The 60,948-nt window shown below is 40.0% G+C and overlaps 1 protein-coding gene across 5 annotated transcripts; it reads left to right on the forward strand.

Annotated features, from left to right (window-relative positions):
- Window positions 1–4,109: 4,109 nt before the first annotated feature.
- Window positions 4,110–55,796, forward strand: rab3ip (RAB3A interacting protein (rabin3)). 5 transcript variants are annotated; one of them, XM_056260330.1, is made up of 12 exons: window positions 4,110–4,365; window positions 15,604–15,691; window positions 26,120–26,390; window positions 29,193–29,370; window positions 31,891–31,986; window positions 34,789–34,866; window positions 36,123–36,326; window positions 39,487–39,615; window positions 40,683–40,795; window positions 41,195–41,294; window positions 43,084–43,153; window positions 55,303–55,796. In XM_056260330.1, exons 3-12 carry the CDS (start codon window positions 26,128–26,130, stop codon window positions 55,383–55,385), a joined length of 1,314 nt encoding a protein of 437 aa, XP_056116305.1. In that variant the 5' UTR covers window positions 4,110–4,365; window positions 15,604–15,691; window positions 26,120–26,127; the 3' UTR covers window positions 55,386–55,796. The 5 variants fall into 5 exon arrangements, with proteins under 5 accessions (XP_056116305.1, XP_056116309.1, XP_056116310.1 ...); XM_056260334.1 differs by having other exon boundaries at window positions 36,123–36,308; XM_056260333.1 differs by having other exon boundaries at window positions 4,111–4,365; window positions 55,306–55,796.
- Window positions 55,797–60,948: the final 5,152 nt, after the last annotated feature.

Below are 60,948 nucleotides of genomic sequence, written 5' to 3' on the forward strand. Positions count from 1 at the left end.
CCTCATGAAGAGGAAGTTGATGGTATGCACTTTGCAAATCGATTTGGGAGAACACCGTAGCGCCTCTAAGCTCTGTTAAAAGATCCTCCATATGAGGCAGTGGGTAGCAGTCAGTAATTACAGCTCGATTAGGCTCTCTCAAATCCACACACACACGAATTTCTCCAGACTTTTTTCTGGTTACGACGATTGGTGACACCCATGGCGAAGCATCAATCTTTTCAATTATTCCGTCTCTCAGTAAGCGATTAATTTCCTTGGAAACCTCCTCCCGTACACTCAACGGTAATCTGCGTAGTTTGTGCTGCACTGGTTTCACAGACTCATCAATCTGCACTTTGTGCACGAATCCTTTGACACATCCTGGTGAGCTGGTTGCTGTATTACATATTTCTAGCACTGGTGAACCAGCAGGGTCCGATAATGTGACAATCCTATCTCCCACAATGTGACAGTTTAGGGCTTTAATTAAATCCATGCCCAAAAGTGGTGAGCCCGTTTTGACCACATAGAAATTTGCAGTGGTTGCAACACCATCATGCGACACAGGAACAGTGAAACAGCCTAAGGTTGGCAAGGGTTCACGTGAGTATGTGACTAACCTCACTTGAGGTTCCTTCAGCTCACAATTTGCTAAATGTTTCATGAACAGGGTCTCTGGGAGGATGGACACACTTGATCCTGTATCAACAATCAATTCAAGTGGTATTTTATTTCCTTGCGGTGCTTCCAACTGTACTTGGCAACGAATTTTGTCATGAGACTGATTTACACACAGTACAGTCAGTTCAGGCACCACCACTTCTCTGACAACAGCAAATTTACATACCTTTGCAAAATGTCCTTTCTTTCCACACTGATGACATGTGGCCGATGCACCAGGACAAGTGTGTGCGTTGGCCAAGTGAGTATTTGATCCACAGCGAAAACAGCGTCTTTTATTTGAAGTCTGTGGCTTCCCAGTTTGTACCCAGTTTGTACATTTTTTCATACTTTTGTTTACCTCTTTTGAAACTGGCCTTTGTCCTCGAGATGGCTTGAACCTGGGCAGGATATGAACCAGTAGTTGAAAGAAGTGTAGCATTTTGTACTGCCGATTCGACTTGCAACGCTAACGCAGAAGCGCGTTCCAATGTAAGTTCGGGCTCAAGTAACAATCTGTCTCTCACCGCGGCCAGAAAAACCCGTTCAATCAGTTGGTCCCTTAGCATTTCGTCCTCCATTCCTCCGAACTGACAATCCACCGCCAGATGACGTAACTCCGCTATATATTGACTTACGGTTTCATCTGTGTGCTGTGCGCGTTGTCGGAATTTATGTCGAGCAGCGACAACATTCACTCTTGGCGTGAAATGAGCATCAAGTGCCACCATGGCCTCATCATAAGTTGTACCCCCGTTTGGCAGCGTATAGAAAAGTCTCTGGCCCTCCGTACCGAGACAATGTAAAAGAACTGCACGAAGTCTAGCATCAGGCCATGCGTCACCTCGCGCTCCGATGACAAGTAAGTAGTTTTGGAAAATTTTCTTCCATGTAGAAAACGGTATAGCAGGCTCTCCTACCGTCGGAAGAAAACATGCAGGCATGGGTACGGATGCAGACATCCTCGTCGCCAAAATTTGTAACGTTTAGACTTGTAATGAAAAGAAAATAAACAAGGAGACAGGACGAGTTGTTTACAACATTTCCAAACTTTACTTCACTCTCCTTCTTTCTTACTTTTAACACCACATACAATTCTGTCTCTCCGCCCCTAGCGGACTGGTTCAGTATTGCAGTCCATGAACATAAATCACAGAACATAACATACATAATTTTCTAAGACGTAACGTTAGGTGAATACTGTACATACAGTTCACTAACAGATGTTGTTGTTGACTCCGGTGTTGCCGTCCGCCATCTTTTTTTTTCTTTCGCGCTCTATCGCCTTATCGCGTTGGATCTTGGGAAACGGCGGATGTACATCGGATGTACACTCAAAATCAGAGAGGATTGTGGGTAAAAGTAGTGAACGAATGTAGGGAATGATGTTGTTCACTCAGAATTCGGACACCACTCCAAAATGGCCGACACCCTATATAGTGCACTATATAGTGGATAGGGAGCGATTTCAGACACAGCTCTTGTCTTTTCATGTTCTTGTTAAAGGTGCTATATGTATTTTTTAGCGGCCTCTATCGGTGATGTTTCAGATTGCAACCAATTTTTACGAGAGCGCTCGTGCTCTTGCGCGTGCTCGAACACAAGAGCGAGCACTCATGGTACCGGCCACACTGAGACTTTCAACACACCGGAAAAAGCATCACACAACATGCTGGAAACTCATGTACACTCCCACTGCAACGTTACAATAATAGGCTACTTTTATCAGCTTGACGTTGAACTAATGCTCCATGCTCGTACCATGATAACGTTGCATTTGTGGTGTTATCTAGCATAAGGCATTTCACTATTCGTGTATCTTTCACAATCAGCAATGTCAACATAGATGAATGTATAATATGATAACGAAAACGGTTAGTGAACTAGACTGAACAATGTCAGTGTAACAGTAAGATCGTTGGAAGTAACATTACTGTACTGAACGTGTCTGGAAATGTGTATTATAAACAATATGATAGTAGTGGGGATGAGTGACGTTAGACAGTAGATCTAGTAGGCTACATAAAATAAAAGTTACATCCTAAAGCACCTATTTTTTTGTTATCCTGGAACAGTCTTTTGAATTCATTTCATATCTCATGTATGTTGTAGTTTACCTTGTATTTCATTACAGTTTACCATTATTTCAGCATATCTGAAAACTTGTAATTTATCAAAGTAAAAATAGCAGAGGTCTGCCGATGTTGATCCGTGTTTTCGTCCTAGGTCGATCCGATTGACGTTTGGGCTGACGAGCTTTAGCAGATACATTTTAGTTTTTTATATTTATGTGGAGTTTGTGTTGGAGTGTGTGTTGTGCTGGAGACAGGTCGTTTTTTGGTGTTATCAGACTCCATGTCGTTAGCTGCAGTGCCGTCGCATAGACTGTATATAAAAAGGAGAGAGGCTCGGGAGCGCGCATGCACGTCACATCTGATGGATTTCGCAGAAAATCCGACCCGGAGCCTTCACATAGAAATAGGAATACTGGCCTTCAGAGATAATAGCAAAACCCGACAAGTGGATCATTGTAATGTGTGATTACAACCCCTTCACACACAGGCAATAAAAAAGGATTCATTTTAGAAGAAAAGTTACATATAGCACCTTTAAATTTGCAGATAACGGTGTTGGGCTTGAAGTGGAGTGGAGAAGATTACAAAAAAAAAAAAAAAAAAAAAAATTATATATTAAAGTATTAGGCCTAAATGTAAATTACTGTTCCTGAATAAAAATTCTGATAGGCTAACAGTGTTTTTGTTAATGCCTTATTTTAAGTTATTAAACAATGAATCAACAAAAAACATGGATTGTGTGCTGATTTATTTATACAAGCTGGTTGATTTACATGATGCATGAAAGTGTGAATGTGTAAAAAATAAATGATGAAAAGAGGTAGAAGGTTAAGGGGACGTTAGGGGATCGTTCTATTTCCATATCGAAAACTTTCATGGTTAATCAAAAACTAACGTTCCAAATACATCGTCTGGGACTGGAATTATGACTCAAAACTGTCCGATGCGCGGCGCTGCGGTGCTAATGATAACCCCAAAAAAACAGCTGAATTGGATTTATTATTATTAGGCCTACTTGAGGTTAATACGTCACTTTTGTTTTATTGTTTATGGGTATTAAAAACTTAAAAGTGATGACAGCGCTTGCGTGAGGCGGTCAGAGCCTCCGCCTAATCTGACAGGATAGTTGGATGAACACAGTAGTACTATGGCAACCGCTTGGCTCGTGAATTATTAATTAGGTAACTTCATCCTCGATCAATAGGCCTTTCTGATTGGCTGAAAGGCGGGCATTGGTAGGCGGGCGCTGGACAGCTGACGAATAAACGAAGCTTAAAACTACCTTATGAATTTTAATTAGATAACGTGCCTGAAGCCCAAATGAACGTACCGGAGAAACGTCAGCGCGACCTAATTAATATTCACGAAGAAACCGTCGCAATAGTAGGAATCGTATATTCCACACAGAACAGCAGCACAATCATGAAGCGGGATGGTGGCAGCCGGTGGCTCTGTTGTGTCTTTGTCTGGCCCTGGTTACTGTATTTAACCGAGGACTAGTTTATCACGAGAAAGACAATGCGTTATGAGAGGAAAAGCGCGAACTGTGTGATCGTGCAAGCGTTCATGTATTAATATCAATTATATCCGTGTATTTTCTTGAAGGAGGAGCGGGATACATGACAGACACACAATCCCTTCAGGACATGTGAGTGTACTTACATTAGACAGCCATCTTGCGCTTTTAACATCTATTCTTGCTTTTATTTATTACATCAATGCCAAATCCAACGTATTATGTCATTGTGTTAATGAGGCTTTGATGCATTATTCATAAGGAGTTTATATCTATGACACGGTGTTGAGGATCACACTTGCAGTGCTTGAATTACAATGTCTTACTCCTCAGGGTTTGTTGAAAGCCTAAATATAATAACATGACCTCTCCATGCACGCGCACATAAAGATAGCAGGTGTGCGTACATAATAATATTGAGTTGTTTCTGCATCCAGCACTTCTGGTCCATCTCGCTCTGAAAGCTTAATATAACCTTAATGACAGTGTGTATGCAGCATACTAGCAGTGTCTGTTGAGGAGCTCCTGAGTGAATTAGTTCAGCCCCTCACCTCGTCCTGTCTAAAAACAATGAGCCCTATGTAGTAAACAGTATGTGGGGGTTGAGTGGCTTCAGGTCAGGCGGAGCTGGATACCTGATCCATGTGCTGGTGACAGTGGAGTCATTGTGCACCTACTATAACCAGTGTTATTAGTGTCATCTACTCTATCTCACATAGAAGACTAAACTAATGTACAGTTGAAGACAAAATTATTAGCCCCCTATGAAATATTATATTTTTATTCAAATGATTCCCAAATGCTGATAAACAGAGCAAAGTTTTTGTTTTTCAACACAGCATTTCTAAACATAATACTTCTTTTAGGAAACGTGGAGTGTTTATAATACAAATCGAATCAAAATTATAACCAGGAATAAAAAAGTCTACAGGTCAAAATTATTAGCCCTCGTATGTGATCCCTGACAGCATCATAGAGTTGGCCCAGAGTTGGTCCACATCTGGTACAAGTGGATTCCATACGGCCCAGATGTGGGCCGAAACTATGTTGCCGTCTAGTCAATATTGTATACCTTTTGGTTAGGGGTGCTCCGATCAGGATTTTTGGGGCTGATCACCGATCGCCGATTACTGGAAGCTGTATCACCCGATACCGATACCGATCACCGATTACAGGGTCTATTTGAAGACTTCTTTTTATCATGTAGCATTACTTATTAAACTATATTTAACAACAATATTCATTAAGTATTACATTTAAGAGAAGACAATGCATAATGAATTGACACCTGTGTATTTATTTGCAAGCAACATGTATTAACATAGCAGCTTGTTTATTGGGAGCAGCTTAGGGCTTGACATACAACTTTCCTGTAGAATATAAAATAAAATGAATAAAAGACAGAACATCTGAGTCTTTAAATTTAGCTTTAGACTACTTTAAACTAAAAACAGCAACAAAAAAGGCTATAGCCAAAATAATGTTTTGAGTCAGTCAGCCATCAGTTTTTCTAATACACTTAAAGGAACCCAAGGGAGTAAAGTGGACAGCAACAAAAAACAAAACAAAACAAAAACTAACAACTTCCATATCTGTATCTATAACTTTGCTTTTTTCTGGGATGCTTAGGATTTTGTGGGCATTTAGAGAGGAAGAGAGGTAGAGAAACCTTTTTGTGTGTGTGTGTGAAATAATTCCCTTGCAAAATTATTTTAAACAGATTAAGAAAGCCACCACTACTGGTCACATCTATGGTTAGATTGATTTTTTTTTAGATCCAGTGAAGTCTGTCCCACCATGTACCTAATTAAAATAAATAAAACATCTTCAGTTAACTAGCAGATCATTCATTTAGTTCGCTATTAAATAAGAAATCTAGCGCTAAAATGTGTTTTTGAACTCAAGCTGCGCGCTCGTTGCCGCGGCGATCAGTTGCATGGATACAGTGCTCTGTGCCTCGCGCAGGCTTCACTCGGACGCGCGCTTCAATCTATCGCCGTTGCGGACTCTACTCATTCCGGTGTAATCACAAAATAAAACACAAACGTATCCTTGCTTGATATAACTGTAACCGCTGATGAACATATTCAGTTTTGATGAGAGAAAAAAATATGTACGAGCGATTTGACGGACGCACGGGGGGGTTTGGATACATTTTTGTCATTGGTTGTTGCGTTAAATCTTACCCAGATACAATAGTGCTATTTTCTGATTGGCTATTGTGTAGCTCGACGAACAACACCAGAGGAAACGCGCTTGATTCATGCCGGTTCTACAGTGAGAGCGGCGCGGCCAGAGTTTTGGCCGCTGCGGCATATTAAATATATTACAAATAGTTTTTCAGCGTGAGAAATACAATGTGTGGCGGGAGAGCGTGACAAAAGACCGAAATGAGTGACTGTCACGCTCAATGCTTGACACTTGAGAGCCCTGTTGTAGAATTGCCAGACCGGTAAAGCCATTTTTACCAGGGCGTAAAAAAATTGTCTCGCGAGTTTTGCGTCATCTGATCGGCTTTTCTGGATCGGCCTTTATAGAGACCGCCGATCACACATCCCAAAGCAATTATCGGCCGATTATGATCGGCGACCGATCAATCGGAGCACCCTTACTTTTGGTTGATAACTGCCTTTAGTCGTTTGTGTCAGTCCTGAGGAGTTGCAGCCCGTTCCTCCTCGGCAAATCTCTCAAGCTCCTCCAGATTTGTTGGTCTCCTAGCATAGACTCTGGTCTTCAGGGTGTCCCACAGATTTTCTACTGGATTCAAGTCTGGGCTTTGTGCAGGCCAGTCAAGGACGTTCACATTGCTTGTTTGGAGGTAGTTCTTCACCAGAAGTGAGGTATGCTTTTGTTGTCAAAAGTACTGACTTCGGTACCAAGTACTGATCAGTACTGATTTGAGCGCTTGCACAGATAGGCCTACACACGGGAGCGTTTGAAAGCAGGCGTCTATTAGCGGATCTGTCTATCAGTGGATATATTAGGGATTCGCTGATAAGACGCTTGGTTTCAAACATTCCGTGTGTATCTGTGCTAGCGCTCGGTGAAGACATGTTTTTGAAGCTTTGATCATTGTAGCCAATCACAGATATGTTGAGTGCGTGCTTAAGAATCCGTTCAACAGTCAAAATGCTAGAAGGAAATGCTGGTATCGTCACATTTTTAAAATGTGTCCAAAGTCAAGACTAGCTTTGGGTCGTTCTCATGCTGGAAGACAAAACGTCAACCCAAACCAAGTTTTGTTGCAGATTGCAACAAACTTTCAAAATCTTCTCGTAGTCTTCCTTTTCCATGATTTCTTCGACCCTGACGATATTCCCACTCCAAACGCATTGAAACATCCCCACAGCATTATACTCCCACCTAGGGTTGGGCCGATGGACGATATCATCGTCCATCGTGATGGCTGACAGACATCACGATGTCCCCCCCCCCCCCCATGGTTTCCATGGTGATGACGTGTCATGCTTGGCACGTGATTCGCCACAGCCAAAATAGCGACGTATGACAGACTTAGCGCTTTTATTTCTAAATATTAACAAACTTGCTTACCATGTCATAAACTATCTTCTATTCCGATTCTCAAATATGTGTAAGTGAGTTTGTTTTGTAGTTTAAAAAACCTTTATAAGTTATCTTGATCTGTAACGTGAGATGGGCGCCGTGTTTGGGCCGCAGTTCAGAGATTCCTGTCTGTCGGATTTAAGTTATTACAGCGCGTGAGGTCATCAGTTTCTCCCGAAATACATGAAACTAAGTAAGTGGCCGGTGAACTGAAAATAGAGTTGACTTTATAGTTATTTACACTGTCTCTGATATGAATAAAAACCGTCGTCAAATATATTTGAATTTATTGTTATTGCTGCTTCCATATACACCATTGTGTATTTTACAAACTATAAATGTATTGTTTTGCTATAAATTATATGTATTTAAATCTCTGAAACCTAAAATAAACATTATGTGGTTAAAAACACTGAACAGTTGTGATATAGCCTATGACAAGCGCTGAGCGCGTCCGTCTTTGGTTCAGCGCCAGCCATAGCGCGAAAGCACGCAGTTTGAATCTTGCAGTGATGTCACGTCACTGTACATTCGCTCCTTAGTGTTCAGCTGCTGCAGAGCTGCCGACATCGAAATTGCTGATAAGATATAGAGGAAAATGACAATATTACGAAAATGAAAATGTTACCCCTCCCCCCGATGTCATTGTCCATCGCGATGTTTCACTGTAGACATCGTCTGATGCCAAATTGGTAGACATCGCCCAACCTTACTCCCGCCGCCATGTTTTACTGTGGGAACGGTGTTCTTTGGGTTGAATGAGCACCTCTCTCTTCTTTCTCCAAACATAGGCAACATATCTATGGCCATAGAGCTCTAATTTAGTCTCATCTGACCAAATGACACGTTTCCATTATGCATAATTGTTCTCCAGGTTTTCCTTGGCAAACTTCAGTCTAGCTCGGAGGTGTCTCTTCCTCAGAAGTTTTCCTTGGTCGGCAACCTCGCAGTCCGTTCCTGTGCAGGGCTCTAGTGGCGGTCTTCGATGAGACATCAATCCCAGACTTGGCTAAATGTCTTGGCAGTTGTTCTCGGGTCTTTAGAAACCTCTCTCACTAGTTTTCTTTCCAATTTTTTTTAAATCTTTCGTTTCCTGCCTCAGCCAGTCATGGACGTCTATATCCTTCTCCTCCTTTGTGAGCATTAACAATTCTTTTTCTCAAGTCTAAACTAATTTCTTTTGTCTTTGCCATGATGACGGTACATATTATTTTACTAGTTGTTTTGCAAGATACTAATTCTCAACATAAAGTGATAATCCTCAGTACAGTCTTCAACTGTAGCTCAAATGTGTTAACTGTCCAAGTTAGTTAAAAAATACACTCGAGAACACATCAGATCCTCAGTGCTGTTACTGATAGAGACCTTCAGACAAACCTGCAGAACTTTAGGCCTTTTCCTTGGAGATGTTTTCTTACCAAAGCTAAAATGATGAAGTTCATGTCATTTGGCCGGCAAAGAATGTGCCGTATCATGGCTCCTCCATCCTTTATTTAATGCAGTTTTTGTGCAAAGCTGTCCGCCACACAATGCCCTGGGTGTTATGAGGTTATGGGTGGATCCTGTAGCTCAAATGGTTGAGGATGGTGCTAGCAACGCCATGGTCATGGGTTCGATTCCTAGAGAACAAACATGCCAAAAAATATACCATGACTGCGCTGTAAGTTGCACTGTGTCTGGCAAATAAATAAATGTAAATACTGGCAAAAACTTTAGATATAAAAAGATAGTGCCCTCGTATCCCTATTTTTAGTGATTTTTAACAAAACACAATATTTCTTTCCATTGTTATGCAGCTGATGTACAAATCTATTTGCCCATCAAAACAAATGACAAAGTTTCAGTTCAGCCACTGCTTAACTGCCTGAGAGATTTAAAAATATGGTTGGATCAGAACTTTCTGTCTTAATGAAAATAAGACTGAGGTTATTGTGTTTGGTCGTCCTGGGCATTTAAGTGCCTGTGTAGACGTTCTTGGTTCTTTAGGATCACACATTCGTCCATTTACCAAGACTCTCTGTGTGATATTTGACAGTGCTTTTAAATTTGAAAAACAGATTAGTTCTGTTGTAAAAGCCAGTTTCTTCCAGCTGAGACTGTTGGCTAAAGTCAAGCCCTACCTGCCGCGCAAGGATTTTGAAAGAGTAATCATGCTTTTATTACGTCTAAAAAATGTATTAATTTTTTAGAAAACGACATCGTTTGGCTAGATAAGACTCTTATTCCTCGGCTGGGATCGTGTAAAGCCCTTTGAAGCTGCATTGAAACTGCAATTTGAACCTTCAATCCGTTGATAGATATATATGTAGGCCTAACGGACCGAATCGGAAGGCAGATTTTAGTGCCACTTAAATGCCTGAGCTGTTGAGGTGGCGGCAAAGGACTGTCTTTGAGTGAGCCATTAAACCGTTCATTCAACTAACTGCGTTCAAAAACTCAGATCCATTCAAAGATAGATGTAATGAAACAAGGTGTTGAAATTATTTTAACTTTGAGCGCCACTTTACAAGGCTCAGCTGAGCAGCAATGCACCGCATGGGCAACGCTGAAACTGATGCTTCACTTCATAGAGATCAAATTGACCAGCGCTGACGCCATTCATGGGGAATTAAAAAAAATTTTTTTTTGATGAATATATGGCTTGACCTGAAGGACAGACCAGGACATCGCACACGCCAAGTCAATGTCTCTCTTGGTCACTGTCTGTTTAGGCTTGTTAAGTGCAAATCCCGAGCCTCTGTACAAATCACCATGATAAACACAGTCTTGTTATCATTATTAACATTTAAAGCACTGCTGCTACAGACATACATTTAGATGGTATTAGGTCATTGTGTCATGCTGTTTTTAAAAGAAGTCCAACTTTTATTACTGTGTCCATTCCGTTCTATTGAGCCTTGTTTTTGTTTTTATATAAATGTGAGGATGTGTCTCTTAGTAAACTCCAGGGATGTGCCAAAATTTGGGCCATTGAAAGAAATAAAAAATGGCTGAAAATTAGGGGTGCTCCGATCGATCGGCCGATGATCACATTCTATGACTTGGTTTTGAGTCACTAAAATAGGCCGATCTCACCAACCGATCACAAATTGATGACGTCAGACTTTAGTGCCATGAAACGAGCTGATGACGTGTGATGCAGAGGTATGAAAATACATACGTTGACAGGCAGGTAGGACATCGTATCGTAGCATTCGGACCTAATATTTATATACATTTAGACCACTTAACTTAGTGATTGCTATCAGGATGTGAAGAGACTTTCAACCAGCATAGCAACAACAACAAAAAATTCTGGAAAAAATCACCTACCCTGCCTTTAAAGACAAGCGAATTGTCATTAATGAAAAAGAACAAAAAATGAAACTACAAGTAATAGCACAAATAAATAAATACAACAGAACAAAGATTTAAATGAAATATTCAGTGCTTTTAAGATTTTCGGGTAGGTCTAACAGTAGTTTTATCATTGCGATATCGATGCTAAAACCATGTATCATGCAGCCCTACTGAAATTACAGTTCTTGTCCTGGTCCCTTTTTAACTCTGGGGGATTTTTTTCCCACGTTTTATTGTCCAGTAGGAAACATTGTCCGTCTGACCTCTTAGTGAAGGATCTCCTCAAGACGAACCACAATGACCAACATTGAGCTACATAAACAGTATTGAGCTGCACACTGTCAGACACACAGTCAACAGTAGTTTAGTCTCTGTCTGTGTGTCTGTCTCCTGGAGGGATACTCTCCTCTATTGTGCAGTTGGATGTAGGTGATTGTGTTCATATGACTCTGGTTACTCAAGAAGATGAACCAATGCCGCCCCGTGACAATACAGTCTGTACTCTGCATCCTATGTTGCCATCTTACACCAAAACAGCTGAGTGTGTTTCACACACACAGGGCCCTATCATATACCCGTATATCATATATAAGTGTTTTTTGCTAGTTTCAGCCTGACGCAGTTATCATTTTCACGTCCTGCGCCTCGTTGTTTAAATAGCAAATGCACCAGAAGGATTGAGGGGAATCAAGGGAGGGAGGCTACTAACTAACATTTATCTGATGACTTGGCTGGGCTGGATTCATTGAAATCTTACAAAATTACAATTTAAATTTCCAATTCAGGCCAACTCTTAAGGCCATTTCACACTGCTCCGACAGACACGACCAATGCTGACAGTGACCAGATTATAGTATGTCATTTCTCAAACATTCCAAGACCCGACAAATGCCAATTTAACATGTTCAGTTGGCAAAACGAGAGCCGACCAATGCCGATAGACAATGACGGGTAACACACTGATCCGACAAAACCCATCGAAGTGTCTGTGTAATGTGAATTGACCTATGGCTAAGCCATGCCCCCTCCACTCACTCGGACAAACAGTCAACATTCGGTGACGGGCGCTATGGCAGCTGTCACAGTAGGAGGCATTTCACAGGAGGCAATTGATGATTTTTGGAGACAGAAAGATTATATATCATCTCGAAGTCACCAAAAGGGCCTTAACTATTCATTGGAGGGTTATATTAATCATTTTATTGTTGAGAAGGTCGATGAAAAGCTTCAGCTCCAGGCAAAAATGTACAGGTCACAGTGTAAACGTGATAAACCGCATCTCGTTGCCATCACCATCTCAGACAACAAGATAGAGGATCAGCATTGTTCATGCACTGCAGTATTTACATGAATCTTTCAGCACAACATTGCTAACATTTGTTATCTCGGTTATTTACAGATACGTTAATGAAGCTAAGTGACATGAAGTACAACGCAGCTAGAAGCTAACGTCAACGTTTTCTAATGTTAGGCTAACGTTACGTTAGAGATGTTAAAGATAACGTTCAAATACGTTGTTGACTTAGAACAGATGTAGACATCCTTGTTTAATTTATCCACGTTTAGTTGGTGTTGTGGTCTACCGCATAACTTTATCCAGAGCAGACACTTATCTCGGTTGAGATGTGGCTTGGGAAAGGGTAAAAAAATACACACCATCGCCCAGCCTCTCGGGATACCTAGTGTCGGAGTTGCATGTACCCCATGCATACCGTTTGACCATTTTAAACTTAAAATGACAAAAAAAAAAACATAAAAACGAATGAAAACTGACTAACTGCATTGCATTTCAATGGACGTGGAAGCAGAGAATGCCCGAGTGTATTGGGTTAGCTATGCGCACTGTGCTTGGCTCATCGCGTTTGGGGGTGTGGCTTAGCCATAGGTCAATTAGCCTTAAAGTTCTCACATACTTTCTTAAGAAGAAAATGCCATGCTTTTGCGTTGTCTGATTGTGTGGTGGTTATTGCCAAAGACTCGTTGGTGGATCAATTCAATGAAAATTGAATTGTTGCTCCTATCAATCTAAAGTCATCCCAGAATGATAATGTGTGCTGATGTTGTCCAGGGCGTTTCCTGGATGTTTTAAGGGCATCATACTAGGAAACATGTTTCGGTCAAAGTTCGAATGCAATAGAGTGGTACAGGTATGATGTCAGAACCCAGAAGTCGAATTCACCGCTGGTTCCTTCCAGATTTTCCTATAGGGTTTTATAATGAGTCATTTATGAGTAAAATAAAGCCTGTGGTAAACATAACTTGATGATACTTGTTTGATGTTTTGCACGCACTCACACCCCAAGCTGTCTTATCTAGTTACTTATTAAAAACGTATGCTTTGTAAAAAATTAACATAACCTTTTGAAAATTCGCGTTTTTGCTATAAGCGTGTTATTTACCTTGTAGAAAAAAAGAAAAAAAAAGTATAGTCAAGTTATGTTTACCACAGGCTTTATTTTACTCATAAATTGAAAACCGGCATTATAAAACTGCACGTCATAACTGCACCACTCAAATTAATTTAGTATTTGCATTGCATCCTCATTCCCAGAAGCGATCACTGTCTGATTATTAGCCAGTCCATGCAGGTATGAAAGTATGAATGCAAATGTAAGCAGTGCACTCCCCTCATTGTTTGCAGTAGCTTGTGTTTAACCGTATTCTGCTGTATTGGACTTGACCGTATGGTGTCGCCAGGACTTCGACGCCTGCCAGGTTTACATACAAGTGTTTTAAAAGGGAAAGGAAAGTTCCAATATGAGCAATTTTTGAGAAAAGCCACAGCAAATTCAGTCATTTTGGTCTGCAAAATCAGAAAAAAAGTCCCACTACTAAATCCTTCTGTGTATTACCATTGAGCACTTCTTGTGTTTGTGCAGAGCATGTGAGGCTGTTTTAGTTTCAAGAACTTTTATCATCCCATTCTAACCAATCAGGGCTCAATGTACCATACAAAAATGCCACTGTAACCAATCACAACATTAAAAACGAAGCCCTAGTTTGGCACATTTGCGGTACATTGGCACAGTTGATTGGTGTGAAGCAATTTGAAATGGTAAAAAGTCGCATAATGTTTTTGTTTGTTTGATCGGTTGCTGCTGTCACGTCTAAGTACTCATGGCCATACTTGTACATGGAGCGAAAAATGATCCACTCGTGAGGTTATAAACACTCATGCTCCAGATAGCTAGTGATTATTTATTTTTTTATTTTTTTCACTGGTGAAAGTAAGAGCTAGTCTAGATAAGCTGGAGCACTTCCAGCAACAGCAGGACTCAATATTTAATGAAGAGCGGCTCTAGCCTATCAGATATCTGTTCAGTGTATTACAGCGTTCACGGGCAACACACACTAATGCCTAGATATATGCCTTCTCCACAGAATGTTTATTCATTCATGTTGTATACTGATCAACAAAGCCTTTTGACACACTGGACTGAATTACTGATTAACATTACTGATCTTTCCAGGTGAAGCATCATCAAGTGTTTATCACACGTATTCCTCAGTTAATACAGTTTATAAGCGTCCCAGGATGAACCTCATGAAGTTGGCTGATGAATGTCCAGAATCTAAAAGAAGCTCAGATATAAAAGCTCAGAAGCTCGCATATTAAATGCGTTTTGGCCGTTCGTTTACACGACACGACAACGGCATTTTGGGTGCCTGAAAAACGCAAAGTTTTGAAAACGGGTTTCAAAGTGCAAGTTATTGAAAACGGTCTCTGTGTAAACAACAAAAAACGTGAATCTTTAAAGACAATGACGTCATGCACATACTCATGCGTATTAGGCCTACATGTTCCGTCTATAGTGTTTCATCGCCATCTAATGGCCTGGCAGCGTTTTTAGTCGTTTTCGCGGATCCGTGAGAATGGGGATCGTTTTGACAATGGTGTCGTCTGTACGTGGAAAACTCAAAGGAAAAACTTCTCCGTTTTAAGCGTATTGTTGTCGTGTAAACGTGCCCTAAATCAGTAGGATTCTTCAATGTGTGTCATGGTTGTGTAGCTTATAATGTGACTTTTACTAACTTTTTTTTTTGTATAATAAATAACCACATCATCATCATATTCTCTGATACTATCAAACATTAAACTAGTAACACGTCTGTGTTGAGTCTGGAGTCATTTCTGCTTACAGCTGTATTATGTAATGAAAAGGATAGTTCTGACATCATTTACTCACCCTCATGTCATTTTTAAACCAGCAAGACTTTCGCTCAACTTCAAAACACATATGACGACGTTTTAATGAAATATGAGAGATTTCTATCCCCCCATTGAAAGTCGATTGCACCTAAACTTTGATGCTTCAGAAAGTTCATAAAGGCATCGTAAAAGTAATCTATATTCAGCGGTTTAATCCTAGTCTTCTGAAGAGACGCTTTATGAGAATGGATTTAATTTTGGCTTTTATTATTTTATATAAACAAACATTGTTTGTGTTCTTGTTTTTGTGTCTGTAGGTGAAAATAAATCAGGAATCAGCCGTGGTTTATGAGGAGTTTATGCTGACTTATACTCTAAAGCTTTAAATATCATTTCATCACAATGGTACGTTCACATTTCCCTACTATCAAAATATTGTGTCCTTACAGTTTATTATCTCTTAATTTATACAACAGTTTGTTCTGGTTCTCGATTCTGATGTATTCGACATGTATCACCATGGGAACCGTTTCACTGTTTGTATCACTCCGCTTGCAGCATTCCTCACACAAAGAGTGTCATGGCGGACAAGCAAAATGATTTTGTATAAATAACATAATATCAGCTAGATGCAGGTAATGCACTCACTTAATTGATCTCTCTCTCATAATACTCTTCTCTACATAATACAATAAGTAAGCAATAAGGTACTCGAGGCTAGTGCTGTATCGTGAATAAGTTGTTGCGTTACAACCCTTCAGCCGTGACGATATGGCACTAGCCTCGAGTACCTTATTGCTTTTATAAAACTGTTACCACACAGTACAAATATTAAAGCCAGAAAATATGTTTCAATGCAACTTTCTTGAAGTAAAACCACTAAATGCCTTCCTTCCGCTGGACAAAATAGTCCCTGACCGTGAACAGCAACTACGTTCTTAGGTGTAATATGCGTCATCTCATGGAGCTCAAATAAAAACAGACTAGGAACTGTTCTCAAACGCTGTGTCATTATTGTTCTCTTTCATAGGTTCACTCAACGCTGCGGAAAGCGCAGTGGGATATCCTCTGGATGTGCCGATTGTCTGAAGCCCTATAGAATCACGCCAATCCATTGGCTGATGGCGCTCGCGCAAAGCTGGCTCCGCCCCGACGCTCTTACGTCGTAGCATGATGTACGCGCGCGCGCCATCTTCTCCTCAGATTTCTCTGCCTTCACGAAGCGGTCACATCTCGCCCTTCGTGCGGTTTTTCTGAGCCCGAATTCTTCAATTCAACTTCAGCTTTCGTCTCGACACTTCAGCGACTGGTATAAGTGGAACTCTGTTCTCCTTACAGTGAAGTGTCATGGATTATCGACGCTGCTCTCCGCCATGCGTTCGTTTCATCTCGAACGACGACCCTCACAGTAAGTGTGTTAAATGTATGGGTTTTTCGCATGCGCGTGAGGCTGTATTAGGATTGTCGAAATGTAAATTTTGTGACAATCTCCTTCTCAAAACCCTCCGCTCTAGACTCGCGGTTTTTGAGAAGGAGACATTCGTTTCCCCCCGTCGCGCTCCCGAGACTGCTGAGGCCTCTCGTGGATCCGCGGCCTGGGGTTCGGATGTTGAGCTCGAGGATATTGAGTATGAGCAGACGGGCCTCGCCCTTTCTCTCCCTCCCTCTCCCGAGCACGCACGCGGCGCGGTTGAATTCGCGCATGATTATTTATGTCCCAGCCCGGGAGCCCGCGAATCGGTTTCTTTCGGTCTGGATGACGTTATTTACACTGCAGCCTCCGACTCCGAGGATTTCGGGCCTGCTCTGGCTGATGACGTTATCCCGCCTAGCGGCCAGGACGCGCGGCCTACTCCGGCCTACACTGAGCTTATTGAGGTGCTGTCGCGCGCTACAGAGAAGCTCTCTATTGACTGGCCTGATGAGCCCCGCGAGTCTCAATCGTCCAAACTCGACGAGAGGTTCCTACGTGGCCCTAATTCTAGGCCAGAGCGAAGAAAGCTGCCCTTTTTCAGCGATCTGCATCACGAGATCTCCAGATCCTGGAAGCAGCCATTCTCCGCACGCCTAACTAATGCGGCAGCCGCTGACTTCACCAACCTTGTTGGTTTTGTGGAGCAGGGTTATTCCGCTATTCCAGCGGTCGAGGACACGCTGGCTAACCACCTCGCCCCGTCGTCTGCACCGTCTTGGAAGGCGCGTCCCCTTCTTCCTTCCAAGGCTTGTAGGACTACTTCCTCCCTTATTGGGAAGTCTTACATGGCGGCTGGTCAGGCAGGCATGGCCCTGCATACCATGGCCATCCTTCAAGCCTACCAAGCGGACGTCTTGAAGGACATGGATGAAGGAGAGGGACTGACGCCCGAAGCTGTCAAAGAGCTTCGCAAAGCCACAGATCTGGCCCTAAGAGCCACCAAGCACACTGCTCGGGCTGTAGGTCGCTCTATGGCGGGCTCGGTTGCTGCAGAGCGCCACCTCTGGTTGAATCTCACGGAGATCCGAGACAAGGATAAGAGTTTCCTCCTGGATGCCCCTATCTCCCACTCAGGTCTTTTCGGGGAGGCGGTCAACACGGTGGTTGACAAGTTCCGCGCCGCTAAGTCTCAGTCGGCCGCGTTCAGGCAGTTTATGCCCAGGAGGGTCAGAGGGCCCAGTGACTCCAACCCTCCCCCTTCTCAAACCCGAGAACGCTCTGCTCATAGGGCTGAGTTCCCTACTAGCAGGAGTGACCCGGCTCGCCACCCACCAACTACTGTCTGGGGAGCCCGAGGTCGTCCATTTCCTCGCCAGCGCCCTCACAAGCGCCTTCAGCTGAAGCGGTCCAACAAATCGGCCGCTCCAGCCTCCTCGAGCCGTTCCTGACCCGCAGGGCAGGAAGAGGAGAGCCTCATCAGATCTACGAGGTTGGGACAGACCGCGCAAGCGTTTCTGCCCTCCTCCAGCCGGCTCTCCTCATCCAACCCTGTCACCTTCGCCACCCAGCGTGTTTCGAAGTGCAGGTCCTGTTTCACTCTCTTCACCCAGTCCGGCGCAGGAGGAAGGAGACGCATCTTGCTTTCTCCCCTCGCTCCCGGTGCACGTTACACCCGCCAATCGCTTCCTCAGAGGCACAGTTCTTTTTCCTCTGGAGCAGGCGGACCCAGTTACTTCTATCCAGGTGGTGGTACCCCCCAATACGTGTCAGGACGCCAAGCGCTCTCCTCCACGGTCAACCGCGCCTCCCCATGGAAACCAGCGCGACACCCTACCTCAGGTATGTCCCTTGCACTGCAACACTCCTCTGCCTCTATCACATTTCGTTCAAGAATGGGAGCGTTTACCAGGGGTATCGCCTTGGATCCTTCGCACAGTTCGGCTCGGCTACACGCTTCAGTTTTGTCGCAACCCCCCCTGCTTCAACGGGGTCTTTCCTACTGTAGTCGACAGCGCCGCTCAGGCTTCTGTACTACAGCAGGAGATTTCATCCCTTCTGCTGAAGGGGGCGATAGAAGAGATTCCTTCGGGGGAAGTCGAACAGGGCTTCTACAGCCGTTACTTCCTGGTCCCGAAGAAGGGGGGCGGCCTGCGGCCGATACTAGATCTTCGCCGGTTGAATTTCTCTCTTTACAAAGGAAAATTCAAAATGTTGACGCTGAAGGCCATCATATCTCATATCCGGCGGGGGGACTGGTTCGTGACGGTAGACCTCAAGGATGCTTATTTCCACATCCAGGTCGTACGGCGACACAGGAAGTTCCTCAGGTTCGCCTTTGGAGGGAAAGCGTACCAGTACAGGGTCCTCCCCTTTGGCCTCGCTCTAGCGCCAAGGACGTTCACAAAGTGTATGGATGCTGCTCTGGCCCCGCTGCGGCTCCAGGGCATCCATATACTCAACTACCTGGACGATTGGCTCCTTTTAGCCCACTCCAGAGAGTTGGTGACTCACCACAGGGACATTGTCCTCCGTCATATTCAGTCTCTCGGTTTGAGGCTGAATACGGAGAAGAGCGTTCTTACTCCAGCTCAGAACACGGTTTTCTTGGGGGTATGCATGGACTCCGTTCTTATGCAGGCCCGTTTGGCTCCTGCACGGATTTCCAGTCTGGTGACATGTCTGTCCCGTTTCGCACTAGGCCAGCATGTTTCCGTGAGCACCTGCCGCAGACTTCTGGGCCTTATGGCCGCGGCCTCCCCTGTGCTACCTCTGGGGCTGCTCCACATGAGACCTTTTCTGTGGTGGATGAAGCTCTCAGGGGCTCGGCCCACGGGGCCAGCCTTTCGCCTATTGAAGGTGTCGCGCAGTTGCTTTCGCGCCCTGTCAATCTGGCGGGACCCCCTCTTCCTTCAGAAAGGAGTCGGTATGGGTGCGGTATTCCGTCGCCAGATGGTTACGACGGATGCCTCTCTGACCGGCTGGGGAGCGGTTTTCGAGGGCAGGCCAGCGTGTGGGGTTTGGACTGGCGAGACCCTCTCGTGGCACATAAACAGCTTGGAGCTGAGGGCTGTCTTCCTGGCTCTTTGCCACTTTTTCCCTTTCCTCGAAGGACACCATGTCATTGTCAGAACGGACAATATGGCAGTAGTGTCCCATGTAAACAGACAGGGGGGTTCACGATCGCGCACCCTAGACAGGCATGCGCGTCACCTTCTCCTGTGGTCCCAGGACAAGTTCCTCTCTCTGAGAGCAGTTCATGTCCCAGGGATTCTGAACCTCGCAGCAGATTTTCTGTCGAGGCAGAAGCTCAGGTCTGGGGAATGGATGTTGAACCGCCAGTCGGTGGCCCTGATCTGGGAGGTGTTCGGAAAAGCGGAAGTGGACCTCTTTGCATCTCAGGAGTCGTCCCAATGCCCGCTTTGGTTCTCTCTGAGCCCTCCAGCTCCATTGGGGATAGATGCGTTCGCCCACCCTTGGCCGATGCAGAAACTCTATGCCTTCCCGCCCATCAAGCTGATCCAGGCGGTTCTGTCCAGAGTGAGGGAGAGCGGAGTCCGCCTCCTTCTGGTAGCCCCATTCTGGCCGTCCCAGCCATGGTTTTCGGAGCTGATCCCTCTGTTGGAATCCTCCCCCTGGGAGATACCGGTCAGGGAGGACCTGCTTTCCCAGCTTCAGGGCAGGATATGGCATCCTCGCCCCGACATTTGGAAGCTGTACGTTTGGCCTATCAGAGGCCGTTAGCTTTAAGCTTTGATCTCCCAACCGACGTTCAGGAGACTATTGCGAATGCTAGAGCCCCTTCGACGAGGAGGCTATATTCCTCCAAGTGGAGGGTGTTCGAGGCGTGGTGCTTAGCACATGATAGGAACCCAGTTAGCTGCCCAGTAGGCTCAGTGCTGGAATTCCTGCAGGAAAAGTTTGCTTCCGGAGCGGCCGCTACCACTCTCAGAGTGTATGTCGCAGCTATTGCTGCTCATAGAGAATCGGATGAGATTCCCTTGGGGAAACTGAGGTTAGTTTCGGCCTTCATGCGTGGGGTTAGGCGCCTGAAACCGGCTCGCCCCCCTAGTGTTCCCTCGTGGGACCTGTCAGTCGTCCTGGAGGGTTTGACAGAGGCTCCCTTCGAGCCCTTGGAGTCAGCTCCTGAGCGGATTCTGACTCTTAAGGTTGCTCTTTTGTTAGCTTTATCTTCACTGAAGCGGATAGGGGATTTGCAGGCTCTCTCTATTAGTGAGTCATGCTTGGACTTCGCTCCTGGCCTGGTTAGGGTTACCTTGAGGCCGAGGTCGGGGTATGTACCCAAGGTTCTTTCCACGGCGTTCCGCTCTCAGGTTGTTAACCTTAATGCTTTCCACCCTCCTCCTTTTGCCTCTGAGGAAGAAAGGAAACTTAACTTGCTCTGCCCGGTCCGTTCTTTGAAGTTGTATGTAGATCGCTCAAGCGGTTGGAGGAAATCAAACCAGCTCTTGGTATGTTTTGGTGCTGGCCGCCGCGGGCTTGCAGCATCAAAGCAGAGGATTTCCCACTGGGTAACGGACGCTATTTCGCTGGCTTATGAGGTGCGTGGTTTGCCTTCACCTCTTAGCATCAGAGCGCATTCCACCAGAAGTGTGGCTTCCTCTCAAGCTCTCTTTAGAGGGGCCCTCTTGGAAGACATTTGTGTGGCGGCAGGTTGGTCCTCTCCGCACACCTTTGTGAGGTTCTATAATTTGGATCTTGACATGACTCCAGGTTCCCAGGTTCTATCTGCTTGAACCTATCATGGTTGTTATTATTTGGTCTGGTACCGGTTATGGCAGCGCTTAGCTTGGCGAGTTTGGTATTTCGTTCCCACTGCGCTTTCCGCAGCGTTGAGTGAACCTATGAAAGAGAACGTCTCTGGTTACTTACGTAACCTATGTTCTCTGAATAGGGAACGAGACGCTGCGTTCGCTGCCAAGCTCCTCGCGCTGCCGACAGTTTTTCTTTTCGGCAGAGAAATCTGAGGAGAAGATGGCGCGCGCGCGTACATCATGCTACGACGTAAGAGCGTCGGGGCGGAGCCAGCTTTGCGCGAGCGCCATCAGCCAATGGATTGGCGTGATTCTATAGGGCTTCAGACAATCGGCACATCCAGAGGATATCCCACTGCGCTTTCCGCAGCGTCTCGTTCCCTATTCAGAGAACATAGGTTACGTAAGTAACCAGAGACGTTTTTTTACAACACAATATGTGATTTTCCTCACACAAATACAGCTCATCTCTCAGCATGAGAAAACATTCGGTTTCCGTTTATTCCGTTATTTTCCCTCTGCACTTATAAATAAACCTTATTGTAATGTGGTTTGGTTGTAAATAATGTATTTCTAAAATAGATGAAACAAAACAAAATACAAGGGCATATTTTGATAGGTCTTTAATCTATTTTAATCTGTTTTATTTATAAAATATGATTCATTTAGCTCAGTGTTTCTCAACCTCTCCTGCAGGGACCCCCTGACAGGCCATGTTTCTGTTTTAACCCTGAAATGGCACACCTGATTCAAGTCATTAAAGGCTTAATGAGTAGTTGACTAATTGATTAATTGAACTATTCCTACTCTAATTACTCATTAAGCCTTTAATTACTTGAATCAGGTGTGCCATTTCAGAGTTAAAACAAAAACATGGCCTGTCAGGGGGTCCCTGCAGGAGAGGTTGAGAAACACTGATTTAGCTGCTAGAATGCGGCCTAGCAAGAGATACATTTTTTATTGTTGTATAATTTACATTGATTTGAACATTTCCATAGGCTCTCTCGTGTACCTGCAACAGTCAAAAACGAGAAAACATTACAACTGAGATTAAACACAAATATGATTTATGTGTCGCTGCGTGATCTAAGTACCAAACACATTTAGAGAGGTTTTGCCTTTGTTTTGACAAGTACTTCTCTAGAGAGGCAACGGGACAAAGCGGGCTCCTGGTTTGCTGGAACATGAAGCCACGTCTGCTCTCGTTATTTCTCTCATGTGTGGGTCCTTGTGGTTGTTTGTGTCTGCGTTAAAGCTCATTGTGATATACTTGAGACCATTTTCGTTGGTTAAAATGCGGAATGAGTCTGGAATGAGTTCTCGGGTTCCCCTCTTTTCAGTGTAACTGCACGTCAAACAGGGGCGTTGCTAGACATTAAGCTCTACTGGGGCACAGGTCCCCCATTGTTTGTCTGAGATACTAAGGAGCGTAACTAAGGAGGGCTGGGCTTTTTTAAATTAAATTAGTTTGTTTCAAAAACACCATGCTGGGTAGAGTAACTTAGGGGGGTTCGGGGGCATGCTCCCCCGAGAAAATTTGGATTTCTCGGACCTACATATGTGCATTTTAAAGTGTTTGAATGCAAACAAATTGGATAACAATAGCTTTAAAATCATGTTGCACGAATTTCTTTTTTCTTTGTGCCATAAAAGGCAACACTGTATGAAAATAGAAAACTTAAGAAAATAGAAAACGGAGAGAAAACTTTCTTGCACATTTGCATTCTTCTACATTAGGGTAGACTGCATGGGTACAGTTGAGACACTTTTTGCGTTTTGATTTTTCACACAAAAATAGATACTGAAAAGAAGTGAATTTCTACATGACATGCCACATGACATTTCTTTAGATTGTAGACTAAGATATTATCAATCAATAGTACCCATAAGTAGTTTATATTTTCCACAATTAGCTCATAAAAATAAGGTGCTTTTTGTCTTAACTTTTGTCTCAACTGTACCCATGTGTGGTACAGTTGAGACAGTGCATGGTACAGTTGAGACACCCATTTTTAATGATGTAAAGGTAACTAAATGTTCATTGCAAATATTATAAATAAAGACAAATAAAGAAAAAAAAACAATTGGGCAACATGTTTATTTATTCATCCATTTAAATTCATTCAGTTTATTTAAATTAGCACTGGTTAAAATATATAAAACAGGAACAATATATTTAATATATTTATTAATAATACACAGTTTAAATATCACAAATATCAAATTTTATTTTCATTTGCGTCCTATGCTGGCTAATTACGACGTTAAACCTGTTATCATAACACTGAACAACTAAACAGTGTGTTTCTTAATAGAAATCTATCGGGGGTATACAGTTGTGTCTCAACCATACCCCGCTGGCCACCTCGCACATTTCTCTAGATTTCGCAATGATCTTGCATGACACAATACCATGAAATATGCCAGTTTTTAGAGCACAGAATAACGTTTGTGATGACACCAGTTACGTTTAACAGTTACATAAGGATAATAAGCTATTCAGTGTGCATGGTGAAGTGAATGTCTTACCTTAGAAAAAAAACTTTGCCGATATCTTCGGATCGGAGATGCGTCCATTGTTCAAATTTCCCACGATCAAAGATGACACTAATACGCATGTGCACAGCAAAAATCACAACTTGTGCTTGCTGCGCACGCAAGTAAGTTATTTAAGGTGTCTCAACTGTGCCCAGTCTACCCTACACAATGTTAATAATGAATAATTAGCCTTTATATTTTTCAAGAATTTACAATTAACATTTCAATAAATCAATAAAGAGTTAATATATACTATATAAAATAAAGAGCATGTATATTCTAAAAGAAAACAAAGTTCCCCAGCCAAGTCCAAACTGTTGATTTATTTGTTGAGCATTAAACTGTAGGCTACGGCTACCGCCTATTGTTCATTTTGGCAAAACGGTCAATCACTTGACTCTGACTCAATTTTACTTTTAAGATTATTTGTATTATTTAGAAACTTTTGTTTCGTCATGTTTTCATAGCCTACCTCGCGTGCCAACACCGGACTTCGGTGTGCTCAGATGTGTGCGCGCTGCTGTTGCTAGGAAACACAGACGCGCGCGGATTTCTGTCGCGTGGGTCAGCTTCGGTTTCGGTTAAACTGCATTGCTTTTACAAGCATTGATTGGTTTATTACTGCGTTGCAAATAGATCATTTCTATTACCCTATAATATAATTTCTATTAAATACACTGACAAATAAAATAAATTGTTAAACTCAAACTTCAGATTTACTGGGGCACAGCAGATTTATACTGGGGCACGTGCCCCAGTAAAATGGGTCTAGCAACGCCCCTGACGTCAAACCATACTTTATTTGGACTTTATTTGTGATAAACCAGACTTTATCACATCTCTATCCTTCAGGCGTGTTTGGATAAAGCGCAAACTGCTGATGCCATATTTTTCACCTTTGGAGCTTCTGACGGTTCCGGAGAAGTGCGTTGAGTTCCGTCTTGGTGATTTGTTTAAAATCAATGTCAAGTCAAGTCAAGTCAAATATATTTATATAGCGCTTTTCACAATACAGATTGTATCAAAGCTGCTTCACAGTATCAATCAAAACAACTTAACAGTGTTTGTTTATTACTGGAAAAAGACATCCAAGTTTGTTAGAGCTGATCAGTGGTATGATGGGTCATTTAATTTGAATATCCCCAACTGAGCAAGCCAAAGGCAACAGTGGCAAGGAACCGAAAAACTCCATCAAGTGACCCGATGGTGTCCTAAAACTCCATCAGATGACCCAATGGAGAAAAAAAAACCTTGGGAGAACCCAATGCTGCAACCCTTTTCATTACACCAGTCGCCGAAGCATTTCACTACACAGTATTTTTTTCATTACGAGTCTTCTCGAATGTATCAATGTTATATTTCAGCACTGGAGCATGACGGTTCATATTTTTAGAAGTCTCTCCAAATTGTTCCTCAAACCACTCATCTACTGTCATGCCACTTTACTTTATTAAAATTTACTTTAAACATTTTAGGCTTTTAATTCTTATGTGTTTCCTCAAATAAGAAAAAAAAACATATGTTTATGTTGCTATGGGTGGTTGCTAAGGGTGTTGCGCAGTGATATGTAGAACCGTTGGGTGAAGCGGTCAAAGCTGTTTTATCGTAAATAAAACACCGCTATTGACCAATCAGAATCAAGGGCTGGAACTAACCGTTTTATAAGCTTCAATGAAGCGACTCAACATTCCTTCGTTGCTAGCTCTAAAGTTTTAGAATTAGTAACTGAGGCTTGGGCTCAACTGTTAAACTGTCAACTTGAGATTTGAATCCGTGGCAGAAGGAAGTAGTTCTGCACAAAAGAGGGTTTTTAAAGACACTCTTTCGTTGTTTCTTATTTATTTACACTCTTGTTCTGTCAAACTGTTGTATAAACGCAATATCACATGAGTAGCCGTGCGATATGGCTGTATATCAACACGCTACTCGTGTGATATTGCTTATGTAAATTATGCTAATGTTCATGTCATACTGTAATGCTTTGGCCAGCGTATATTGAACACCATTTTATTGCGAATCCTAATGAGATGGTTTTGGTTATAGACATTGGATTTTGCTTTTATGTGGTCTAGGAATTGAACTACCTGTCCTCTTCTTATGTTTTGACAGAGTATTGTATGAAGATATTTGTGGCTATGGCCAGTGAACCGCTCGAAGGTTTCCATGAGGTGAACCTGGCGTCACCCACCACCCCAGATCTTCATGGCGTTATCGACCCGAGTCCACCAAAGCACAACGCTCCCCCTAGCACACTGTACCGCACACACTCGCTGTCCTCCGGCCAGAACACACACAACGCTCTACGAGCCGACCAGCTGCCCACCCAGCCCGTGTATTCGGCCCCCCGACACCTGGGCACAGAGGACGCCCTCAATGGCAGGTAAGACTTGAACATGAACGCAATTAATTTGTTTGAAGTTTTTTGTATACAGTATGTTTGCCTAGCCTTGCATTTATTTGTACTAACATTTTGGCTATGCTGTTAAATTTAAGAACATTAAACGTATTTAAATAATCTCAGTTAATGAGACAGTTCACCCAAAAATTACAATTCTGTCATAATTTACTGTCGTTCCAAACCTGTAAGACTTTCTTTCTTCTGGGGAGCATAAAATAAGGTATTTTGAGAAATGTCGTTTTTCATACAATGGAAGTCAATGGTCACCAAAATGGTTTGTTTACAAACATTCTTTAAAATATCTTCTTTTATGTTGCACAAAAGAAAGAACGTCATACAGGTTTGTAATGGCATGAGGGGGAGTACATGATGACAGTAATTTTATTTTGGGGTGAACTGTATTTATTTATTTATTGCCAGGACAATGTATATTAACAACAATACGCCTGTTTGCTAAACTCTTTAACTTATATAAAATACTTAAATACTAAATATACAGATAAACTGAAATTACATGGAAACTACAGAACAAAAAAATAATGAAAGCTATAACTTTAAAATGGCAATAATAACTAAATTAAAAATGACAAATTCTAATAACCATTGATATTGGTGCTTGTATCCGCAGACCAAGTTATCGTCGTTTTGAAATGCAGTAATGCAGATTTGAATCCTGCCACCCCCGTGTCCCAGTTCTGTTTCCTGTCCCACTATATTTATCAAAAGCCAAAAATAGTATAAAAAAATAAGTATTTTGTATTACTTTGAGGAGATGCCATCAAAGCGTATAATCACAAGCTGAAGTATGCGAATATGTTGTATGTACCTGAATGTTTTACGCATGCATGCACGACCAAAATTGAGAATTCTTTTTTTTTTTGGAATATTCATATTTATTATAAATGAATTATCTGTGCACACCCTTTTTTTAAAATTCATGTGCCCTTGTAATCTTTAATTAAAATAACCTCCCTCTTGCAGTGACATCTCTGATGATGTGTTTACTGAGGTGAGCGCGGGACAACCTGTCACTTTCATGACATCACAGCAATTACAAACCACAAACCATTCAATGAATCCCCCATGGACAAAATCAAGTCCTGCCCCACATTTTTTCTTGTTTGAGAAGCTGTTTCACTATACATCACAATAGGGAAGAAAACAATATCACAACTTCCATTTCATGCCGACTTTAAAGTCAACATGAAATCAAAATTGATAATTCATATGTTAATAATTCATTATTATGAATGACTTATTTGTGTACAAAATTTTTTTTTTTATTAAATATATTTTATGGCTGCAACTAACGATTATTTTGATAATCGATTAATCTGTTTATTATTTTTTTGATTAATTGGATGAGAAATTTGTTTAAAATAATGGATTAAAAATCATTTTTAATAATTTTTTTATAATGTTATTTATGCCCAGTGTATGGAAGAAAATTAATGATTGTTTTTATGAAAAACAAAAAAGCTTGTTGAATGCACTACTTGAAAAAATGTGCATTGCATTAAAAGTGCTTGCTTTTTAATGCATTTTATCTTTAGGGCTTTCATTTTTATGGGCTGAAATTCAACATAGTTATATATTTAGGCTGTGAATATTTCAATTCAAAACATTTTACACTCATTTTCATTATTAAAAATTCAATAATCCATATTCAACTTTCAAATTTCATTCTGTTTAAAAATACAACCTATTATATTCGACAGGCAATTTTCGGTCCATTTTATTTCGCTTTACAAATTTCGCTTCCACAAATTCAGTGGTTCAAATTTGACAGAAAATTCAACATTGCACATCTGGGAACTGGAGTAATAGCAGCAGAGAATCAATCCATAATCTCCATCTGCTGTTAGTCTGCCCACCAGCAGGTGGTGCTCAATCTGTTAACAAAGACCAGAGCAACGGGTAGATAGTCACTCATTCATTAAAACGGATTTGCAGAAATGGAAATTGCAGCAAGCGGTAAGTGTATGTGTGATGATAAAGACACAAAAGCTGTGTTTATGTTTAATTCAATGTCTTTACGGTTACTTTCCCTGTGTAGCCTACATGTAAGCGGCTTTCTATACCGTGAACGAGATTATTCCCCGATGCTGATGTACAGATCAAACGTTAAATCTGAAGTACACATATATTTCTCTCGGTTGTTTAGTTTCCTTAACTTTATATCGCAGCGCTGTGCTGTGCTGCAGTACTGGGGGTTCCTTCAATATGTCATACTGTAGGATTCCCCTACCGTCAACGCTTAACCTAGCTTAATGGACTAAATACAGTCATATAACAGACCAAACTCACACCTTATTGGGGATGTAGGCTGTACTATATAGGCTACAGGCAAGCAGATGGACTCAGAATATGAACGTAACGTGCAAAGTTTCACGCTAAGGGTTTCACAGTGATGTACTACCATAAAGTTGGCTTGATATTAGCAAATTTAGGGACCGTCTCTAAAGTTACATACAACATTGGTATACACGTTTCTAACTTCAATAGCATTTGAAGATAATGACTTGCAGTCATAAAACCAACTGTAAATGTTATGCGTTGAGGAAAACGTGTCAACGGCATTAAACGGCACACGAATCTGTCAAAGCACGACAGGGCAAGACGCAGTAAACGCTTATGCTTTTGTTTGAAGCGCTTATAAATATAAAGCATGCTCATGTTTCGGTCAGCTTGGATCAAGTACCTTTCCCGCTGCAACTCGCTATTTTCCGTATGCAAAGTTTTGAAACCAAAGTTTTGAAACCAAATTGATGTTTGTCTCCACAGTGGAAATGATCCTGCAGCCACTGTGGATGTGGTGGATGGCAACGTCCTGTTGGCTGATGGAGAGGAGCTTCTGGGCCTGAGCACAGACAGCCTGTCCCGTCTCAGAAGTCCGTCAGTTATGGAGGTCAGAGAGAAAGGCTACGAGAAGCTAAAGGAGGAGCTCACCAAAGCACAACGGGTGAGACACTTAACAAACGTCACTCACACTCACTGATCTACACTTACATTTATTAATTTAGCAGATCCGTTATGCAAAAGTATCTACAAATGACCAACATCATAAGCAATTTTTCATACTCTGAAGAGATATACTATATTGCCAAAAGTATTGGGACACCCCTCCAAATCATTGAATCCAGGTGTTCCAATCACTTCCATGGCCACAGTTGTATAAAATCAAGCACCTAGGCATGCAGACGCTTCTACAAACATTTGTGAAAGAATGGGTTGATAGGTTGCCATCTGTGCAATAAGTCCATTCGTGAAATTTCCTCACTACTAAATATTCCACGGTCAACTGTTAGTGGTATTATAACAAAGTGGAAGCAATTGGGAACAACAGCAACTCAGCCACGAAGTGGTAGGCCACGTAAATCACAGAGCGGGGTCAGCGCATGCGCAGAAGTCGCCAACTTTCTGCAGAGTCAATAGCTACAGACCTCCAAACTTCGTGTGGCCTTCAGATTAGCTCAAGATCAGTGTGTAGACTATTGAGCTTCATGGAATGGGTTTCCACAGCCGAGCAGCCGCAAGCCTTACATCACCAAGAGCAATGCCAAGTGTCAGATGCAGTGGTGTAAAGCACGCCGCCACTGGACTAGAGCAGTGGAGACGTGTTCTCTGGAGTGACGAATCACGCTTCTCTGTCTGGCAATCCGATGAACGAGTCTGGGTTTAGCGGTTGCCAGGAGAACGGTACTTGCCTGACTGCATTGTGCCAAGTGTAGAGTTTGGTGGAGGGGGGATTGTGGTGTGGGGTTGTTTTTCAGGGGTTGGGCTTGGCTCCTTAACTCTTAATGCTTCAGCATAGTTTAAGGAATAGTAGTCCATAAAGACATGGATGAGCGAGTTTGGTGTGGAGGAACTTGACCGGCCTGCACAGAGCCCTGACCTCAACCCGATTGAACACCTTTGGGATGAATTAGAGCGGACACTGTGAGCCAGGCCTTCTCATCCAACATCAGTGCCTGACCTCACAAATGCGCTTCTAGAAGAATGGTCAAAAATTCCCATAAACACACTCCTAAACCTTGTGGAAAGCCTTCCCAGAAGAGTTGAAGCTGTTAAAGTGGCAAAGGGTGGGCCAACTCCATATTAAACCCTACGGATTAAGTATGGGATGTCATTAAAGTTCATGTGCATGTAAAGGAAGACGTCACACAACTTTTGGCAATATAGTGTACCTTGTCACGTGTTGTGTCTGGCTAAGACACAATGTAATTCTCGCAGTCTTTAAAAATCTACTTCCTCTCAAACCTGGAGTCTGATTGACTAACAGTCAATCTCCCGGAGTCAGTGTGCACTGGTTAGAGTGTCCCTATTATATTTTTTTGAATATTACCTTTCATGGTTACCTATATGTGGGCATGTTTGACCTGCTCTCAAACACTGTAGTTGTAGCTGAGGCCTGGAAGAGTTTGGTTCATGTTGTCAACATGTCGACAAGATCCTGTCTCCTGTGCAGCGAAAGCAAAACTACTTTGCATGCACTTCCAAACAATGAGGACCAATGGCATCGTTACTGTTCTTATCACTGTGTATCAAGTGCTGAGAAAGCCTCCGGAGCTGAAATTCAGATATAAAAATGGACGTTTCATTTAAGTTAGTCAGAAGAATCCGCTCAACAACGCTCAAAATGGCTGAGTTTTTGTTCAGCGTGAGTTCTGCATCTTCACGAATCCATTATAACCAACAAAGTATAAAAACAACGCCAATAAGAGATTCGTTACAAAGTGTAGACGGCTTCATTGATTATAGTGGGATTTTTTTGCAAGAGTGCAGCTTTGTGTACCTCTATTGCTCGAGAGTGATTTGAAAACATTATCCATATAAAACCGTCATTTACAAAAAAGCATCATGAAATATTTTACTTTCTGTTTGTGATGCAGTTGCTGTCAGATTCAATACGGTTGGCTGATTCCTCTTTCAACAACAGTTTTTTGCGAACTCTCCATTCCACTGTGCCTCGTTCACAAAACTAAATACTCCGAACAAAAATGTAATCCTCCGATGCATTTAAAATAAACCATTCACTTGTTTCCGACGCTGGGATCTTTCTGAAGTCTGTACAGAGTTATTTTGAATTAGCTGTTATTTTTATATTTTCAGTTTTTTATTTAAATTTTGTTTATATTGTTATCATTTTTGTTAAGTGCTTTCTATATCACTTCAACTTAATTTATTTCAGTTACTTTCCAAGGCAATTTTCAAATATATATATATATATATATATATATTCAGCTTTATTTTAATTAACAAAAAAGATTTTTAATAATTTCAGTTACATATGCTACTGTCAGTAAACATTTTGCACAAAAATATTTATTTTTTTGTTGTTGTAAAGAATACTGTAGCGTGTGTGTGCTGAATCATCCACCCTTTTACATGGGCTAAATGAGAGAATGAGCCATACATTCCCTGTTTTTCTGTTCTGTTTATCATTTGTGTGTTCTGTTCATGTCATTGCATGTGTCTGAAGGATCTTAAGTTAAAAGACGAGGAGTGTGAGAGGCTTTCTAAAGTGAGAGACCAGCTGGGGCAGGAGCTGGAGGAACTCACTGCTAGCCTTTTTGAGGTTTGTTTGCCAAATGACGGAGCAGATCTGTGTGTGTCTGTGAGCACTTGATCGTCTGGAGTTACTCTGAACATTCAGCACTATGATAGGTCAACTCAAATGATTCAAGACAGACCTAAAACACTTATTGACGGCACATCTGTGTATCAGACTCTGTCCACACTATATATACTATATATATATATATATATATATATATATTGCACCATTTGTAAAGTGGGTATATTTGACATATTTAATGTATAAAGTAAAACATTAAGAATAAAATATTTTCCACTTTTTTTTATTATAAATAAACACCTATAATAGGTATAATAGACACCTATTTAATAATTCATAGTTACAATCAGTTATACTGTATATCCCGAAATATACACTACTGTTCAAAAGTTTCTGTTAATAGATGATCCTTCAGAAATCATTCTAAAATGCTGATTTGCTGCTCAAAAAACCTTTGTCATTATCAATGTTTAAAACAGTCGTTAAAAACAGCATTTATTTGAAATAGAAATCTTTTAGAAATAATTATCTTTACTGTCACTTTTGATCAATTTAATGCATCTTTGCTGACTAAACGTATTTCTTTCTATCAAATTGATCTTATTGACCCCACATTTTTGACTGGTAATGTATATTTGTTAAGTCACATGATTGTCACATGAAGACTTTCGTGAACATTTTTGAGTGTTCATCAGAGTTTTAAACTTTGAAAAGAACAGGATTCACAAACCAGATACCTAAATCTGTTTTTCTGACTGCACACTAAACCATATATATATATATATATATATATATATATATATTGCCATCAGATATAAATAATACCAATATATAATTCAATATATCGCCCATGTTTTAAGTGTCAAGTCAATTCACCTCAATTTATATAACGCTTTATACAATATAGATTGTTTCAAAGCAGCTTTACAGTGATAACAGGAAAATGATTCAGTGATACAAACAGAGTTCAGTTCTGCTGTAAAGCAGCTCTAAAAAGACAATAGTGTCATTGTTCAGCTGAAATCAGTTCAGTGTTGGTTCATTTCCATTCAGTAACTGTGTAAAGATCATCAAATATGAAATGAGTTCAATTCAGCTATAAAGCAGCTCTGGAGAAAACAGTGATGTCATTGTTCAGCTCAGTTTAGTTCTCATCCTACAGTGTCAGCTCAGTCAATTCAATAATATTGCTGAATATAAAGTGTCATCAACTAAGGAAGCCAAAGGTGCCATATTTGTGTACCGATAAACATTTTAAAACAAGTCATAAACATCATCTCCAGACAGTTGTGACATCTGACAGGGAACTTTTAAAAGACTAGTATAGCAAGCGCCCCATAAATGACATCATCCATAAAAACGCACCGGTTGAATACGCCTCTGCGACGTGTGTGTGCTATCAGGGTTGTAAAGCAGTTCACATCAAATCTTTCATCAGCATTCAGCTCTTGACAAGCTTTCGTAGCAAACCCAGAAATTGACATTTAGATTGTTATCTGGCTGAAACTATTGCAACATGTTTTATTGCATCATTTGCTTTTAGGGTGGCATTAAAACTGGAGTATGGCAGATGTTAGACGACTACTTCACATTGCTTTAGCTGTTTGTAAAATAAAACTAAAGTTCAACCGAACAAACCGTTGCGTCATTCAGAGTCATATGAGCTGCAGAATAAAGCACAGTTGAGTTCCGTTTGAGGTTCCAATCCAGTGAATAAACGAACTCAATTATAAACATGTTTTTTATCATAAATGTACGAGGAATAATTTTGAGTAAAATTATTTTTTCTAAATAGGATTGGGTTGAAAATATTGATTTCCAGGGGGTGTAACGGTACATGTATTCGTCCCGAACCGTCACGGTACGGACGCAACGGTTCGGGGAATACAGTCAGATGACGAATACAGTCAGACACAGGGGAGCCACACTCCAACCCAGAAGGGGGCGCGCGTGGTAATGCAACGCTGTTTGCTAACCACCACAACAGGAAAAAGTAGTGCGCTCATGGACAAAGGAGTATACTTTGACAGACTGTCATTTGCACTACTTTTTTTTTGTACTTTTTTAATAGAACATATCAATGCCATGTGCTGTATGACCATATTCTACATCCCTTAATCCTACCCAATACCTAAACTTAACAACCTTACTAACTATTAAGCAGTAATTAGGGGTTTATTGAGGCAAAAGTCACAGTTTATAGGTAGTTAATAGTAAGAATTTGACCCCTAAACTAAAGTGTGACCATTTTTCCTATTGTACCAAACTCGTATCGAACCATGACCCCAAAACCGAGGTACGTACCGTACCGTTACACCTCTATATATTTCCAAATTAATTGGTATTGAATCGAGATCACATTGAATTGAACACTTGTGAATCGGAATCAAACACACTGTATATTGTGATACCCAGCCTTATTTCTAAAGTCATTTGAGAATCTTACTGATTTGAACAAGTGTCCAACTCCGAACACTTTAACCGAAGTTCATCTAATTATGTGGACAGGGTCAACAACATATGACATACCTACATTTTGTAGGTCTTTGTACCATATGAATACATGTGCTGAGTGATTAGGTAACCCACTCTGAATTCTCACTTCCTCTCCTCTGTTTTGCATTTTATACTTTCCTCATACTTTTCCCTTTTTCATGTCTTTCTGTTTTCCTTTTTGTTTCTGCTAGTCAAAGTCCTTGCGTGTCCTCGTCCTCTAGCTCTGCGAGGTGCCTCTGATCTGGTCTGTTGTGTTAGAGGTTTTGACGAGTTTGAGTTCGATCTGATCTGTGGCATTCTCAACAGGAAGCTCATAAGATGGTGCACGAGGCCAACCTGAAGCAGGCCACTGCGGAGAAACAGCTGAAGGAGGCGCTGGGAAAGGTGAGTTTTGCCGACATGTCTTTTTTGTTACGGCTAAATGTCAAGACAGCACAGTGATCCAAATGAGAGAATACAGTGAGCTCAGAGAAGAAACGAAGCTAATCAACATCTCACTAAACTGGTCAAATTGGTCACAAGAAATGAACTTAGGGTGCGTTTACACGACAACGATATGCTTAAAATGGAGAAGTTTTTCCTTTGAGTTTTCCACGTACAGACGACACCATTGTCAAAACGATCCCCATTCTCACGGATCCGCGAAAACGACTAAAAACGCTGTATTCTGCTGCCAGGCCATTAGATGGCGATGAAACACTTTTGTTTTGTTGTTTACACGGAGACTTGCACTTTGAAACTCCTTTTCAAAAGTTTGTGTTTTCAGGCACCCAAAACGGCGCTGTCGTGTAAACGGACGGCCAAAAGGCATAAAAAGTTTTACGTTTTTGGTTGAGAACGGTGTCGTGTATACAGCCCCATAAACTGCAGTTATTTATCTCTAATGTTCTCTAGCATTACAGGTGGGCCTTATGACCAGAATCTAATATCACTCTGATTTTAATAGTCATAATTTTCACAGTAACTGTATATTTTTAAATGTAGTTATTGTTGCTGTAAATTTAACCCCAAAATCTTGTTTATTACATTGGTCATATAGTAATGTCTATTTTTCCCAAAAAAAAATCTATCACAGTGACTTTAACATGACTCATGTCCAATGATTAAGTACGAAATCAGCTTCACATTTGGAAACACTTGAGTTTGAAATAGAACATTATAAATATGACTAGATGTGCCATGGGTAAAACCCATACACATCTGCACTGTGTGATGCTCTGAGCAGGGTTAAAAATGAATGCTTGTCATGTACCAAATGAGAGTGAAAGGATGCTTTGGTGGGTAAATGAAGCTGAGGTACCTTTTTTTTAATATGACAAAAATGACATAAGATAGAAACAATCCACTTGGAAAAACTAGGTAGGAAGGACACTAGAGGGTTTTATTAATGGTTAAATAATGGAAAAAAACATTGAGTTCACTCTTTTTTGCATCTTGCTCATGACCCTGTTCTAAAAACACGGCGCTTGAGTTAAAAGAAAATGCTTTTTTTCATTCCACCACCCTGCATCTCACATTTAATGCAAGACATGTTCTGTGTGAATGGCCTTTTTGTGAGATGTGATATTTTGTAAATACCTGAACTTAAACCCCTCTTAAGTTTGTAATCTGACAAGTCCTTCTCTTTCTCCTGGGTTCAGATCGACGTTCTGCAGGCTGAGGTGGCTGCTCTGAAGACTCTGGTCCTGTCGACCTCTCCCACATCCCCCTGTAGGGAAATGCCCCCCGGACCCAAAGCCCCCTTTAAGAAAGGCCACGGTCGCAACAAGAGCACGAGCAGCGCTATGATGGGCAGCCAGCAGGAGGTTGCGGTAACGCAGCCCATTGTACGTGAGTGTAAAGAGGTTTGTATCTGCTTATGTACGTTTGTGTGAGTATCCAGAGACATTTCCCATGTACCCCCGGGGTTTGTTCCGTGTCAACCACGATGCCGTATTAATTATCATTGTTCTTCTATAGTGTCATATTGAACTGACCGACAGCTTCAGTGATTATAAAAGGAGAGCTCTTTACTTGTTTTCTGTATAATTCAGTTATAATTTGAAGAAAACGTTTTTGTTTTTCATGAGACTGTGACTTCTTTTTTCCATATAGTAGGGAGTGGAAATGTTTAATAAGCCTATAAGTGCTCCTCTGCGGCCATCTACTGGTTAAAGTGGTAATTTCATGTCTTTTTTTAATAAAAGTGTTTGTTCGCCACAAAGTTTTAGTTTTCCTACATCTTACATCGCAAGTCGAGTTCCGTAAGAGTGAACTCTGACCCGACGCATGATGTAGGAGTAGCGTAAACTTAGGTGAGAGTAGACGCCTCTCGCGGTTCAAACAAATAGGGCTAGGCAACAAACTCAAGCTCCTCTGACGTTTCTCTTTAAAAATTCTCATTTTAGATTTCAAATTCATGACCGGTGTTTTTTTTTTTTGCTCTATCCTCTGTGCTTTTGTGTTCGTCAATACGTCATGCGTCGGGTCAGAGTTCACTCTTGGGCTGGAACTCCAGAAGCCAGTGATTACGGTTATAATCACTGGTAATATAATTTTCTTACAAAAACGCATCGCTTCGCTTCAGAAGGCCTTTATTAACCCCCTGGAGCCGTATGGACTTTACTTTTACTGTATGGATTACTTTTATGATGGATGGATGTGCTTTTTGGGCTTCAAACATCTAAGTTACCATTCTCTCCCATTATAATGTTCGAAAGTTCATTTTTTGGGTGAACTTTGGGTGACCTTCAAAGGAAGATATAGCTATGTGTCGTCAACATTACAATGATAATCAATAATGTTTTTTGACAAATAGAAACTATTTGTTAGAAACTAACAAATATAGGGAAAACAAGATGGGACTTAGAATGGAGCCTTGAGGAACTCCACAAACATTGAGAGCAGCAGAAGAAGAGTCATTTCCCATTTCTACAGAAAATCTTTCTACTAAATCGATGCTCTAATTCCATGCTCTTTAGTGTCAAATGTTATAATAAGATCAAGGAAAACTAAACAGCACAATTCCCTGGATCGACAGAGAGCATCAGGTCATTAGATAGTTTACGGAGGGCAGACTCTGCAAAGTTCTCAACCTGTGTTCACAACATAACACAATGTTGTTTGTGAATGTTCTTTGGTACTATGGTTTCAGGAAACACCAAATCGGTTACAGCCCTTGCGTTCATTGTTGACTAACAGTGCTTTGGGAAACGTACCTCTCTATGTCTTTGTTCTGTGGAAGGTATTTAAATATGACATACTGGCATCGTTTTCCATATAATGAAATTCAAGTGTGACTGAAGCTACACAATATACTATAGCCGTGTAAGGTACAGTCCAGGGTTCCCGCGGATCCTTAAAAAGTCTTAAAAAGTCTTAAATTAGATTTTTAAAATTTAAGGCCATAAAAAGTCTTATAAAGTCTTATTTTTACTTATGAAAGGTCTTAAATTTTAGATGACACTTTGACTTAGACATATCTAAAAGCTTTCCAAATTAAAACCATCTAATTAGCGTACGTATTTTTATTTATTTATTATTCTATCTTTGTGGAATTGCTAGTTCACGTGACATTTCGCGTCACTCGCGAGTCGCGGCAGCATAACTGTCTCCTGCACGCGAGAGGAGAAAAGGAGAAGAAAGGTCGTAAATGTCAGTTCAGGTGTAAGTTCATTCTTTATGTGCATATGGTGTGCGATGTGTATTGTCTATTATGATATTGTAATCATTGTTTTAACAATGTACGAGGCACTGCGAGCTGACATCGCATTTGTCTCGTGCTTTCACTGCGTGATGTGTGCAGTGTAACTGTTATGTCCCCAAGTTAGTTTTTGTCTTATATTTATATCATATTATGTTCTTATATTAGAATATCACATCAGAAAGAGTGCCGTTTTCTTGTGCACGATTCCGAGTGTGATATTTATGTTATACAACAGTTAAATTAACAATACGTTAACATTGAGTTACTTTTTAGACACAATATTGTCAATATTGTTTGTTTTCCCTTTATTTCGCCGACTATAATTTCAAAATGAAACCGTAGCAGAGTCTCAATGCAACCGACAGCGATTATTTCTTGACTGAAATCCGCGTTTTGAACGAATCACTTGCTTCTTTCCCGAATGAATCAGCCGTTTGAACGAATCGGTTGAATGAATGACTCCCTCAACTCACTTATTAAGACAGTGATTTGCCGCTGCGGTTTCATATTTAAAGTACCCTTTAAATAAAATGTTAAAATTAGAAATCATTTCATATTTAAATATTGAATATTGATTTAAAAATATATATCTCATAGCTTTATTTATGCAGTTGTAAATGGAGTGTAAATAAATTAATGCCACTTCTGATGCCGCTTCTGTCACCTCTGCCCTGCAAAGATGGATTTTGATTGAATGATTTAGTTTGACTGTAACAGTATGATTATTATATAATTAAATATTATTGTATAATTACTGTATAATTTAATTTGAATGATAGTATTTGACATTAAAGGTGATGCATAACTCTAAATAAGTTTAGAAAAAATGTCCATATATAGGTGAAAATGCCCCTGAAAAAATCAATTTAAGGTGGCAAATATTGCCCCTTAATTAAAATATTAATTTCTGTCACTGCTGTGAACTGACCACTGCATAGAATATGAAAAATATGAATATCTTTGTGAGTCAGCTGTCAACAACAGACCCCAACAGACCTAGACCTAAACAGACCAAACCTATAACACAATCAGTAAAATATCATCTAATTATTATCAACAAAACGTTGAAAATGTCAAGATATATTTTTGTCAATACTGCACAGCCCTAATGTACGGTATTAATTTTGATTTCTTCAGGTCTTAAAAAGGTCTTAAAAAGCCTTAAATTTGACTTTCAAAAGTGTGCAGGAACCCTGGTCTGAAACTTACTTCAAAGTTCGCTGATCATCTTCCCCTCAACCAGTGTTCTGAAATGGACTATAAAAGTTGTTATAATGGTGGATATTAAATAGTATATGTGTGTTTTTGGCATTTGTTAGGTGGATTCACTGCTCTTCACAGAGTTCAAAGCATGGAAAGAGGAGCCGAACCTGGAAAGAAGCTGCTCCTTCCTCGAGCGCATTTACAGAGAAGACATCTACCCATGCTTGACGTTTTCTAAAAGCGAGGTATGCTTCTGCTGTCTGTAAGACTTATGAGCTCCTCCTTCTACTGTTAATATTTTATGAACATTAGATTCGGTAAATGATTAGCTGTAATGAACTAAACAAACGTGGCAGCTCAGCTAATGGTTGAGAATCTGGGCTAACAACTGAGATCTTCAGCTGCTCTCTGGTGGTTGAACCTACTCATGAATTGCTGAAAACATGAATGTCAGCTGTATGAAAGTGTAGTTTGCAAAGATACATGCTGCCTGTATTGTGAAGTAATTCACTACAGACAAGCTACCTAATTAAAAAAGAAGTGTTGTATACCTAATGTAACTAATGGACAAGGAAATAACTGGACTTAAGCCAGCGGTGTCCAAACTTTTTTTAAAGGGGTCCAGATATGATGTTGGGATACACACACACACACAGGGCTTACATTTGAGAGCATTGGCACTGGTGCCTCCAAGAATAATATGAATATTGCATGTTTTGCCTCTTGGAAATGCACATTTGACAGTAGGTTGAGTTGCAGATGTGAATTTATTTTCTTTAACAAAAGCAGTAATGTCTGTAAAAGATTTGAACAACCTCATTTTTATATGGTATTTAGTCTAAACACATTTATTTTAAAAACAAACTCCAAGCTTATAGCAAAATGTTCTATAATATGGCCTATAGTTCATTACCTCTTTAGTACATTTAAAACATGCCTACATTAACAATATAATATAATAAAATTCAATTATTATATTATATAGTTAGCTTTACTGCAGTAAATCATGGTAAATGTTGGCGACTGGATTGAAAAGCCTTCTAACTGTATTGTTGTGGCTCAATGTTTCTCCTGTTTTCCACGTCAGTGTTGCTGAGAATGTCAGCGCAGTTTCACCTGGCTTTAAACTAGTTAAAACCACAGAGACATTTGTTAAGTATTGAAGAACTCTGTGTTGCATTTGAACGCTTCTCAAACACACAAACAAAGCCTCAGTAAATTGAATCAGACTTCCAGATGCATGTTGAAAGAGAGAGGAACCGTTAATGTGAATAGATGTGTGTGGCTGATGTGTGGTTTGTGTGACCCGCAGCTTGGATCGGCGATCCTGGAGGCGGTGGAGCAGAACACACTGAGTGTGGAGCCGGTGGGATTCCAGCCGCTGCCGGTGGTCAAAGCGTCTGCCGTCGAGTGTGGAGGACCCAAGTGAGTGTCGCCCACTTCACCCGGCGTTTTACAAATCCATATCACTCCTAATATGAGCCATGGATCCTGCAAATAAACAATGAATGTGACAATGGCATCACATGCATTTAAGAATTAGATTAAAGGTTGCCTTTAGTTGTCAACTAATTTATCATGTAACACTTTGTTGGTTTTGTTCTTATTCTGATGGGCTCTTCCTGTGGCAGGATGGCACAGACTCTTGTGTAAGTGAATCGTGATTAGACCCTCGGTCCCCCTGACCTGGCCCGTGCCGCCCTGTGTCTGTGCTTCATTAGTTATTCACCCAGGTGTTATAGTCGTAAATCCCTCCTCAGATGTCCATCAAGTTTGTGGTATAATGTATTTCTAATTGCTTTCAATCTCTTTCCCACTGTGTAGGAAATGTGCCCTGTGTGGTCAAACCAAAACCTGCAAGCACAGAATCAAGTTTGGCGATTCCAGCAGCTATTATTACGTGTCTCCGTTCTGCCGCTATCGGGTGAGTATCACATTTTTGGCTTGTTATTCGATACACATTCTATTTACAAAGGTGGCAACATGGTCTGTGTAACATTAGCAACACATTATTAGCAGATTGATAACGTAGTCAAGCAAAAGGCTAATCATTTTAATTACCGTTATGTGTCCGACGTTGTAAAGAGCGATACCATTGTTTACTGCAGTAAAGTTGACCCGACCGAGTGGATCTCTGAGTTGGCGCGAGTGAGTGGAGGCCGGGCATAATTTGCATATTTCATCCTTGTTTGGAAAATGTTTATGTAAATTTTACAAGTTCGCCTCCCCATCCAGTCTTGATAAATATTGTAAATTAATTTGGCTTGCTATATGCTTGTGATCGTCAGGAGTGAATGATTAGGGTCGATTAACATAAACATTATTAGTCAAATCCTTCTAGTGTTGATTGTGTTGGTACTGTCATAAGCTGTTTCCAGAGAAAGTTGAGAATTTAACTTGGAAAAGATTGGAAATAATGCTTAAAACAGTTGCGAATAAAGCACTGTGTCCACACAGTGAGTCGAAGAGAACAAAATTGTCACTTCCTGGTAAACTGGCGTAAATATCACTAAGAAAAATGGAAGTTGATCTAGTAGGAGTCAAGTCATCCTCATTTATATAGCGCTTTTAACAATGTAGATTGTCTCAAAGCAGCTTTACAGAGATAAACATATAATTTAAGGTAACAGAGATTGGTTTGGTTCTATAGCGGTTCTTGAATAATGTTATTTTCCAGCTAAAGTTAGTTTTGATTGATTCACTTCCATTGAAATGATCATTTGTTATTAGATTAGGGGCCGCTAAGATGACACCGTTCTCTCTAAACAGACTTTAAACTGAACCTGTGATAAACGCTGATGGCGTTCACATGCGCATTAAGAATTGATTCTATAGTTATGTGCGTTTGAATATATGTGTGCGCAGGTTTGTAATTCCCCACAAACCATGCCTAAACAAACTAGTCTTGCCTATAAATTTTGATACAGAATTTTATTTTATCACTTTGGGTTGGTACGTGAACCCTAATTTCCACAACGCTTTATCTGTAGAGTGGGAAAGGGATCCTCCATAGGGAGAGGATAGTTGACACTTCAGCACTGCATTGTCATCGGGTCCAGGCAAAGCTCCTTCGTCAGATCTGGATACGGCCTGGATCCGGCAGGCTGCGGGAAAACCTCGGGATAAACAAAGACACTAAAGTTAGCGTAGATGCCATTCTTCTTATGATGTAACGAGTACATCTGGATTTAAGGAGAAGTCACTGAGGCAATATAATAATTTTCATACCTACTCCTCTCAAACTCTATTACGTATTTTTTACGTGCAATGCATTTTTAGAATGTATGCAGATCTTGGCATTTCCATCCAGCGTTTTTTTATGCAATATCCTAAAATGCGAATAAAAATAGGTGGATGGAAAAATAGCTATAGTAAAGATATTTCACACTTATATCAAAAGAATTAAATAAATATACAAGTATATCTTTCCTAAATCTGAAAAATAATAGATATCTATGAAGAAAATTAAGCCTGTTGTACCATAATAAAACTTGATTAAAATCAGCATAAACTGAATTCCATAAATCTAATATCATAATGCTCTTTAGTGCAGAGTTTAGATTTAGTTTAGATGTTTGTGTGAAATATGACTGGCCACGTCAGCATTTTAGTATTCAGTTTTGATACGTTGAATGTTTTCATTGCATTGTTTTCATGTGTAGTACTGAGGTTTGAATGTGAATAACACACTTTTCTTCTCTTCTCTACCTCAGATTACGTCCGTCTGCAACTTCTTCACCTACATCCGTTACATCCTCCAAGGACTAGTCAAACAACAAGATGGTAAGCTAATAACTTATAAGAATATTTCATATATAATCATTTATCTTATAGACTTAGATCGTGCAAAGCTACATATCAGCATTCAAGCTTGATGCTGTTTCCTGCATGGATTTAATATGGTTCATATACTGTAAGTATCTGTTTCAGTTTAATTATAAAATGATTTATGGTATTACAGTATGAAATTATCATATATTCATCTGAACATGAATATGCGCAAGTTCTTTACCAAAATATATTTCGATAAAAGCTTTATTCAAAATTCAAGTATATTAAAAGATTACAATTTTTTATTTGACAAATTTGTAATATTGCGGAATTGAGGCACGGATCAGGCTCAACTGTGAAAGTATGTTCTATATAGTATGAATGTGTCGCCATGTTGTCATTATCATGTTTGTATTGTAAAGGATTGTAAAGTGTCCAACGTATGCACACTCCAGAATCTCGGCAGAAGTAGTAGTAGGTGTCTACTACTTTAGTGTCTTTGTTTATCCCGAGGTTTTCCCGCAGCCTGCCGGATAGTATTCCGCCAACTGTTTTTCGAATACTATGTATTCAGACATGCTACTCTGTTGGCGTACTGTTTTTCACATACTATATAGCAGGGAAGTATTCGATTTCGGACGACGCTTAGGTCTTTAGCTAGCGTTAGCATTGCTGTACTCTGTATTCTGACAGCTTCCACAATGGTGATAGACACTGCACTGCCGTCTATTGACATGGATCATCATTCATGATTTAGATTAAAATGAACTCTGGCACGATTGCTTTGTTAGTGCGGTTCATTTCAATAAGTGTGAACGCTGCCATCTTAATTATGGTGCAAACCAAACAAGCGGACCAAGACCCTGTGTGACGGAGGGATTCCTGTCGCTGTTTGAACTCCTTTACTCATTTTATAACCTCTTCATAAGCTCTCAGCTCCATCATGTACAGTTGGTACTCAACCAGAATAATACTTTTACCGCCGCGTGGGGGTGTGATGGTGTGAATTTGCTGCCTTTTACCGCTAAGAGGCGCTACAATCACAGAAAGTGTCAGTTTATTCTCTCTATTGCGTAATCTGACGCGGCTCATTGAGAACTGGTAGCAGATAACTGAAACAAATGTAGGCTTCTATTATTGCCGCAAATTTAAGCAAAGTAGGCTAAACGTTAACATTGTGTGCCAAGTTTTTCTATAGCTAGACAAAGGCTATGCATGTAAAGGTTATGTGTCTTATACCTCGTGTTATTTAAATTCGTTAGTAGGCCTAGATTTCTGAACTGAAACATAAGAGTGAAATAAATTAAACTAAATGATCGTAAAATTAAAACATTGCCAGGACTTGCTAACCGATGTTAGTTGGCAGCATTTGTGTTTTAGCATTAATTTAGAATTAAATAGGCGTACAGTAGGTTGTTATGATTAGCATAAGTTTCTTTAATAGATAATGAAAACATTTCAACATAAACATTGCAATAGAAAAATGTCACATCAATAAGGCTTTGCGTAAGAATAAGACATTAAGCTCATGCTCATAAGACAGTGTTCAGACAATAGCTCTGGTCAACGCTTCAACATGAGCCTCACGGTGCTTCAAGCGGTCTGAGCTCCAATCTCAGCTCTACTACCCTCATCATTTTGTTTCTAGTTTAATATGCTATTTGTCAAAAATAAAAACTTCTGAAATGTTCATTTATTGATTCGAAACACTTTTCAGAGCTTTGTTATTCATTGTCTGTCATTTTTGAATGTCATTAGGCGTTTAGACTATAACATTGAAGCCTACACGCCGTTAACCGATGTTGGCCGACAGCGTTTATGCTTTACTGTTCTTGATGCTTACGGTAACAGATTATTTAAAGTCAAGCGTGTTGTTTAATTATTAAAGGCACATTACAACATAAATTTGCTACATTCCAGTTGAGCCTCTGTTGCGCTGCACAGACGACAAAACCCGAAGGTGCTGTTGAAGGCAGATTAACAGCCGATCGCACCAGAAAATGAAGATAAAGCTCGTCTTTAATCTGCTAAATTATTGTTTTGTGAATCATTCACGAAATTGAGATGAATGACAGTGATACCCGGCCATAGCAACGAAAGAAATTTTTCAAAACCGATCCATACATTGAACAAATCAGAAAAAAAGACTGTTGACTTCTACACAAAATAACAGACTAAATAGTATTGCTTTCAATATACAAACCAATGAAAATGTAAAAGCACACTAAAATTAATTCAGTTTAAAACCCCATCGCACATTTCAAGGTTTAAATAAAGTGTCAGGACAGTTTAGGCTATTTTTTTAAAACAAGTCGAGTTTAGTGTTTCCATATGCAATGCAAAATGAGAAATACAGAATCTTATTCTTGCAACATTTTTGATTTGTATTGCCAAAGAAATTGCAGCTTTGCTGTTTGCAATTAAACAGTACAAAATTAAAATAGTACAAAAGCAACATAAATAAGATTAGGCGTTTTTCTTTGCTTCTCTCTCACAGAGAAACACATCATACAGCTGATAATACTGTATATTTTGCTGCGTGTCATCCACACTAATTACAAAAAACAACTGTAACAAATCATTTAGCCTTTGTTGCTTCAAAGAAAAAGAATGCCTTGTTAAAAATAATTCAGCAGAAGCAGGGATATTTAGACCAAGTGGAAATTTGGTCTAAACTCTTTCTGTATAGGGAACCCCATAAAGGTTTTTTTCTGTTTTTAACAGAACTGCTTTTGAAATTACGATTGGAATTATTATACAAAGGTAAATTCAGTCATTCTGTTGGATAATATTTGTTCCTTAGTGTAAAATGAAAATGCATGATCATTTTATTTTATAAATATAAGCAAAAAAAAAAATGGTGTAACAGTTTTAGAACTAGACAAATCTCTCTCCATTAATAATAATAAAAAAAATTACAGTAGCCCGTTTGTTTGGGATTTGAACCCATGTCATCTAAATTATTGAAACCCAAGTTTTACCACTCGACTACAAATTTATTAGAAAGCCCAGAAGTGCAGTTGACCAGCAGTCAGTGTGTGCGCACACTAGGGCTGGGCGATATATCGCATGACATTGTTATGTGCATCTCGTCAGTAAAGCCGGTTCCTTGATTAGTAGTAAATCACCTTCACCTGCTTTCAGATGGAGCGGCATTTACTACAAAGAGCCGTAGTTAACTGACAAGCTGAGCCATATCGCATTAATATCGCGGACATATCGGCAGCGATAATTGATGCGATATGGCTCAGCTTGTCAGTTAACTACGGCTCTTTGTACACAGCAAAAACTCCAGTGTTAAATTAACACTCCTGGGAGTGTATATGAGTCCACACTCAAGAGTGTTGAAGTTAATGAGATAATTAAGTGATTAATTGAGTGATGATTGAGCATTATTGAAGACACCTAAAGCAGAATCACTGAAGGAGAAAATCTCAAATTGTAAGCCACCGTTATGGTGATCATTGTTTGCTTTAGTTGGGCTCTTGACCCTTATATTATTAACTTTAGATTTAGTTTGTGTGTTGTATCTGAGTTATAACTGCCAAATCAACAAAGAACAAAAGTGATCTAATGGTGATGGTTGTATTATGACAATCATCATTTGAACTTTTTGTTCTTGATTTATGCTGTTGGTTACAGCATAACTGTGATTCTGCATAAATATCCAGAATTTTAGATATAATATAAAGGATTTCTTAAAAGTTGTTTAAAAAAAAGTCTGTCTTTTAGGCACACACAGACGACAAGATTCTGTCAATGCATCTCAACAATGGTGACGAGCAGAATAAATTATATAGACAATTCAGATTATAATGTATTCATACCGCAATGCATGATGGGAGCCATTAATGAGTTGTGATTGGTGGCAGCCACTGTAACATGCATTATTATTGTCACCATTGTTGAGATTCACAGGCTGATTATTGATGTCTGCGTTTCTAAAGAAATTCAATTGAAAGTTTTTTGGTCAGAACAATGTTAATTAAATATTTTGAATTATAAGAAAAATACTGATAATCATATTCTGTAGAATCACAAAGCTGTTGCTAACAAGTTAAACCAAATCATCTCATTAAGTTTCATTTTTCAGATCAAAGCATGATTATGCCAAAACATAACCAACACTATCAGATCACACTTTTCCTTGTTCATTTGGCTGTTATAAATCAATAACAGCAGACAAACAAAATTTAAAGTGAACGTATAAGGGTCAAGAGTCCAACTAAAGCAAACACTGATCGCCATAACGGTGGCTTACAATTTGTGATTTTCTCCTTCAGTGATTCTGCTTGATAACATCAGGTGTCTTCAATAATGCCCAATTATCACTCAATTAATCACTTAATTATCTCATTAACTTTAACACTCTTGAGTGTTAATTTAACACTCATATCTGCATCATATCTTCCATCTGAAAGCAGGTGAAGGTGATTTACTACTAATCAAGGAACCGGCTTTACTGAAGAGATGCGCATAACAATGTCATGCGATATATCGCCCAGCTCTAGCGCACACGAGAGATAAGCGCTCTCCATTCGTCTCATTCCTCAATACACATTCGTCATTGCACCCAATTTATTTTCACTGACTGCGAGATATGCCTATAATAGTCTTTTGCTGTATTGTTTGTTTGTTTGTTTTCACGCTGCTCCCCCGAGGAATAGGCTTCTGTTGCCCACCAAAGTCTACAATATGAAGGCTTCTGTTGCCCACCAAAGTCTACAATATGAAATATAGGCTATATTGTTGTAGTCTCTAGTTTTAACCCTCTGGGGTCTGAGGTGTTTTTGGGGTCCTTGAGATGTTTTGACATGCCCTGACATTTGTGCTTTTTTCAGTTGCTTAGAAACATATTAATGGCACTGGTGAAATTACACTATTTAGCACAAACAGGGCTACCATAATATGTTAGCAACATGTATGTACATGTTTGTATTTTTGAGAGAATATTGTTAATGCATGGTTATTGAAAAAACTAAAAATTAAAGTTTCTGAAATAAGGGCACAAAACACACACTAAATATGTGTCCACAAGACTTTTGACTAGTGGATGTTGTCGCCTAGAGTTTAGGCTTCAAAATGATCTGAAAATCATCCTGTCTAATCATTCACATAAAACAATAGATTGTTTTAAATTGTGAAAAAAAAAAATTTGTTTGCAAAGGCAATATGCGGATGGGCGTGAACGGCCCAACCCCTATCATGAATAGTTAAGTGGTTCTTACCTGAGCAGACTGCATACTAATGAGCATTTCATTCAGGGGTGTCACACAAGAAAGAATGAAAGGACAATATATAAATAAATAAATATATATATATATATATATATATATATACAAACAATCAAAATATAAATGAAAGCCAAAAGCACATTTTTAGTCATACCTGGAAACAAATCCTGGTCAAATAGGCTATATGGGCCATTCTACAGAATTGGTTTAAAGTTTGAGTTGGAAACATCTTGAAAATAAAATTGTCTTTTTCCATAAATGTCTTACAAAGTTAAGGATTCATTATTTTGATATAGCTTGCATTGGAACAAACACTATAACAGTTGATTAGTTTATTTGTGACAAAACATACTATATATTTAACATATGAGCAGAAACGGTCTAACAAAAGCTTATTTGATGTCTATTTTATAGCCTAAAAACTTTATAATCTATCCAAAATTAGTCAACAAAATATTGTCATTACAGACACTAGTATATCGCGATTAGAAGAAATCTCAGTAGGCTATAGCAATATAGTTTGGATGTGTTCATGTAAAAATAACGTTTACTAATGTACAGTAGGTAGTCAACCAGAATGCCTATTACCGCCGCGGCAAATCCACCGCGGTAAAAATAAACCAGTCGCATTTCAAAGTCGTTCGCGAAATGACCGCCAGGTGGCGCAAAGGGACATTTAGCAAAACGTAAGTGGGGCAATTAACAGTAAGGATGAAATACTACAAGTTATGGTAATTTCCAAATAAGCCTACAACAAACATTTATTTTTAAACAAATATTTTTAAATATGCAACATGCACTTTTAAACAACAAACAATACAATCTGAACCAGCGCTTCTCCTCCTGTATTGAGACATGCAGCGCATTTCAGTTACAATCCTGGTTCCAGTGGCCTTAATACATTCATGGCTTTTTAAAATGTCACAAAGCGTTTTGAGATGGTTTTGAATGAAATATTGAAGTTTATAATTAGGATATTTTGGCACACCACGCCGAGTGGCGCTATGCATTATTCTAAAATCTGGCTTTATTCTGGCATGTTGAATTAGAGTTTGACAAACGCGGCGGCGCGTTCATTTGAATTTTTTTTTCTCATAACAGCTAAGAACTTAATAGGCTATAGCCTACTCCGTAATTGTTGGTCATACAGATAAGATAATCTTTTAAGACGGTAAAAGGTCTACTTTTATTCATGTAGTAGGCTATAGGCCTACACTCACAGGCTAACGACAAAACGTTTTCTCGCTCATGTGAGAAACAAACGTTTGGGCAATTCTCAGTGAGTAAATTCATAGCCGAGCGGTAGAACTGACGGTTCGATCATCAAGATGACACGGGTTCAAATCCCGAACAAACATGGTCTACTGTAAATTTTATATTCAATAATGCAGAGAGATTTGTCTAGCTCTAAAACTCTGCTACACCATACAGTTTTTTGCTTATATTTATAATCCCCCTTCCATGTGAAGCGCTTTGAGTGCCTAGAAAAGCGCTATATAAATGTAATGAATTATTAATTATTATTATAAAATAAAATTACCATGCATTTCCATTTTACACTAAGGAACAAATAGTATCCAACAGAACGACTTTGCATCTGTATAATAATAGGCTACCAATCGTAATTTCAAAAGCAGTTCTGATAAAAAAAAAAAATTATATATAGGCTATATATATATATATTTTTTTTATTCCCTACAACCTAGAGTTTTTAAAAACATGGTTTTAAGTAAAGTGTGATTTGCCAGGGGGGACGGGGATTTCCTTCTGGTCTAAACATCCCTGCTTCTGCTGAATTATTTTAATCCCCACACCCCTCCCTCCACAGTAATCAATGCTATAGGCTACTTCACCAATATCAAATATATAAAATAGAGATATGCAACAGGCACGTTTAAACGACAAACAATAAAATCAAAACCAGCGTTTCAGTTAATGCATGCATGGCTTTTCAAATTTCACAAAGCGTTTTGAGATTATTTTGAATGAAATATTGAAGTTTATAAGTGTTTTGGCACACCACGCCGAGTGGCCCTATGCATTTTTCTAAAGTCGGGTTTTATTCTGGCATGTTGAGTTAGTGTTCGACAAACGCGGCGGCGCGTTCATTTAGATTAATTTATTTTTCTCATTACAGGTAAAATAGCTTAATAGGCGACTCCGTAATTTTTTGGTCATACAGATAAGAGTAGAGTAGCTTACATCTTTCAAAACTGTAAACTTGTATTCATATTATTAGGCTAACGACAAAAGTATATCTGTGTCTCTGTCTCCGGGAACTGCGCGTCACAAAAATGAACCAAAAGCCACTTCAGCTCAGTCACGATAAGAAATCGGCTATGTCTAAAGCCTTTAAATGTCTAAATATTTAGGCTAATAAATGTTATCTGATTGTGTAGGCTAATCCTTATGAAAACGAGAGGTACAGAGGATCTACTCAAACATGTAATGTAAGCGCTTCCCAATGAGAAAATGATAAGACAAGGGTGAAAATCTCGCTCTAATTAAATGTAGGCTAAATCGCCCTGAATTAAAATGTAAAAACAGATCAAATAATTTATTTGTCGAAATGTTGCGATACTGTTTCATTTAAGTTCATAATTATTCTATAAATGTTATTTAATTTAGCAGCATTACCACGAAGCACCGTGGTTCGATATTTATTTGAATAATACAAAAAAAAAAACGTAATTAATTGCATGCCTGGTTGTAAGGATCCAAAGATCCCTGTAGAATTTAATATTGAGTTGAACATTTTGTTCATGACAACACATTAACATGCGTTTTTTCAGATTATATTTAGTTTTGCTTGGAAAAGGCTGGCCCGAACCAGTTTTATTTCATCAATTATTGAAATGATGAAATATTTAATAAACTTTTATGACATAAATATCACTAGGCTACATGTAACTTAAATCATTTAATTCCTTCATTATCAACACTGTCTAGAATAGCGATTTAAGTGTGAATTGCGACTTCTCTTTGTGTTAAGTCAGCCTCAGACTCCGATAGCCTGGACAAAGGTGTTAATTTTCCTCTTTCATATGGAGAGTGTCGGATAGCCAGCCTGATGAGCAGGCAAAATTATTGTAAGGATACATTTCTCGATGTGTCCAAATGTAGGCCCCATATCTTATTAAATTATAAATATTGTAGTTTATTTATTGTAGCCTATTTAAAGTTTTTTTTTTCACACAAAATTTCAATTGAAGTTATTGTAAGGTGAATTCAACAAGGCATGCTGTGTCTTTGAAGCAACAATTAAAGGCTAAATATTTTTTTCGTGATTTGTATGGCTGACACGCAGCGACATATACAGTATTATCAGCTGTATGATGTGTTTTTACCCTGAAATGTTTCATTTCAAGAGAGACCCGGCGCGCGCAGCGAGGGAGACTAAATAAACTTGTTAAAAAGAGATCCAGCGCGAGAGAGGCAAAGAGAAACGCATGTTTTTAATTTATGTTGCTTTGGACAATTTTCGTTTTGTACTGTTTTAATTGTTTAATTTAGCTGTAATTTCTTTGGCAATACAAATTTAAAATGTCGCAAGACTAAGATTAGCCTAGTGTTTCTTATTTTGCATCACAAAAGAAATAAACTCTAAACTCGATTTTTTTTTTTTTTACTGTCCCGACACTTTATTTAAACCTTGAAATGTTCGAACTTGGTTTCAAACTTAAGTAATTTTAGTGTTCTTTTACATTACACAATAATTTAGCAGACTAAAGACGAGCTTCTTCATTTTCTTTTTCTGATGCAATCGGCTGACAATCTTCCTTCATCAGTTTTTGTCGTTTGTGCAGCGGCTGCGGTTCTACAGGAATGTAGCAAATGTATGTTGTAATGATAATTAAACAAAACTCTTGACTTTCAATAAGTAAACAGTTATAAACAGTGTTAATTTTGTCAGCAAATTTTGATTTAGTTTTAGTCTTAGTCTTTTGACTAAAATGCCATTTAGTTTTAGTCATATTTTAGTCATCTGAATTGTTTTAGTTTTAGTCTAGTTTTAGTCGACGAAATACAATAACATTTTAGTCGACTAAATCTACAGTAGATTTAGTCGACTAAAATATAATGGGTTTAGTTCAATTGTAATGCGTTAATTTAGAATTTCTCTAAAATTTCCAAACCCATATACTCCCGGAGAAAACATCTATTAACCTATTAATATGAATGATTTTTAAGTTTGAACATGCAATACAGATACAGATTTAACTGCTGTTACTTAAAAAATATCTTAAAATGAAATAAAACCACTTTTCCTAAAGTACAACACAGTCTTCTTTATAATGAATGATATATTCATTCCTTATAACTACTTACACATCATTCTTTATTCTTTCAAGCAGACATATTTATTTGTATGAATTAAATATAATTAATCCTTATTAAAGCTATTAACAAACAGTGAATGCTTTTCTCTTTTTCTTTTGTTGCTTGTTCAAAATTAAGGACACGGACCGCATTAGGTTTATTGCCACTGTCACTTTAAGACGTCGGATCATGTCCAATGACATGCGGATACAATTGCACTGATGCACATCCGACACACTCTCTCGTAGCTATTATATTATACACATAGTTAAACTTAGCCCCTTTATTTAAATTTTATTTTTTATATTTTTCTTTCTTTTTTCTTTATACTTTAGTTTAGTCTCTTACTTATTTATGTTAAACTAATTTTGGAAAATCTTGGATTGTTGTCTTTTTGGATGTCATGTTATTGTTTGTATGTTGTGTCTAATGTCTAATAAAATAAAAAAATAAAATAAATAAATAAAAAAAACCATCCGACACACTCACAGTTTAAGACATAACCAGCATAGTTTACATGAATAGTCTCCAAAAAGGGCATTTAGACATACTGTTGTGTATTTCTCCATTCAGACACGAAAGAGAGCTCAATTCAGTAGCCTACTCGCGCGCTGTAGGTGTATTGTGCATGACTGCACGCTTCGGGTTAGGTGTGTGCGCACAGAAAACCGCACCGAATAGAGCTCTTTTTTGCATCGTCACTCTTATTCAGAGATCTATATGTCTGCTCTACTCATTCTCCCAGACGTTCACATTTTTTAACGTTTTATGACCGCGGGGTAGATCACGTTACAGTAGCCTACAAATGTGCGCATCTACCACACACGCAGGACATCAGTTCTGACGGATCGCTTCCCAAATCGTCACTATCTAACATTTTCGTCTAGTTTTTATTCGTTGACGAAAATGTCAATAGATTTTCGTCATAGTCTTTGTCATTCAAAACTAGGTTTTATTTAGTTATTGTCTCGTTTTCGTCTGTGAAAAAATGTCGTTGACGAATAATTTTCGTCGTTATTTTCGTCAACGAAATTAACACTGGTTATAAACAGTTACCTATTTAAGCATCAAGGTGGTAAAATATAAACGCTGTAGGCCAACATCGGTTAAAAACATGTATGCAATATTGAGATTCGATCTCGGGTTGATTGAGGCTCCTCGAAGCTCGTGTTGTTGTGTTGATCACTGAGCTACCGTCTGTACGCTGTTAAAGTTAACGTCTTATGCTCTTGTAAAGCCTCATTGATGTAGCCTAAATGTTTTTATTGCAATGTTTTATGTTGAAATGTTTTCATTATTTATTCAATTTAATTTTAGTAGCCTAATTTCAGTATTGTGATTATTAATTATTTTAACTACGTTTCACTTGAATTCATCTGCTACCAGCTTTCAATCGCTCTGAATCAGCCGCGGCGCGGCAGCAGATTACGCAATAGAGAGAATAAACGAACACTTTTCAGAGTCTATGATTGAAGCGCCTCTTAGCGGTATAAGGCAGCAAATACACCCCACATTTTACCGCCGCGGTGGAACGGCTGATGTGGGCATTGTCATGGCTTGTCTCAACATTTGCTTTTGAATAGTGCGCGTCCTCCGTGGGCGTGTCAGATTAACGCGTAATGAAGTGTAATTAGCTGGGAAAAAAAATACTGAAATCACTCTCTTTCCATACAGATTACATAAACTGAGAATATTTGTTTTTTATATAAATTACTTAATTGAAAAGAAGAGAATTCAAGCTTCATAAAGAAAAATCTCTCGTGCCTGTATGACAAGTATTTGCGGAGTTATAGTTAATTTTAGGACGCGTTTCAGAATGGACTGCACTGACAGAGAGAAGGCAAAACTCGCATCATGTTTATTTTTCTTTATTTGACAAAAAGCACAACACTTTGTTTTTATTTTGAGTATACAGAAAAATAATAGACACTTAACAGGATCGAATGATGTATAACACTTATATTTAAGATCAAAATCAACAGAGTATTTTGAGTCTCTTTTGCACTGATAAGAAAAAAAGCGAGACAATCGCGCCGGCGCGATAGCCGACCCCAGGGGGTTAACTTTTGATTCTATTTTTCTGTTCTAAAAGTTTGTTCTATTCTGTTTAAAATGTACTTTTGCACATTAAAATTTTCACACACAAAAAAACGTGTATTATCATACCATCATATGTACGCACATACAGCGAAAGCAAAATATATGTCATAAAAGCCTTTTTATTTTATTTTTTATCTTTAGGTTCTGTGTGAAAAATTACTGTGAACGTAAAGCGAACCAGCATTAAATATATAATTTTCTTTTTTGGTCCGGACCAAAAGAACCAAGAGAACCGAACTACAAGTGTGAACACCCTAATGTTCAAACGGATCAAATCCTGATTAAAAGGATTAGAAAAGGTTTAAACCACCATATTTTGGCCAATTCATTCCGGTTGACATGGTTAAATTATTTTTTTTATTCTGACTGTGCTGCTAGTCCAATTATAATCAGATTATTAGGGTCTATGTAAACACAGCGAGTGGTAAAAGTAAACATGCATAAGCAGATGTTTGTTCTTATGAAGGTTTCCCCTCTAAAATTGACATAATGCTGTGTTTTTCCAAGCAGAGCAGATGTTCTGGGAGGTCTTGCTGCTACGGAAGGAGATGTCCAACGCCAAGTTGGGCTACTACAAAGATGAACTGTGAACAGAGCCATAACAGTCTTGGGAACGTCATTGTCTTAACCTGGCCACTCCTTGACATGATGGAGTTTACCTGTCCTGTCAGAGTGGCTTCACAGGGACCACCACACCTCATCATATTTATTGAAGCAGAAGAACGAGAAGACACTAAAGCATGAACTGTAGCTGGAGGTTGTGTTCTCTCTGAAGAATCTTTACAATGAAGGATGAAACACATTCAAATAAACGTGTCTCAACCTCTCTTAGATTGAAATGTTCAGTGCTATAGCTTGCTGTGTGCTGTTGTGTTTGTGTATCTGGAATGTTCCGTTTGTATCCTCTCAGACCACCGTGTGTATTTCCTCATGAGTCTCATCTAGCCTCCATTTTGATTTTAGTGCCTTTCTGGAAGCCTGAATAAAGTTCTGCACCTCCAGAGGAGTATAAACGCTGGTTTTTGTCCTCATAAAGTGAAAATACAATCTATCAAAAGAAAGAACAGACCCTCTGCTCCCATTTTATTCTAGCTTAATGCATTATTTTTTCAATAACACTTTAATGTAACATTTTGAGCAAAAAGCTGAGAAAAACGATGTCAAAACGGCAATCAAGAAATTAACCAATGACTTTGACCCTCGTAAAACACATGCATCATCATGTCAACAGTAAGAATAAGCCAATTTAAGTGCAAAAAGTGCCCAATATAAGTGATCGGAATAAGTAACGTAATTAGCAGGCATTTCACACACATTAATGCACACACCACAGCCAAAATGTGGCATTCATTGATACATACTGTACGATGAAATAACAACAAGAATGCGTTAACCTTTGTGTCCCATATTTGATTTCAATTAAGTCTTATTATTATTTTGCTCTCAGAGTTAGTTATTTTTCCTTCGAGTCTTCTCCCACCACAGGTGTAATACATGTTTTGAGTTGGGTCACTCTCCCACTCTTTTCTGTAGTTACAACTTACTGTATATGTATGCCACTTTAGCATAGCGCTCACTTGAATATACAGCTACAAGTTATCGCGCTAAAAAACCTTCAGTCATGAATGCTCATGTCTGCCTGCTGATCGCTGATTGGCAACTCTGTAGTGGGCCTGTGTGTTTAGTAATGTCATGGTGACTGATTTTATGGAGTACATGCACACTTGTATTTTGTTTATTAACCAATTCGACTATAAAATTTAAATGTTTTAAAACCACCGGCCCAACCCCATTTTTACCCACACAATCAAATTCAAAACTGCCCAATTGGACAGGCACATAACAATCTGGACACACTGATCAGGAGATTCAGTACCCTTTAATAAGACACGTAATAGCACCCCCTATCGTAAAACATTAAAAACACGGAAAGCTGAAAATTTTGTTCAATGGCAAGGAAGCGTTGTCTCATAAATGACAAATTTCCATAAATTGCAGGGAAAGAGTCTGCTGAATCAAACTCATATGATGTGACCACATATCTATATAAATGACTGGATTGCTCATTGCATTCTAAACTCCCATCAGGCGGTGAAGCCACCGGAAGTGTTCGAGCGGCCATCTTACTATTCCCTACCGACAGAGGGCATCATTGACTTACAGCCAAAACATTGACCTAAAATCAACATATTTGCAGCGTATCAGTTGCACATGAATAGTTTTTAGGATATACTGTGTGTATGTACATTAATTAATACTTCGAACGTAATCTGTAATGATCTTTTTGGGCAGGAAAAGGCCCCGTAATATAGAAATCTATATTAATATATATAATAAAGAAAGTCTTCTGCACATTGGCGGCACAGGTAACAACTCACTAAAAATAAAGAAATCTATGTAATTATGCAGGAAATATTAAGCATGAACATATTTCTGGGATTATTACCAGAAATGTATTCAAATATACATTAAATATTACAATACATACAATCCCCTATTACTAAACTACACAATATTATTATTAAAAAGGTTTACAATGAATCATCTTGCTCGGAGCAACAATGCTAGGAAATAAAGCTTCATGTCACAAATGTGTAAATGAGCAGGCAAGGAAGTGGATCTAAACGCAGGAATACTTTAATAAAACACAGGGAAACACTTGGAACAAGTACACGTGAGAAAACACCACCCATAACACCTACAACGACTAACAAAACAAGTGTAACAAGCACTATACACTCACCTAAAGGATTATTAGGAACACATGTTCAATTTCTCATTAATGCAATTATCTAATCAACCAATCACATGGCAGTTGCTTCAATGCATTTAGGGGTGTGGTCCTGGTCAAGACAATCTCCTCAACTCCAAACTGAATGTCAGAATGGGAAAGAAAGGTGATTTAAGCAATTTTGAGCATGGCATGGTTGTTGGTGCCAGACGGGCCGGTCTGACTATTTCACAATCTGCTCAGTTACTGGGATTTTCACGCACAACCATTTCTAGGGTTTACAAAAAATGGTGTGAAAAGGGAAAAACATCCAGTATGCGGCAGTCCTGTGGGTGAAAATGCCTTGTTGATGCTAGAGGTCAGAGGAGAATGGGCCGACTGATTCAAGCTGATAGAAGAGCAACTTTGACTGAAATAACTACTCGTTACAACCGAGGTATGCAGCAAAGCATTTGTGAAGCCACAACACGCACAACCTTGAGGCGGATGGGCTACAACAGCAGAAGACCCCACAGGGTACCACTCATCTCCACTACAAATAGGAAAAAGAGGCTACAATTAGCAAGAGCTCACCAAAATTGGACAGTTGAAGACTGGAAAAATGTTGCCTGGTCTGATGAGTCTCGATTTCTGTTGAGACATTCAGATGGTAGAGTCAGAATTTGGCGTAAACAGAATGAGAACATGGATCCATCATGCCTTGTTACCACTGTGCAGGCTGGTGGTGGTGGTGTAATGGTGTGGGGGATGTTTTCTTGGCACACTTTAGGCCCCTTAGTGCCAATTGGGCATCGTTTAAATGCCACAGCCTACCTGAGCATTGTTTCTGACCATGTCCATCCCTTTATGGCCACCATGTACCCATCCTCTGATTACCCAGCAGGATAATGCACCATGTCACAAAGCTCGAATCATTTCAAATTGGTTTCTTGAACATGACAAAGAGTTCACTGTACTATAATGTCCCCCACAGTCACCAGATCTCAACCCAATAGAGCATATTTGGGATGTGGTGGAACGGGAGCTTCGTGCCCTGGATGTGCATCCCACAAATCTCCATCAACTGCAAGATGCTATCCTATCAATATGGGCCAACATTTCTAAAGAATGCTTTCAGCACCTTAATCAATGCCACGTAGAATTAAGGCAGTTCTGAAGGTGAAAGGGGGTCAAACACAGTATTAGTATGGTGTTCCTAATAATCCTTTAGGTGAGTGTATACAGTACATGTATACACACAGGGAAGACTAGCTTAATGGTCATGGTAAATGGGAAACACCTGGTAAAACTAATCAACATGAAAAACTACAAAGAAATACAAAACATGGCACAAGACAGGAAATAACAAAAGAGTCCACAAAGAGGGAATACATGACAGCTTGAGCATGCTTTAGAGCAGGGGTGCCCAACCCTGCTCTTGCCGATCGACTGTCCTGCACAGTTCATCTGCCTTTAATTTTCAAGTGATCCTGAAGACCTTAATTGGTTGCTTCAGGTGTGTTTGATTAGGGTTGGAGATAAACTGTGCAGGACAGTCGATCGGCAAGAGCGGGCTTGAGAGTGTAGTGACCGGCGGGCTTGAGACCGTAGCGACCGGTGGGCTTGAGAGCGTAGCGACCGGCTGGCTTAAGAGTGTAGCGACCGGCTGGCTTGAGAGTGTAGCAACCGGCGAAAGCCTTGGGATGCCTGCTGCTCGTGGCAATGTCAGCAGTGGATGCGTCTTCTCTGCCATTGGATTGGTCCATCATTCGGAATAGTACTGGCAGATGGTGACGTCCGCAGCGAGCCAAGCTCTGCAGCCGCCTGAGCTTGGACCGTATATACTGGACCAATATACTGAGCCAGGGTCCAGCCGGCATCAGTTGGGCGATGTTGTCATCCAGCCCGCTTCAAAAACAGTCCATAAGCTGGGCGTCATCAAATGGTGCTAGATGGCAGCAAGCCAAGAACTCCTCCACGTAATTTTCGATGGACCGGCCGCCCTGAAAAATAGAGTAATGTAAAGCGTGTATTTTATTTAGGTCTAGTCCTTGATTCTGATTAGTTGAGCTGCGTTCAAAGCCGTTGTAAACTACTCAACAAACATACACTTGGCTGTGACCGCATTACATTAGTATTACTGCGCAACTGCCGTTTGTGATTCTTTGTTGCTGCATGTGTTGCTTGGCAACCTCTTTGGAACTACATTGCTTGGCGGAGGAATAAATGTGTTATAACGTTATATTTTTTGTTGCTGGTGTTTATTTTATGAATAAAATAAATATTACAATAAATATTTTTATGGAATTTAGAACAGAGAAAGGGGGTTTTAGGCAACGCTGTTACGCTCAGCTGTTCTAATTTAACTGTAATTGTGCTGCGGCACATCCAATGGCCGAGGGCCTCATGCCTAAATGGGCGTGGTCTAAGCCTATAAAGATCGCTCATTTTGGCCAATATATCAATATATCAGACGCGACACTTCACGTCTCTGAGTCCTCACTGAAGCTTTTCGCCGTCGAATCCAGCCAGATCAGCTAGAGCAAGCCTTGAAAACAGCGGACAGCGCCTTTCAACTTACCCGGAAGCCGCTCCTCTTCTGTCGCTACTCTCCTGTGGCCATCCGGCGAGACAAACGCTATATCCTTTTACTGCTGCTGCTGTGCTCGTTCTGCGACACTTAGTTTTTGTAAAAGAGCAAAATTCGAGGCATTGTTGCAAATGCCTCGCTCTTCATGCAACAGCTGATAGTCTCCTTCAGGGTAGGTGAGCGCGCGCCCCTCTGTCTCATGGCCGCCGCATCGCCAGTACTCCGACTAGGGTCCGACTAGGGCATATGCACTGGCTAAAGCGCCGTGTGCCAGCCCATGCATGGCGGTCAGGCCGCCTGCACCTTATGGTGAACCATCGCTGTGTGAGAGCTCTGGTCCCTTGGAAAGCCCAGAACTGGTACCAGTCGGGTGTAATTATGGGTGTGGCCCCCAGGAGGAAAGTAATTTTCACAGACGACAGGGCAGAGGTCAACCTCTTCGCTTCAAGGAACAACGCTCACTGCGCAACATTCTTTTCAAAGAACAGGGACGCGCTGGCCCACCCATGGCCCAGACGTCCACTGTATGCTTTCCCGCCGGTCTCTATGATCCCTCAGGTCATCAGATGGATCAAGGAGAGTGGATGCTCAGTCCGCCTAGTAGCCCCCCTCTGGAAAACCCAAGCGTGGTTTCCAGAGCTGGCACGGATGATAGACACTGTTCCCTGGCCAGTGCCAATGAGGAAGGACCTCCTCACACAGGACCTCCTCACACATGAGGAAGGACCTCCTCACACAGGCGAACGGGAAAATCTGGCACCCTCGCCCCGACTTATGTATGGCCCCTGAACGGTGATCCGGGGACCTCCCAGAAAAAGTCTTAAATACCATCACTGAGGCTAGAGCACCGTCT

Source organism: Rhinichthys klamathensis, unplaced genomic scaffold, assembly GCF_029890125.1.
Source record: "Rhinichthys klamathensis goyatoka isolate OS25496 unplaced genomic scaffold, OSU_Roscu_1.1 h1tg000176l_1, whole genome shotgun sequence".
Taxonomy (NCBI): Eukaryota; Metazoa; Chordata; class Actinopteri; order Cypriniformes; family Leuciscidae; genus Rhinichthys; species Rhinichthys klamathensis.

What these genes read in the sequence shown, in the direction of transcription:
- rab3ip (XM_056260330.1), top strand. Translation starts at nt 26,128, where the DNA reads ATGAAGATATTTGTGGCTATGGCCAGTGAACCGCTCGAAGGTTTCCAT. An exon ending in AGCTCACCAAAGCACAACGG is followed by an intron (nt 29,371 to 31,890) that starts GTGAGACACTTA and finishes ATGTGTCTGAAG; the next exon opens with GATCTTAAGTTAAAAGACGA. An exon ending in GTCGAGTGTGGAGGACCCAA is followed by an intron (nt 40,796 to 41,194) that starts GTGAGTGTCGCC and finishes CCCACTGTGTAG; the next exon opens with GAAATGTGCCCTGTGTGGTC.